Below are 72,089 nucleotides of genomic sequence, written 5' to 3'. Positions count from 1 at the left end.
TCGCCAGCCGTGTTGAAGGTGTGTTTTGAGGCATGCCATCCATGTTGAATGTGCGTTGTGAGGCTCGCTAGCCGTGTTGAATGTGTGATGCATTTTGAGGCTCGCCAGCCATCGATGGTCGAATGATCGACTGTGGGAAATAGCCTGAAACATCGGGCTTGTTTCAAGATATTCTCTGGTAATGATTTCCAACCAGGTTGACGTTGATATGTTCGGCTAGAGAGCAACGAACTCCAACTTACTGGAGGTCCTAAATGAACTCCATGGGGATAAATTATCTAAGCAAGGTTCTCTGGAAAACAATTTAGGGAGAGCGCTGCGTCAGAATCATGAACGATGTTGCGAGGATCTTTGAAAGACCTGTGTGACTTCCATTTGAAAATCGGCGCTCGCTGGGGAGTTAGAAACTTCTCAGGACTCGCCGAGGATATGAGTTACTGCTCGTTGGGAGGTATCGTACTCCATGTAATCGAGCCCTTAGACTTCTCGGGTCGACGTTTGTTGGGAAGAACCTAGTACTCAATTGGAGTACGTTTGTCTTCTCAAGATTATCTGCATGGTTAGTGGCCACACAAATCCGCAATCGCATAGACAAGTACGAAGCATGCAAGCATATAAGCACATAAGCATGTAAGCAATTAGCACGTAATATCTCGCGTGAGGGGAGATAGGAGTTTTAAAAGTTGTGAAGCTTAAAAGCTGTTAAGAGTTGTAACTTGTTGCTCGTAGATCCGTGATTGACAGATCGGAGACACATGACCGTTGTGACATTGAATCATACGGACGGATACTGACAGACTGGCAAACAGACGGTCGTGAACGTGATACAAACTCAGTATCGACACAGCCCGAGGGTGACTCTGACAGACTTTGCACATAAGTGCAACTCCTTAGCCAAGAAAGGGTGACAACGCGTATCAAATCCTTAAGGTAGAAGGTCCGCTTGGTTGGGGAACACAAATTGATTATATTCTCCAGACATCTTTGCCCCCATTTGCTTGATTGAGATCCCTTCTCGAGGTATGATTATTCGAAGAGCGGAACCAAGCCCTTGTTATCGTCCGAACCGAGCACCTGACCATGGGCGGTTTTATTTTGGACTGTAGTGAGACTCAAAAGATGTTTGAGGATAAAAGACGGGTGGCGTCTTGAAAGAGACGCCCTCAGAGTGAGAAGGTGGGAATTTGACAAAACAAGAAATGGGCGCCGTATTAAGGAAGAAGCCCCCAGTAAAGGGGTATAATATTAATCTTTGCAGCTTGGTGGGCTGTTTTTGCGGATCGATGTTAATGGTTGAGATTGAAAGGGGTATGCGGTTGTGTCCTTGTTGGGGGACTGCCTACGTATTCGCGTGTTTGCAAAATCAAACTAGATCGTAGTTCTGAGCTAGTTATTGAGGATTGAAAATTGGAGATGTTGTGAAAGGAGTATGCGGTTGTGCCCTTTTAATAGGACTGCCTACGTATTCGCGTGTTTGCAAAATCAAACCAGATCGTAGTTCTGAGCTGTGTGTGTGCAATGGGTTGCAAATTGAAGGTGTGAAAATTAAATGTGTGTGGGGGTGTCGTTGTGTCCTAGTAATAGAACTATCTACGTATTCCCGTGTTTGCAAAATCAAACCAGATCGTAGTTCTGCGTGTATTTTGATAATTGATTTTGAGATGTATGGTTGTGTCCTTGTAGGACTGCCTACGTATTTCACGTGAAGTGAAATCAAACCAGATCGTAGTTCTCAGTGTGTGTGCCTAGGCTAACTGCTAAGACCTTAAAGTGTGAGGGTCACGACGGTAAATGCGGTTTGGTGACTCGAAAATTGATTTGAGAGAATCCCTCCTTGATCATGAATCGAAGAGGTGTAATTTGTGAAAATGTTTCTTATCATGTGAGCACACTAAAAAGTGGACTCTAAGGGTTGACTAGGTATGTCCCATTCTCGGTAGCAAAGCATTCGAGGACTCCGTATCTAGGTCAGGGTGAAAATGGCTTCGATATTATGGAATGTGGAGCTTGGTAATAATAGGTTTGTTTGACAGATAAAAATATGGAGTTGAGGGTCACGATGGTAAATTCTGTTTGGTGACTCAAAAGTTGATTGGAGAGAAATCCCTCTTGATCATGAATCGAAGAGGCACTATTTGAAAAATGTTTCTTGTTATGTGAGCACACTAAAAAGTGGTCTCTAAAAATGAAATGGGCATATCCTATTCCAGGGAGCAATGTTATTGAAGACTCCGTATCTGGGTCAGGGTGAAAGTGGCTTCAGCATTATGGAATGTGGAGCCTGGTAATAATAGGTTTGCTTGAAAGATAAAAATCTGGAGTTTGTGTTTGACAGATAAAAAGTCTGGAGCTTGTGTTTGTGGTGTTTAAGCCGGCGGGTTACGACTTGTAATGTGGTGCGGAATGGGGTCTCAAGCTTGATGTGGCCTGAGCACAAAATGGTTGGTAAATAATTTGGGATAAGAATCCCATTTCTGGACCTTAAAGGTTAAGTGTGATATTACGAGCTTGAGGGGGAATCCTTAGAAGCCTAAATAGTTCTCCCTCTAACAGTCTCTAGAAGGACTAAGGGGTGGGGTAATGTTGGTTGAGGTTTTAGTGTTTGGTGTTTTGGAATCATCGGTCCGGGACTTTGTGTTTTGGACTTATTGGTCCTGGGCTTTGGACTTGTTGGTCCTGGACTTTGTGTTTTGGACTTATTGGTCGTGGACTTTGTGTGTTGGACTCATGGGTCTTGGGCTTTGGACTTGTTGGTCATGGATTTGTGTTTTGGACTTATTGGTCCTGGGTTTTAGACTTGTTGGTCCTGGACTTGGTGTTTTGGACTTATTGGTCCAAGGTTTGAAAAGTGAGTGTTTTTAATTCCGTCGTTTGAGTCTTTGTGAAGATAAGAAATTTGAATTCCGTTATTTCATTTTCTTGAAAAGTGATGGTTTTTAATTCCGTCATTAGAAATTGTGGGAGAATAACGAATTTGCATTTCGCTATTTCATTTTTGTTTGAAAAGGACGGTATTTAATTCCGCCGTTTGAAATTTGTGAAAATAGAGAATTTGAATTTCACTATTTTGTTTTTATTTGAAGGTGGCGGTTTTTATTTCCGTCATTTGAAATTTGTGAAAATAATGAATTTGAATTTCACTATCTTGTTTTTTATTTGAAGATGACGGTTTTTATTTCCGTCGTTTGGAATTGTGAGAAAATACGGGATTTTGATTTCCGTTATTTCATTTTTTTGGAACAGTGATGGTTTATAATTCCGTCATTTGAAATTGTGGGGAAAATAACGAATTGGAATTTCGCTATTTCGTGTTTGTAATTTGAGAATGACGGTTTTTAATTCCGTCGTTTGAAATTTGTGAAAAATAGTGATTTTGAATTTCACTATTTTGTTTTTGTGATTTGAGAATGACGGTTTTTAATTCCGTCATTTCAAATATGTGAATATAGCGAATTTGAATTTCGCTATTTTGTGTTTGTGATTTGAGAATGACCGTCACTAATTCCGTCGTTTGAAATTTGTGGAAATAGCGAATTTGAGTTTCACTATTTTGTTTTTTAATTTGAAAATGACGGTTTTTATTTCCGTCATTTGAAATTTGTGAAAATAGCGAATTTGGGTTTCACTATTTTGTTTTTTGATTTTAAAATTACGGTTTTTATTTCCGTCGTTTGAAATTTGTGAAAATAGCAAATTTGGTTTCATTATTTTTTTTTATTTGAAAATGATTTTATTTCCGTCGTATGAAATTTGTGAAAATAGCGAATTTGGGTTTCATTATTTTGTTTTTTTGATTTGAAAATGACAGTTTTTATTTCCGTCGTTTGAAATTTGTGAAAGTAGCGAATTTGAATTTCATTATTTTTTTTTGATTTGAAAATGACAATTTTTTTTTTCGTCGTTTGAAATTTGTGAAAGTAGCAAATTTGAATTTCACTATTTTTGATTTGTATTTGAAAGTGACGGTTTTTAATTCCGACGTTTGAAATTTGTGAAAATAGCGAATTTGAATTTCGCTATTTTGTATTTGTATTTGAAAGTGACGGTTTTTAATTCCGTCTTTTGAAATTTGTGAAATTAGCGAATTTGAATTTCCCTATTTTGTTGTTTTTTTCTTTGGCTTTGGTTTTCGCTTTTGTTTTGGCTTGGATCTATTGGTTCTTTACTTCCTTCGTTCGAGGAAGGTAAAGGTGCAGACGGGAAGGTACCCGTTGGTAAGAGGTTGATACTTGGTGATGGGATGTTTTTGTGGGGGAATGGGCTTGCCTTCCGTCATTGATCATGAACAAGGAGATGTTCTGGTTTGTTATCTAAGTTCGTCGTAGGATCCCTTTGATAGAAGCTCGTTCTAAATTGGGTGTTATTGAAAGGCTTCTATTGTCAGACATGGAATAGGTAAAGAAAATAGACACGGAGTTTCGAGTCCGCTGGTTACTCGGAGCGGAACGTCACTCGAGCGTATTCACATTGAATTGGAACATGTTGTTTGTTTTAAATCAATTCTCGTTGTCAACGGGAAATGATAAAGGGGGAAAACATATGATAGTTGGAAATCGTGCTTTTATTTAGATAAATAAGATGTTAGCACAGACTCGATGAATACGTGTGACTCATGGGGACAGCCCCCAGTTTTTCACTTAGGAATAAAAGAACAGACACTAAGATAGATATGAGAAAGCTTAAGACTCGGACTCGGACTCAATTGTAGATATGGACTCCTAATCATCAATTTCCTCCTTGAAGGTATCCTTCGCAGCATTCAGCGGCTTGAACGTCTGGTCTTGAGCATTGACCCACTTGAGCACTTCACTCTCGTTGTTTGGGACGATATGAGGACAGTAGTCCATGAGGCGTTCATCTCCTTACAGAATGTGATGTTCATTGGGGTTGTTTTCATCACTTGGTTGGCCTAGGGATGAAGCTATCAGTTGATGGTTGTCAATCATATCTTGAATCACATGTTTCAGTTTGAAGGATGTCTTAGTGTCATGATCTTTTCCTTGATGATATTGGCAGTAGGCATTAGGATTCCAGAAATGGGTTTTCCTACATTCAAGCGGCTCCAGAGTGGGCCCGATTGGTCGTAGCTTCCCTTTAGTCACAAGCTTTTGAGGAGCCGCGGCATAAGTTGTGTTGAGATTGGTGAATCTCCTTTGAGAACGTTCAACCTTGCTGTTTGACTTGAGACATCAAGGAGGATTGTCTTGACTGAGAGTTGCGATGATGATTTTGCCAGCTTCAATCATATCTTGAATGGCATGCTTGAGTTTAAAACAGGTTTTAGTGTCATGGCCCTTGCCTTGATGATATTGGCAATAGGCATTACCATCCCAGAATCAGGTTCTTTTGTGTTCAGGTTTGTCCGGAGTCGGACCAATGGGTTGGAGCATTCCTTCTGAAGCAAGTATCCCCAGAGCAGTGCCATATGCTATTCCTAGATCTGTGAAAACCCTTTGATGTTTTCCCAAGGTTCCAACATTGGAGTTTTTTGGGATGTTTTTGTGAGTTTTGTTTTTGTTTTTGTCAATCCTGGGTGGAAACAGGATTTGGTCATTATCAATGGAAAGTTTTGGGGAAATTGCTTGATATTTTGAAGGGGATTTTGGTGAGGCAATTTCATGTTCTTTGTTGTGGGTTCATGGGTGCGCGAATCATTAGATGACTCCTCATTTTCAACAGTTGTTGGTTGGTCAATGGAGGGTTGGTGTTCTCCTTGATGGTCAGGTTCATTTTCAGTATTACCCAACCTTTTCTCCAAATTATCTACTCGAGTGTTCAAGTCATCAATAGCAACTGCAGCTTTGAGAATATGTTGTTGATGGAGACGGAGAGCATCAGTATAGCGCTTTGCAGGCCATATTCGTCAATTGCATGAATTTTCTCATCGTCAGGAGAGATGAGATGAGAGCAGTTTAGGGAAGATCCCTGACTGTGTCCAATAGGGTTTTCTGGAGGGTTGTTTTTGTTGTTTGTTGAGGGAGGTTGTGGTAACTAGCCCTTTTCGATCATATCAAGAATGACCCTTTTTAGAGGGAGACACATCTCAGTGTCATGTCCGCGACCTTGGTGATATTGACGAAACAGTTTTCCGTCCCATCTACGTCCTCGTTTGTTTGGTAGAGGGTCTGGAGTTGGACCAATTGGTTTGAGCTTTCCCTGGAGATTAGCCTTTCCAAGGCTGTGGCATAAGGCATACCCAAATCAAGGAAGGACCTATGAGGTCGTCTGGTTTTGGTTGGTGGAGCACCTAAGGAATTGGCTTCAATGGTTTTGGTAGCCTCCCAGGTAGGGTTGGTTTCGTCGTTGGCAAGTAGTCGGCCTTCAAGGAGCTTAATCCTTTGCTCAATATCTGAAGAGGGAAAATTCCCTGTTATCATTTTGTCCCCAACTTGGGAGAGAAGAGTGCTCAAGTTTTCCATGGTAGCTAGGAGTCAAAGGACCATGTTGTTGGTTTCGGCAGAAGTCATGGCTGATGAAGGTTGAACAGCTTGTTGAGTATTTGGTTGGCGATTGATGGCACCCAAGGGATTCTTAATTGACATAATGATAGGCGTTATAACTTGTCTTCGCTAGGGGTTGCGCAAACAAAGCCAAGTACGACACATATGTACAAAAGGCAGTTATGTCGTGAAGACGCGACGGTGTGACTAGGTTATGAGTTCATTAAAGATCGTGAATGACCTCTTGTGTTTGAACTCTTGGTGCACGACTTTTGGACTTAGACTCGAGTGCAACTTTGTCATAGTGATGCCAAGAAAGACGACTTCTAACTCAGTTTGTATGTGTGTTGATGGCGTGACGCCGTTCGGACAAGATATGTACACAAACTTGACCTTTGACCCGTAATGTAGGGGAAAGACAGGTTTAATACCCGAGGGGTTTTGACTCTGCTAACGCCATTGAAGATGTCTCGACAATTAGGCGACAAGACCTAGACCACAAGGTAGGTACTAACTTCGGCAGAGACTTGACCTTATCTAGACGACTTGACTTGAAATCGACTCTAGGTTGAATCGGAATGGTGGACTGGAGTTTTCGAAAAATCGAAATTTTTAAAAAGATACATTTGTCGTTTTATGGACGACTTCCGAAGAGTAAGGATCTTTAGAAGGTCGGCCAGTTGAAAGGGTTGTCTTAAGTTTGTTTTCAAAAGACGGTTTGAGTTGAAATTGCGGCGGCTTTGAAAACAAAGTGTTGTTTCCGAAGACGGTTTTTGAAATTCCGAATCACGGATAGGAAAATCGAGAATTGAAGAATTCGGAATCGTCATCACAATGGCGATGAAAACGGTTAAATTTGTTTTCAAAGATTTGATTTTGAATTTGAAATTTGAAAATGGTTAAATTTGTTTTCAAAAATTTGATCTTGAATTGAAATTTGAAACGGTTGAATTTGTTTTCAAATGGTTTGAAATTGAATTGAAATTTGAAAACGGTTGAATATGTTTTCAAATGGTTTGAAATTGAATTGAAATTTGAAAACAGTTGAATTTATTTTCAAATATTTGATTTGAATTTGAAATCTGAAAACGGTTAAATTTGTTTTCAAAGAATTCATTTTGAATTGAAATTTGAAAATGGTTAAAATTATTTTCAAATGATTTGAAATTGGATTGAAATTTGAAAACGGTTAAATTTGTTTTCAATGATTTGATTTTGAATTGAAATTTGAAAACGGTTAAATTTATTTTCAAATGATTTGATTTTGAATTGAAATTTGAAAACGGTTAAATTGGGTTTCAATGATTTGAATTTAGAAATTGTGAGGATTGAATTCGTCATTACGACGGGTTAGAAAAGCCAAATTTGATTTCGAAAACGAGATTTGAAATTTGGAAAGTTGCACGGGTTGAAATCGCCATTACGACGGTTTGAAAAATGTTTTAGTTTGAAAATTGATTTCGAATTTTGAAAATTCGAGGGTAGAATTCGTCATTACGACGGCGTAAAAGGACGCTTTGAGAATACAACGGTCGGCGACAGATCGAGGTTTGAAACGGCCATTATGACGACGTAAAATGGTTTGTGAAAACCAAGGTTTGAAAATTGTCATTACGACGGCCTAGAAAAGCGTGTTGAAATGGTTGAAGAAAACCGGGTTTGAAAATCGTCATTACGACGGCCTAGAAACGCGTATGGAAATGGTTGTAGGAAACCAGGTTTTGAAAATCGTCATTACGACGGCCTAGAAAGGCATGTTATTTAAAATGCAACGGTCGGCGAGAGACCGAGGTTTTGAAGTGGCCATTATAACGACGCAAAAGGGTGTTTTTGAAAGTTTGAAATGACACGGAAGGACTTATGATCGCATAACACATAAGCACTCGCAGTTTCATTATATTATGCATAATGCTGACACGGGTTTTGGCTTAAAGGGTGGGTTACACACAGAGCAATCAAACCCCGATTTTCGAGAGGGATACCAATCCAAACAAAATGTGTAAGGAGGATGCCCTAGCCTCGTGCTAGAAGGTGATGAAAGCTCTTTAACGAAACAGAGATGTGTAACATCAACGGCATGCTTGACTCAATCGGGATTCGAAACGCGGGGATGAGAAAACTCACGCCGACGAGACGAGCCAATTGGTCGAAAAGAGAGGTTGTGGGCCCGGACAAGGAACCCGACTATGACCGTAATATCAATTAATGCATTTCAACCAAGACCTTGTTCGAGTCTCACCATCTAGGGATCACAAAGACACAAATGTCCTAGTATTCCCCAGCGAAGTCGCCAAATTGTGGACATGGGCCACGTGTTATGTGTATATGGGCCATCACCGATCCGTGGACATAGGCCACCTACACACCAAGCCAATCTGTGGACGTATAGCGGTCGGAAAGCCACGTTTGGAGGCGTAGAAATGCTTTCGACCGGATCGCTTTAGATCGGTCGGTTTCGTCTCGGCAAAGGTCTCGAAACGATGTTTGAGATGTTTGGAGTCGCCACCAAGCATTTGTGGGATGCTTGGAACCCGTTTGAATCTAATTTATACCTAGGTCAATCAAGGCAAAAAGCGGTTCTTGCCATAGGTACTAAAGATAACGACTCGTCCCCCTGTAGCATCTTATCGCTAGAATGACTCTCGTACGCCCTGGATAAGGCCATCCACTATCCAAAGGTTCTGAGTTTAGGGGTGAGGGTACGTATTGGGAAGCCCTTTAATCGGACACCTAATCTCGCCCGCGTTAGCGGCCTCTACTGATTGATCGTGGTTGTTTAAGTGCAAAAGTTGATAAAACGGTTTAAATACATGAATGCATATCCAAAAGCTTAATCTAACATGTGAAAATTTCCTAAGTCGGTTTGTTAATCCAAATATCAAGTAATTGATGTCGAGTTGGATTTAGATTGATTTGCATGTGAAAACGGAAATTAAACATCCATTTACCAAATTCGGATTATGATGCTTAACATGATCCATTTATTTCAAAAAGGGTGTCAAGTGACGAAGTGTAAAAAATATAAACTTGTCATCTGATCCGTCATGTAATCGGTTTAACCGTAATCGGGATCGTCCTAGACAAGTGCTGAAATTAATGAATCAAAACAGTGTCAGGCTACCCCATTGGGGCGCGAGCCTATTTGCAAGGGAAAGGGCTATGCCCAGGTTTTAAATGATGAAAACAGAAGGCCTTGGGCCGCGAGCCAGATGACAACCCAAGGGGCATCTCTTGGTTGTTAAAAAGGTTGTTTAATACCGTATTTTTGATTAAATGATTTGTATGACTCGGAATAATTACTATTATCTAAGTAATATTCATTGTCGGATTTGCAAGTTTAAGAAATATAGTTTATAAATAAAAATGAAAAATGTTTGACATGAACTAATATGTTAAGTTCATTTCTTTGTAATTAGTCAAGTTTGTCATCGTACTCGGATTAAACCGACATGGTATAAAGAACCAAGGATGATTATGAATTATGATTAATATGTTTTCAAGTGTAAATAAAAGAGAAAAATGGTAAATAAAAGAAAAAGGTGATAAAATACCCATGAAAATGTAATTAACCAAAAATATCACCGAGTCACGGATAAAACCGTCATGGTATAAAAAACCAAGGATGATTTTTGTGATGGTCAAAATATGTTTATCATAAAAATGAATTAAAATTGTAAAAATCGTAATAGAAAAGAAGTAAAAATAAAAGAAAGTGTCGAAGGAAAGACAAACTCAAACATGTTTGAGTCTGACCTGAGAAGCCCCATTGAGGCGCGAGCCTCCTTGCATAGCAAGGGGCTTCTGTCTCAGGCCAAAACTCGGTTTTGGTTCATCTAACCTATATTTGAATCATGTTATTGTTCATGTTAGTAATTTAGACCATATTAATACTCATCTTATGATATTAAAATTACAAGTTAATTAAAAGTGGTCTAAATCTACATGCATGCAAAAGAATGTATAAAAGAGATGGTCTAAAACCATCTTAAGACAAAAATTCCTTACATTGTTATAAGGCAAAATGGGCACAACTCAATGACTCCTTCCTTGATGTTGTTCTTGTGCTAATGCAATAAGGATGATCCTCCAATAACACCAATTACCAATATAGGTAATCTCCTTTGGTGGCACCCAAGAATCAACCCAAAAACTACTAAAATTAATAACTAGTTAATAATAGTAGTAACCTTGTAATTGTATATTTGATGTACTAATTAATATTATTACTTTGATAATATTATTAGTAAGTTTTTATATGTGTTTTAAGATGAAAAATGATGAAGAAAATAAGAAGAAATATTGGTCTTTTTGGTGATGATGAAAACCGGCCAAAGCACAAATAAAGGACCAAATTTTCTTCAAATTTTTTCAACTAAGAAAATGAGGAGAAGAGATGGGTATTTATAGCCAAATATGGAGAACAAAATGTAGTGGAATTTGCCACTTAATGGACACATGTAGTCCTCTAAAAAACCGGAACAATTGGACTGTATTTGGTCCATTTCGGTTTTCGACATTTGCCCCACAAATGCTTATTAGTCTTATATTTAATTATCTTACATAATTAAATATTAATTTAATTATTTAACACTTAAATAATATAAATTAACTACCAATAACTACTTAACCATTAAGTAATCATAAGACCATTTTATCAACATACAATGTGTCAATATTAATCCATTTAGCTAATTTTACAACTTCTTGTAAAATTTAATAGCTAATTGAATGTACCTCAAAACATATACACATATCGTATAAAATTAATTAATTAACAATTAATTAATAAATTTTAATCATTTATTATTTAAATATCTCATAATTAAATAATAAATCTCTTTGTCCCGATTTCGTAACCCGTCATCAAATAATACATTTATGTGACTAACTAAGAGTCAGATAATACAAGGAATTGATTATCTCGTATCTCATACAAACAATTAATTTATTCTATTTGGGCGTCATCCTATAGGTGTGACCTAAAGGGATCAGCTGATCACCGCCGTCACACGACAGTAATGTCAAACTCTAGTCAGCCAATCATTACCGATTAACGATGACCAGCTGACAAATAAATAAATAAATCCCTGATATTCCTTTTACGAGATTTAATATGTAAACGCACTCATTGTGGAGGACACTACTTCAACAATCTCCCACTTGTCTGACACAAGTGTGCGTTACCAATTCTCTTGTCCAATAATATCTCCCACTCAATGCAAGATGTTTACCAGGTCGTTCTTGCACCTGATCATATCATAAAGTGGTTTCCTCGATCAGGAGAATGACTGTCTGACCGGATAATCTACTATAGATCTCATCCGAGCGTGGCCACGCATTCACAGTCATCTCTCCTCGAGTGGCCTTGAGATAAAATATGACTTATAAGGACAATCCCGTTGACCTATTTTCTTCATTCGATCTGAGATCACAATGACCCAAGTAAATGCTCATCGGCCTCCTTTTACGGTGCGACCTAGAACAAAAACCAAAGCCACCGGAAAACCGTACCAACTCAGACAAATAGTCACCAGTCTAAAGAATTGACTCGAAGGAATAAATAGAAGTCCTCGCCACGACCTAGCCACAAAAGGACTCTATAAACGGTCCTTTGTCCGACAAATTGTCTCACAATATGCCTATGTAATCGACCAGTCATCACTATGACCATATGACAATGATCGAAACTGTCATCTATCGCCTCACAATCTAGTCACTCCGAGACGTCACCTCATTAAGTAACTAGGGACAAAATACAATGTTAATCCAGTTCACTTAATAGGGTTCGACATTGTCTTTACAACCTATTTGGAGAAAACAAAGTATATAAATTCAGACATAAAACTGAATATAACGATAAATGCAACTTATCACATATGAAATAATAAATAAAATATTTGATTATTACATATCATATAATTTACAACAGTTATGGCATTCGTCTCAACCCCATCGAAACTACATGACTATCATGTTTAGCTTGAGACAAAGGTTTGGTTAAAGAATCAGCGATGTTGTCAGTTGTCCCAACCTTACAAACTGTAATTTCTTTCCTTTCGATTAAATCTCTAATTACATGAAATTTCCTAAGTACATGTCTAGACTTGTTACTATACTTGGGCTCTTTTGCTTGAAAAATAGCCCCACTGTTATCACAATACAAAGTGATAGAATCCTCGGCGATCGGAACTACTTTCAGTCCCTCTAAAAATTGCCTAATCCAAACAGCTTCCTTTGCAGCTTCGGAGGCCGCAATGTACTCGGACTTCCGTTGTAGAATCACACATCACTGAGACTCCTTGAAACTTCTCCAAAGCAAACCGGCCCTCCGTTCAACAAAAAAACAAAACCACCTGGGATTTCAAATCATCCCTATCGGTTTGGAAAGCGGCATCCGTATAAGCTCTTATACGTAATTCGATTCTCCTCCAAACACTAAGAATGAATCTTTAGTCCTTCTCAAGTACTTCAGAATATTCTTGACGGCTATCCAGTGACTCTCACCGGAGTTTTTCAAAACGACTCGTCATACTCAAAGCATACGAGACATCGGGACGAGAACACATCATAGCATACATGATCGATCCAACAACGGAAGCATAAGGAATCGATTTCATGCGTTCAATATCCTTAGGCTCGGTGAGGACACCGTGACTTACTCAAAGTGATCCCACTTTGCCCATAGGTAGAAAACCTCTCTTGGAGTTTTTCATATTGAATCGGTCAAGAATCTTATCGATATAGGCTTCTTGACTCAATGCTAATATCCTTTTGGATCTATCCCTATAGATCCAGATACCCAAGATGCGTTGAGATTCTCCCAAATCTTTCATTTGGAAGTGATTTCCCAACCACTTCTTAACAGAAGCAAGCATATCAACATCATTCCCAATGAGTAATATGTCGTCCACATAAAGAAGTAAGAAAACAACTTTACTCCCACTAAACTTCATGTATAAACATGGTTCCTCAACACTTCGAGAAAAACCATTCTGTTTAATAACATGATCAAAACGATGATTCCAACTCCTTGACGCTTGCTTAAGACCATAAATGGATCTCTTAAGTTTGCATACTTTGTTAGGATTCTTAGGATCCACAAAACCCTCAGGTTGTGTCATGAACACTTTCTCTTCCAGAAACCCGTTCAGGAAAGCGGTTTTTACATCCATTTGCCATATCTCATAATCATGAAATGCAGCAATCGCTAACATTATCCGAACAGATCTAAGCATAGCAACTGGTGCAAAAGTTTCATCATAGTGTAAACCATGAACCTGAGTGAAACCTTTTGCAGCCAATCTAGCTTTGTAGACATCTTTATGTCCATCCATGCCGATTTTAATCTTGAATATCCACTTACACTTTGAAGAGGTCGAACATCTTTAGGTAAGTCAACCAGGTCCCATACCTGATTATCGTACATGGAATCCATTTCGGATTGCATGGCTTCCAGCCATAGCTTAGAGTCAGAACTCATAATAGCTGCTTTATAGGTCTTGGGTTCATCACTTTCTAAAAGTAAAACCTCATAGTCACTATCTTCCGCGATAATACCAAGGTATTTATCAGGCTGGCGACTAACCCTTTCTGACCTCCTTGGTTCAGAAGGAACAATAACCAATTCAGACGTAGAAGGAACATCTTCCTGTTTTGTCAGTTGCTTTAGTAGGACTTTTATTGAGTGATTGTACAGCAGATAAAATGGCAAAACCCCAGAATGACTTAGGGAAGGGAAAGTCCCGAATCTGCGATACATGAAAGTATGGGGTTGTGATGCTTATGTCAAGAGCAAGTCTGACGATAAGCTTGCACCTCGTTCTGAAAAGTGTATTTTTGTAGGCTACCCTAAGGAAACTTGTAGAAGTAATATCCACAAGTTTCCTTAGGGTAGCCTACAAAAATACACTTTTCAGAACGAGGTGCAAGCTTATCGTCAGACTTGCTCTTGACATAATCATCACAACCCCATACTTTCATGTATCACATTCGGGACTTTCCCTTTCCATATCTCATATGGAGTTTTGTCGATTGCTTTAGTGGGACTTTTATTGAGTGATTGTACAACGGATAAAATGGCAAAACCCCGAATGACTTAGGTAATTCTGTTTGACTCATCATCGATCGAACCATATCTAATAAAGTTCGATTCCTCCTTTCAACCACACCATTTAATTGTGGTGTGCCGGGGAGGAGTTAATTGAGATACAATACCGCGATTTATAAGGTGATCTTTAAATTCATTGCTTAAGTATTCCCCACCACGATCTGATCGTAATGCTTTAATCTTCTTATTTAATTGGTTTTCTACTTCATTCTGAAACTCTTTGAACTTATCAAAAGCTTCACTTTTATATCTCATTAAGTAGATATACCCATATCTACTCATGTCATCGGTAAAAGTAATGAAATAGTCATAATTACCTCTAGCGTGGTTGTCATTGGGCCACACACATCGGTGTGTATTAAACCCAATAACTCACTAGCTCGAGATCCTTTTTCTAGAAAAGGTGAACGAGTCATCTTGCCAAGAAGACAAGATTCGCATGTACCAAATGATTCGAAATCAAAAGGTTTAATTACACCAATCGACACTAGTCTTTTAATGCGCTTCTCGTTGATGTGTCCTAATCGACAATGCCATAAATAAGATAGATAAGGATCACCTGTTTTGAGTCTTTTATTATCTAAATGATAAACATCGTTGCAAGTATCTAGAATATAAATACCATTGATTGAAATAGCTTGACTATATACAATCCCATTAAGGGAAAAAGTACAACACTTGTCTTTAATTACAAAAGAAAACCCTTATGTGTCTAACACAGATACGGATATTATATTCCTAGATAGCGTTGGTACAAAATAACAATTATTAAGATGCAACTCCAAACCCGAAGCTAAACTAAGTACATAAGTTCCTACTGAGACGGCAGCTACTTTAGACCCATTTCCCATTCGGAGATCGACATCACCTTTGTTTAGCTTTCTTATGATTTTTAGGCCCTGCAAATGATTGCACAAGTGAGAACCACAACCAGTATCTAATACCCAAGTTGTATTTGAAGCATAATTTATGTCTATCATAATAGATTCAGTTGAGAAATTACATGTCGGCTTCACAATGCCAGCTTTTATGTCATCCAGGTACTTTGTACAATTACGTCTCCAATGTCCCTTGTTATTACAATAATTACAAGTATCTTTAAGAGGATTACCCTTTATGGATTTTGGCTTGGTAGAGCAATTCACAATTGCTTTACCTTTGCCCTCCACCTGGACGGGCTTCTTACCTGCGTTCCTCTTAAACTGCTTCTTCCCCTTCACGTTAATCGCAAGCACATCTTGTAACACCCGCGAATTTTCTATTTTGGCAATTATAATTTAATTAACCGTTTCATTGTCTTATTTATATTTTAATTATTTAATTTAATTAATTTCATTATTAAACATGATTTTTATAAATATTATATTTTTAAAGCTTAAGTTATACAAAATAAATATTTTGGTCGGATAATAATGATAATAATAATAATATCTCCCGTCTTGAGTTATAGTGGGCTTGAGACGAAAATTCTAGCGGAAACCGACTCAATTTGAGTTGTTGGGCTTTTTATAACTTATGGGCCTTTTCTCCTTCTCTTTTCTTTTCATAAAACCCTCACCTAACACCTCACAACTTCATCTCCCTCTTCATTTTTCTGAAATTCATCTTCAACAACCCTCACCATTTTTATACATCTATCTTACAAATCTTCAAAACACCATAATTTGCTCAATTCTTATCCGATTCAAGTGATTTTCGCGTCTATCTCTTCCTCTCATCGCCCTCCTTCTTTCTAGGTAAGAAAAGATCCGACTTTCCTCCATTATTGGGGCTGTCGAGCCATCCTCTATATGGTACCCTTTTTCTAGTTTCGATTTTTAGTCTTATTTTGTGTTTTCTTATGTTTAGGAGAAAGGTGAGTTGGCCCGGAAGTGGATTCTTGCTTGTGAGACGATTACATTAGAGATTAAGAGCAAAAAGGTAACGGTGATGGGTTACTCGACATTATGTCAAATTTGTGTGTTTATATTTTGTAGTTTGTTCATATGTATGTTAAAGTTTGAATCTTTTCTTGTTTCACATGTATGTTGTTGAATGAGTTTGTATGAACAACCATCTCATGGTTGGTTGAAGAGTTTTAAGCATGTTGTTACATTGATTTTCAATTGGGTAAAGTTGTGATGTTTGGATGAATTAATTGTTTGATTTTGGGTCAAAATCTTGTGCTTGAATCCATCAAGATGTGTGACAATTACATTCTTGTGGTTTCTATTAGGTACTTGTGTTAACATGTATATTTAAGAGGAATTTGGGATGAAAAATTGGTAGGAATCGACTTTCGGAAAGGGTAGGAAATTGTCGTGCAAACAGTCCGGTGGCAGGGGAAAACCGCAGGCTCCGGCACCCACCGCAGGCTCCGGCACCCACCGCAGGCTCCGGCACCCACCGCAGGCTCCGGTTTAAGCCTGACCAGTTTTCGTAAAATGGCCATAACTTCTTCGTTACTTGTTTGTTTGAGGCTTATGACCTACCGTTAGAACCGTAAGAGGATAAGCTATCACCTCCAACTGGTTTCACCTCATTATCATGTATAGAACTCAAGTTATGACCGTTTTAAGTTGACCCTTGTTGTAGTCGAGTACTAAACTTGTTGTTATAGATTGGGTTTTGAGTTTCTTGTTGGGTATGCATCTTAACTTTGGTTCTAATGCTTGTGTATGATGTGTTGAGACTCTTTTATCATGGGAGTACTTGATATTTGTTATACTCTTATACTTATACATGCTTCACATGAATTGTTTACGTTATGTTTGTGCAATCATTGTTACTCGTACTTGTGACCGGAGCGTGACGGTTTACATTGTGTGACTACTCGACATTCCTTATTTATTTGCCCTCGGCCATTGGGTCACGATTATGTGCCATTGTTTCCGAGTTGGGCTGTCTTCCTTCCGCCTCTTCGGACCTTGGGGTACGGATAGGTACCATGGTTCCGATTTGGGGTTACTCGACCTTGGGGCACGGCTAGGTGTCATGGATCGAGTCTTGGATACGATTTGGGATTGTATGTCGAATCGGGTGTCGTCCATCCCGAGAGTCTGGCCAGATTTAGACTAGGACCGTATTATGATCGTCGTCCTACCAGGAGGTTGGAGTCTAGAGGTTTGTCTTGTTTTGAGTCAATCCTTTGTAAATGTCTTGCTTGTTACGGTCATTGGCGTGTTCTTATATACGAGTGTGCACGTCTTCTATGATTGTTTGTGAGAGTCTTGGTCCTATCGGATACTAGTGGTGAGATGCAAGCCCCTAGTTGCGATATGATCGGCGGGATTGATGTTCCCATCCGTTCTTATGGTGAGATGTAAGCCATAAGTATGAATGTGACATTAGTAGCCACGTCCCGTGCTATGGTTGTTAAGAGGTTTTCAAAGGAATGGCTATTGGTTTCCATCCATGTATTTTCTATTCAATTGATCCGTTGTTTACCTTCTTCATATGATTCGATGCCTAATCTCATATCCATGTTTTGGTTACCTTGAATGCATGTTTAATATAATGTACCATGCCTATCTCATTAAGAATGCAATATGCCTATCTCGTTATGATTGTCGTTATATTCCCTTGTCCATATTATTCAAGTATGATGCATGATCAATATGTTTAATTAAGTTCTTGCTTATGTGCATTTTGACATATTGTGGCTGGGAGAACCCTGAGTTACTCCCCACTTTGATGTGGCGTTCATGTTTACATGAATGACGGGTTTGTGATGCAGATTATGGGGAAGACGTGTGAGCTAGCGAGAACGTTGAACCTTGGACCTTAGTTATAGGTTGCTTAGACTCACCTATCGTTAGACTTGTGTTTATTCGTGGGATATCTTTTCCCCAACGCACTTGTTTTAAATTGTAAAACTTAATTATCTTTCTTTTCATTTTTGTTTGATCACTTATGGTGAATTTCGCACTTTAAACTCTTAAAGGTTTTTTTTAAATCTCGTAATTTCCGCTTTATTTTTGATGCCCTATCGAGGGGTGTCACACATCTTTCCTTGTACTCCCACTCAATCCCATGTCCTTCTCTGCTTGCACAAGCAGAGAATGGAGCTCATGTAAACTCTTTTTCATGTTCGTCATATTATAATTTACCCTAAATTGGGTAAATCCCTTGACGTGCGAGAGAGAGTGGAGCACTCGGTCCACCACAAGTTCGTCGGGGATCTTGCATCCCAACCCCTCTAAAGTTTCCACGTACTCAATCATTTTAAGTACGTGTGAACTTACAGGTTGACCATCTTTGAGGTTAGCCTCAAAGAAACGAACAATGGTGTCATCTTGAATTATTCTCGGGGCTTGAGAAAACATAGTTGAAAGCCTCGAGAATACTTCATGTGCATCACGAAACTTGACACATTGCCTTTGTAAAGCAGGATCCATTGAAAAAATCAAAACATTTTTTATTGCAGCGGATTCCTTTTGATAATTTGAAAAAGCCTCCCTTACATCGGCAGTGGCTCTAGTACTAGGCGAAGGGGGAGAGGGATCGACAAGGTAACGTAATTTGCCATCACTTACGGCAGCTAATCGAAGTTGTTCTTCCCAATCTTTAAAATTACTACCGTCGGCTTTTAAAACATATTTGTCCATAAAAGAACGTAGCCATGAATCTCTAACTATTGTGGCGGTTTCACTAGTAGAAGTCATCGTGATTACTACAAAGGAACTAAAGGAAAGATTAACATTTATCGTCTAGAAATATTTAACTTGTGAAACTATTTAACAAGTTCCCATTTATATAATGATCTCCCACTGAATTATATTAGTGATTTCAAGATCCAATTTTATATAAACACAGGCACAGTGGACCGATTCAACCCATATTTATATAAATTTGGTGAGTCAACAACTTTGACTAATTCTACTACTAGAACTCTTGGTTGACGGATTTTCTTAAAATCTATCTTTTAGCCCCAGAATAAATATGGGCACGGTGGACCGATTCAACCCATATTTATCCCGTTGAATCCAACCAATTTTCACGCGTAATAACTTTTATTACCCTACTTACCCAACGTAAAAAGAGTGTACCTCGGTGATCCGAACCTACCTCTAATGAAGAAGGGATTCATAGGTGCTATTATTTGGTAAGGCTTAATCTCAATTTCAAACAAATGTGAGAGATCTTATCAAATTAATTGTCTATCACTTTTAAGTGAACTAAATTGGTGAATGCTAGACAATTAAATCGATAACAAAAAAAAAACATGTAGTGACGATTTGGCATGAATGCATAAAAGAATTAAAACAAACAAGTCCTAATATGGCCACCTAGTTAATCTAATTAACTAAAATTATTACACTTCGGAAACCAACTCCTTGGTCCCTTGAGTCTTCATAAATAGGCCTCCTTCTTTAGGATTTCGGAACGCCTTTTCGAAAATACCGTCTTCATGAAAACTCCGTCTTTAGATGTTTCATCTAATTACTAATAATTAAATTACATAACAATAACCTATTATACAATTTGTAATAAAATTAAAATAAAAACTATTAATTAATTACAAATTAGGCGATACGAAATCGCAATTAATTACAAAACAAGTCGATATTCCCTTACATTTCGGGAAATACCAACTTCTACCTATGGCCATATTAGGAAAAATTACATAATTATAATTCTAAAAACCATTCATCTAAATGAATAATAAAATGCATTATGGAAAATGACATGCCAAATCGTCTAACTTACCAACAATGATCATTTGAGCTTGCCATGAGGGAATTTTTACCAATAAAAATTCATAATCAATTCTTAAAACAATTTTAAGACTTAATCATCATATTAATCTGGTCTAATATCAAAATAATTATTCTCAACAATTATCTTGAATTTATATGGGAATTAAAATACAATTGTGACAAAAAATGATATAATAATTCACAATTATCATACAAAAATTCCATTTAATATAAAAATTCTTGGAAAAATAAATTTCAAAACCATGAACATTCTGGTCTTACACCAAAAATTCCATGCAAGTGAAAATTTTTGTTTTTAAAATTTATTTAAAAAGATTTCACAATTTAGTCGGTAAAGCGATAATTTTTACGATTTAATTCTAAATCAAACCATAAAAAATGAAATGACTTAAAATAAAATTTTATACATTTTGGAACAATTTCCAGGAGCTAAAAATTCAGAAGTTTCGAGCCCTAAAATTAAATCAATATTTATTTACAAAATAACCATTATTTACCCATTTTTATAAAATAAAAATTAATAAACAACCTAAATTAATCACATTAATTTAAAGTTTCTATTTTTCTCATAAATAGAACATGCATGTGGTTATTTATAAATAAATATGCATAAAATTAACATGCAACCCAATTTAATTAACTCTTAATTAATTTTAATGCATTTTTACTCAATTTTATGCCATTTTAAGTTATAAAAAGTGGAAAAATTTAACAAAAATCAAATTTTCGTCCCATATCATCCTAAGACCAGATTATTTACATGCAAGACTATATTATGTGATAAAACGAATTTTAGTAACATAATATCAATTTTATTAATTTATGTCATAAATTACTAAAATCGTCTTAAGACAACATGCACGTATTTAAAAATGCTCTGATACCACTTGTTAGTAATTTAGACCATATTAATACTCATCTTATGATATTAAAATTACAAGTTAATTAAAAGTGGTCTAAATCTACATGCATGCAAAAGAATGTATAAAAGAGATGGTCTAAAACCATCTTAAGAAAAAAATTCCTTACATTGTTATAAGGCAAAATGGGCACAACTCAAGGACTCCTTCCTTGATGTTGTTCTTTTGCTAATGCAATAAGTATGATCCTCCAATAACACCAATTACCAATATAGGTAATCTCCTTTGGTGGCACCCAAGAATCAACCCAAAAACTACTAAAATTAATAACTAGTTAATAATAGTAGTAACCTTGTAATTGTATATTTGATGTACTAATTAATATTATTACTTTGATAATATTATTAGTAAGTTTTTATATGTGTTTTAAGATGAAAAATGATGAAGAAAATAAGAAGAAATATTGGTCTTTTTGGTGATGATGAAAACCGGCCAAAGCACAAATAAAGGACCAAATTTTCTTCAAATTTTTTCAACTAAGAAAATGAGGTGAAGAGATGGGTATTTATAGCCAAATATGGAGAACAAAATGTAGTGGAATTTGCCACTTAATGGACACATGTAGTCCTCTAAAAACCGGAACAATTGGACTGTATTTGGTCCATTTCGGTTTTCGACATTTGCCCCACAAATGCTTATTAGTCTTATATTTAATTATCTTACATAATTAAATATTAATTTAATTATTTAACACTTAAATAATATAAATTAACTACCAATAACTACTTAACCATTAAGTAATCATAAGACCATTTTATCAACATACAATGTGTCAATATTAACCCATTTAGCTAATTTTACAACTTCTTGTAAAATTTAATAGCTAATTGAATGTACCTCAAAACATATACACATATCGTATAAAATTAATTAATTAACAATTAATTAATAAATTCTAATCATTTATTATTTAAATATCTCATAATTAAATAATAAATCTCTTTGTCCCGAGTTCGTAACCCGTCATCAAATAATACATTTATGTGACTAACTAAGAGTCAAATAATACAAGGAATTGATTATCTCGTATCTCATACAAACAATTAATTTATTCTATTTGGCGTCATCCTATAGGTGTGACCTAAAGGGATCAGCTGATCACCGCCGTCACACGACAGTAATGTCAAACTCTAGTCAGCCAATCATTACCGATTAACGATGACCAGCTGACAAATAAATAAATAAATCCTTGATATTCCTTTTACGAGATTTAATATGTAAACGCACTCATTGTGGAGGACACTACTCCAACAGTTCATGCTTATAAACTCAGAACAACAGTAAAGACATGAAATAAATGAGTTATTTACACTCTCAAACTTACGTATTATGATGTTTGTGACGTAGACGACTTTAGAGACGGTTTTCTCGTAGTGACTACTCACGATCAAAGAAGTTTAAAAGAATGCTTTAAAAAAGGATTTTGTTTTGAAAATGAGTTGAAAATATGTTGTTGAAAAACATGTTGATTAATGTTGAGTTGGTCGAATGCATGGCGAAGGTACCAAGCAAAATGTGTAAGGCTTGTGTTTTCGATCGGTACGTCAAAAACACGTGTCGATTTTCTGACTTAGGAAGTCGAGTCTAGAAGTTTAAGAGAGAGGTGAGGAGGCGGACGCTCGCGTAAAGATTGTGGTATGTGATGGTGGGTATTTATAGTGAAATGTGGGGTGGTAGGTCGGTTGAGTTTTCTTCGAGGCTAAGGAGACACTCCATTGAGGCGCGAGCATGCCAGCTATGTAATGGGGTGCCCCGTCCTTTTCAATTTGGATGTGGCCTTTCCCCTATCCATTATTTGGTTGGTTTGATTTGTGGTAATCAAATAGGATGTTGTGTAAAAATATGGGCACCTAATAAGATGATTTTCGGTGTTCCTTGAGGTAGGTGTTTTGTGTGCTTGACTCGGGTTTGACCCGTGTGAGTTGGGATTTGAATTTGGAGTCGGTTTTTGGCCCGGTGTCGGTTTTGACTCTAATTAGTGTCATTTTAATGCAAATAGCAAGATAAAACCATTCATGTCATTATTTTTGACATTCCAGAATTGGGTTGACTCAGGTTGACTCGAGTTGCGGGTTTCTGAGTCTGTTTTGGGTCCGAAAACGGTTTTAACTCTAAAAGTGTTATTTTAATGAAATTAAAGTTAGAAAACCATTTTTTGAAATCATTTTTCATATCCGAGTAATGCATTAAACCGTCTCATGTATAGCCAATCCACGTACGCATATCAAAAACACGTTATAGTCCGATCATCATCGGGTGGTTTTTGGAGGGTGCAGATGCTGGGTATCTACAGGTCAAAAACCTATTCATTTTCTAAGAAACCGTTTAAATGCCTAGTCGGAATGTTCTAGAATATTCCAGATATTTATTACATAATTAAATTTTATATCTTTTGTAAAATATCATCCATATATCATGTTTTACGGAATAAGGAAGTAGAGATCTACCGCAATTCCATAATAGAAACGCGGAAATCTTTCTTCCCCAGGAGAAAACCTCTAGGGAAATGATGCAGCAGGTGCTGCGCCTCTTGGAAGGACTGCAGCAGCTGTTGTGCCTCTTCTCCATGTTGGGGCTGGTGTCCTTTACAGTGAGTGCAAGGACTTATAAATCTCTAAAAGGATCAAAGGGTATATTTTTGTATCATAATCAGTTGGTCCACGTTTATGAATAACGGTTGGCTTGCTAGATAAGTTTGACGTTATTGTCATACAGATGGCGGTGATCAACTGGTCCCTAAAAGTCACACCTATAGGATACGTTTGAGAGATGTGACGGTATGAAAATACAGTCATGTAGATGCCAAATTTGACTAACCAGTTAGTCCGAGTTATTTGACTAATAATTAGTCAAAATGTGATGTTGAGATATTTTATTTAATATGGATTAAATAATAACGGCTAAGGCGAATTAAGCAATTAATTCGTAAATTAAATATAAGCGATTTATATTTGATTAATGTATATTGAATAAATTAATTATACGATATCGTCTTTGTCGGACATGTATTAATGTTTCAACTAATCCGTATTATTAGTTGATGCTTTAATAACCGATAACCGATGACGATTTATAACAAAACCGCGTCATATACATTTTAGCGATTTGCGAACCGGACCATGAGCTAAAACTAAAAGGAAGTGGAAGCCCACTTCCCAAGGGGGCTCACGTTTGGCCGGCCAAGAGAGAACAAAAGAGAGGCTTTCTCTCTTTTGTAACCTAATCTATTTTTTTGAGAAAAATAATTAGGGTTTTGGAGAACATTTTCTTCTCTAAACCTAGATCTCTCATCTAAAGAAAACTCACAAAAATAATCCTCTCAATATTGCAAGGCAATTAGAGGATTCATTCTAGCACAAGGGCATTTCCCAGACGATCTTGGGTGCATCATTTAGGAGGAGATCTACTTTGATCTCTCATTGCCAATTTGCACTAGGACCGAAGGTTAATTCTTAATCTTTATCGTTTCATTGTTGTTTTTCGTTTATGACAATAAATTGCATATAAAATTTGCGTTATAATCCTATAATTAAAGGGTTTTATACGGATATTACCCTACAAGTGGTATCAGAGCGAGGCCACGTAAATTTTTATATGTGATTTTCATCAAACGAATTTTGAATCGATGAATTTTTGATTAAAAATTGTTGCGGCAGCCATTTTTTTCACTCGGCAAAAATTTTTTATTGCTGCGTTTTTTTTTTTTGGACCGTGACATGTTTACACGGCATAGGTTGTCGTTTGTTTTGTTTTTCATTTTGATCTTTGCATATTGTTTTGTAATCGATATTCATTGCAATATGTTAAAGATGTATCAAAATGTTTGCATAAAATTTCGTGAGGCACAAATTTTTTTTGTCTCGGCAATTTTTATTTTGAAAACCGTGCGGCCTCTTGTTAATCACGGCCTGTTTTTCTTTTTTTTTGCCTTGAATTGCGTGCCTCACGGCTCTTGCTAGATCATTCGATCTTTTGTTTTTCAATCGTTCTTTGCATATTGTAATTTTAATCGATAATTATTGCAATATGTTAAAGTTGTTTCAATTGTAATTTCAATTCTATACAGATTAGATTAAATTGCAATTGGGTTTTAACAAATCGTTTTGTTTTTGACCTTTTGTTGCTCACGAGTTTGAGCCGTTTAATTTTTTTTGTTCTTTTTGTTGCTCTCGGTTTTCAGCAGCACTATAAAAAAAAAAAAAAATTTTTTTTCGGGTACTGTTCACGCCCAGCAGTGAAGAAAAAAAAAAATTTTCTGTTTTGTTTTTTTTTTTTTTCTCGGCCCATTTTGCATAATACTGATTTATGCACTCGCTTGATAGTGAAACGGTTCACCCACGAACAATTTAGTTACTTTAAAACGATTTAAAGTAACGGATTATCACGGATTAAAATTAACTTGACTAAAGCGGTTTTGTCACATAATTTTAATCATTAAAGGTGGTTTGGATTAAATTTGACATAATTACAGAATTATGTCACGAATAAATTTAAATTTTAGTTGATGCATTTTTATCATTATTTTGATTATTTTGAATGCTTTTAATTACGTATTTATTTATTTTTGCAAACGGTTGTAACTTAGTGTGGCCTTAGTAGAACGTGTTACCGTAATGATGGAACACGGTCTTGGTTGTATTTTGAGATCTCGTATCTCCCTTTTATTTCTTTTAATTACAGTTTTTATTTAGAATGTAAATAGGTTTATATTTTGTAAATTTTAATTGTAATTTTGAGAAAACTAAAGAAGGAGATCGGATGCTCACTCCCGCTGCATGGACAAAGATGGAACATCAAGACAAGCTTTTCTGGTCCAACGGTGGATTCCAAAGTTGTATCATGTTTTTTTTTACTAGGATAGGCCACACTAGGAATTTTTATTTACGTATTGCATTCATTTATTTATTTTCATGTAACGATAGTATGCATCATTTTCCGCCTAAAAACCAAACCACTTAATAATTGCATGAAAACTGACTCATATAGAGGTCACGCGTTAGTTTTCTATGACATTCTTATGTCACATGATCATTTTTTTAAGCCATCATCTAAATTAATTCATTCACGCAGTTGCTAGTTATTCGTTCACTTAAAATGAATTGAAACTTAGTTGATGGGATCTTCCTCGTATAAACCAAAATTGAGAATGGTCTTTATAGGTCAAACTCCAATGAGTCCCTTCTTCGTCGGTAGGCATAATATGACCCCTTCTACGTCGGGTAAGTTGAAACCGATTGACCTATTTTATCTCAACGCTATGGTCACTCGTACGATCCTGTGATCATGGTGGACTATAGATAGGATTTACGGAAATCTATCGACCAAGAGTTCTTACGGAAGAATTAGCTAAACAGTTGGCTTATCAATTTACAGAAATTGAGTCTTGGGATCACTTGTATTATTCTTGAGGGAGATCAATTATGCAAGTGCATTGAGTCTACACGATTAAAATGAATTTTTAATAGACTTAAATCACCTCGATGAGTTGCTTATTTCGTTTTTGTTTTTCTTTTTCAGTGTAGAACACGCATTTTAAATCGCTAATAACTTAATGGTGGCATCCTCGATGACCCAATGCCAAGTGCCACATTGGACCGTGAGTCACGGCGGATCTTCATGAATCGGATGAATCGGTCTACTAGATCGAAGAATGATGGATCAAACTTCGCGGATCGGGAGGCGGCATTACGGAATGCCCCTGGCCGACGGAAGCTCAAGTATCTAACTGAGCCCCTCCCGCCAGCCCCAGGTCCCACGGCTCGAGTTAACGAGGTCTCCACGTATAGCGACTTCGTCATGGAAGCGGGTGCGATTAAAAACGTACTCATTTTTGCAATGGAATCCAATTTGCAGAAACGCTTCATAGCCCAAGGTGCAAACAAGATTTTCACCACGCTCACTAAGGAATTCTTGAAAGCACCGAGAATCGTGACCTATGAGCATACCACTCGCTTCTTTGATGCGAGACTCGAGAAGGGCCAACCGGTTAGCCCACACATTCTCAGCATGATTGAGAATGTCGAGAAACCGGAGGCGCTTGATTGTAAAATCAGCGAGAACATCGTGATTGACCGCATGCTTCATTCACTCCACGATGGTTTTGCGCTCTTTAGAGCGAATTACTATATGAATGATTTGAAGAAAAGTCCCCATGAACTACACTCCCTTCTCGCATGCACCGAGAAGGACATGAAGTTCAGTGGGAGCTTGAAAACGAGGATGTTCTCGTTGTGATAAACAAGGGGAAGGGTAAGGGCAAAGCTCAGGCAAACCTAGCGAGAGGTAAACCGAAGTTCAAGAAGTCGGGTCCAGGTAAGAGTGGGCTTGGTGAGTCGAGCACCTCATCAGGCGCGACAAAGAGCAAGAATGAAAACATGGAATGCCATCATTGCCACAAGACTGGGCATTGGAGGCGTACATGTCCTGTTTATCATGAGGACTTAAAGGCGGGTCGCGTTAAACCTGTTGGTATGTCTTCATCCTCTTCTACTTTTATTCATATGATTGAGATTAACCATGCAAGTTACGGAACTTGGGTACTTGATATTGGTTGTGGTTCTCATCTGTGTAATCATGTGCGGGGGCTCCGAAACATCGAACCCCTCGTAAAGGGTGAGGTGGACTGCGTGTCGGGAATGGAGCACGAGTGGCTGCCGTCTCAAGGGGAACATATGTGATCCCGCTTCCTAGCGGATTTGAGTTATTTTTATATAACTGCTATTATGTACCCAGTCTTTCTAAAAACATTATTTCGGTTTCTGCACTTGACAAACTTGGATTTTCATTTGTAATAGAGAATAATACTTGCATTTTCTCATTACACGATATGATTTATGGCAAGGCGGTCTCCATGAACGGAATTTATGTTTTAGATCGGACCACCGAAATATTACACGTAATGAATAAAAAGTTAAAGGTTGGTGACAAAGATCAAACGTATCTATGGTAACTCGCCGTATGGGACACATTAATGAGAAACGCGTTAAACAGCTCATCAAAAATGGAGCTATCTCGGCCTTTGATTTTCAATCATTTGGCACGTGTGAATCATGTCTCATCGGTAAGATGACTCGGATTTCCTTCAAATGTGTTGGAATGCGCGCTGCTGACCTATTAGGACTTATACACACGGATCTATGTGGACCTATGTCAATCACCGCACAAGAAGGCTATAGGTATTTCATCACTTTCACGGACGATTTAAGTAGATATGGCTATGTCTACTTAATGAAGCATAAAAGTGAATCCTTTGAGAAATTCAAAGAATACCAAAATAGGGTACAGAACCTATTAGGTAGAAAGATTAAAACACTACGTTCAGATCGTGGTGGCGAGTATCTTTCTCACGAGTTTGATCAACACCTAAAGGACTGTGGGATTGCCCTACAGTTAACTCCACCTGGAACGCCTCAATTGAATGGTGTGTCCGAACGGAGAAATCGAACACTACTTGATATGGTTCGATCCATGATGAGTCACACCGTGTTGCCTGACTCATTGTGGGGTTATGCTCTTTTGTCAGCCGCTCTAATACTTAACCGAAGTCCGTCTAAAGCTGTTGACAAGACTCCATATGAACTATGGAAGGGAACGGTCCCTAACTTGTCCTTTATACGGGTTTGGGGCTGTGAGGCTTATGTCAAGTGGAGACACGAGGATAAGCTCGGCCCGCGATCGGTCAAGACATACTTTATAGGTTATCCTAAAGGAACACTTGGTCATTACTTCTATTCGCCAACCGAACAACGTGTTTTTGTTGCGGCTAGTGCGACATTCTTAGAGAAGGAATTTCTCGAGAATACAAAGAGTGATAGAACCTTCGACCTGTCGGAGATTCCAGAACAAAACACCGAACAACCATTGGAGGAACCAATTACTTCAATCCCGGCTGCGGTGAATATTCCAGAGGAACCTAGGAGGTCGGGAAGAGTCTCTATTCCTCCAGACAGATACATTGGTATGGTCGAGGAACATGACATAGATGACGTTCTACTCTTAACGAGTAGTGAACCCGCAACCTATAAAGGTGCCATGACCAGTTCCGACTCAAAGCTATGGCTTGAGGCCATGCAATCCGAGATGGACTCTATGTATGAGAACAACGTATGGGATCTTGTTGACTTACCTGCTAAGGTTCGTCCCCTTCAATGCAAATGGCTTTACAAGATAAAGCATTCTGTGGAAGGTCAACAAGATATCTATAAAGCACGACTAGTTGCTAAAGGTTTCACCCAAGTGCAAGGTTTGCACTACGATGAAATTTTCGCACCCGTAGTCATCTTTGCGTTCCATTCGGATTATCTTAGCGATTGCCGCTTTTCATGACTATGAAATTTGGCAAATGGATGTGAAAACCGCCTTCTTAAACGGTTTTTTGGAGGAAGAGTTGTACATGGTACAACCCGAAGGTTTCGTCGATCCAGAACATCCTAAGAAAGTGTGCAAGCTTAAGCGTTCCATTTATGGACTTAAGCAAGCATCTCGGAGTTGGAATCATCGTTTCGACCAAGTGATTAAAGAAAATGGTTTTACTCGATCGGTCGAGGAACCATGCCTTTATATCAAGTCGAGTGGGAGCAAGATTGTCTTCCTAATATTGTATGTCGATGACATACTCCTGATTGGGAATGACATACCTCTCTTAACTTCGGTGAAAGTATGGTTGAAAAACCATTTCCAGATGAAAGATCTGGGCGAGGCACAAAGAATTCTAGGCATCCGTATCTATCGAGATAGATCACGACGGATGTTATCTCTCGATCGGGGAGTCTTACATAGACAAAGTCCTAGAGAGATTCAAAGCATGACAAACTCCAAGAAGGGTTTCTTCCTATGGCTCAGGGGTGCATTTGAGCAAGTCTCGTGCACCGGAGACACCGGAAGAGAAAGAGCGCATGACACGGATTCCTTATGCCTCGGCTATAGGATCAATCATGTATGCCATGATATGCACACGTCCGGACGTGGCATATGCATTGAGTATGACAAGTCGATTCCAACAACATCCAGGTGAATCACATTGGATGGCTGTCAAGAACATTCTTAAGTACCTACGGAGGACTAAAGATTGGGCATTGACTTATGGAGGCGATCAAGAGCTATGCGCAACCGATTCTGTGACGCTAGCTTCCAAACGGATCGGGATGACTCTAAATCTCGATCCTGGATTCGTTTTTACTCTTAATGGCGCTGATCACTGGAAGAGTTCCAAACAAAGTGTTACAGCAGATTCTACGACTGAGTCCGAGTACTATGCCGCGTCTGAAGCTGCAAAGGAAGCGATATGGATGCGTCAATTCTTACAAGGACTATCCGTAGTGCCTAGTTCGAATGACCCGATCACCATCTATTGCGACAATAGAGGTGCCATCTTCCAAGCTAAGGAGCCAAAGTCTAGCAACAAGTCTAGACATGTACAACGGAAAGCTCATCTAATCCGAGATTACGTGGAGCAAAAGGAAGTAGTGATAGAAAAGATTGCTACTGAGGATAACATAGCAGATCCTCTCACTAAACCATTACGACAAGATAAGCATGAAGGGCATGTTAATTCCATGGGAATTAAACGTGTTCCTAAGTTGTAGTACTCTTTTATGGATTAGATTCATTCTCTTTTGTACTCTATACGACATCATCGTTTTGATATTTTATATATTTTGTTTTTCATGTGGATTTGTACGACAAATTTTGAACACCACAAAGTGAATTGAACAAACATTATAATCTTGGTCCTTAATTGCCCACGTGAGCTGATAACTCAAGGTAATTATTTTGTGACGTTGGTTGATGGTGGGTTCAACGAGCCATAAGTCAACAAAGTTGGTGACCAATCACGAAGCGTGCTATACGGTTATCACGTAGGACACAATTGTGACATCAACGTGGAGTCCTAAATGTTTTATAACATTCGGTGCCCGGTCGTGGATAGGACCTCCATGGTGATCCTAAGAGTCGATTCTTTTGACTATCGACTGTCTCTTGAGACTAAGGCAGATTTTGGGTGACTTTGTTTTCTTTCTCACGGTCATCCGTAACAGGGGGCCAAGTAGATTGTTTCTGGGTCATTTCATGTTGTGCTTAGATTGGAAGGAGTTCGAGTTGAAGGAAATATTCAGCCTTTATCAGGTACTCGATATTTCTCAAGGCCACTCGAGGAGCTGTAACTGAAATGCATGGCCATGCTCGAATACGAATTCATTTTATCAGTTAAGTTACTCTCTAGTCGGGGAAACCACTCTAGATCCAGATCGATTGTGAAATACGACCTTTGCGGATCCGGATCTGCAAATTGTTTTACATTGAGTGGGAGAAATTTTAAATGAATATGAGAATCGGTTATCGCACATACACTTGTACGGACAAGTGGGAGTTTGTTGAGTGTGTCCAGTTAGTGCGGATAACGTCATTGCACATACACTTGTACGGACAAGTGGGAGTTTGTTGGAGCTGTGTCCTTCAGTTAGTGCGGATAACGTCATTGCACATACACTTGTACGGACAAGTGAAAGCTTGTTGGGGCTGGTGTCCTTTACAGTGAGTGCAAGGACTTATAAATCTCTAAAAGGATAAAAGGGTATATTTTTGTATCATAATCAGTTGGTCCACGTTTATCAATAACGGTTGGCTTGCTAGATAAGTTTGACGTTATTGTCATACAGATGGCGGTGATCAACTGGTCCCTAAAAGTCACACCTATAGGATACGTTTGAGAGATGTGACGGTATGAAAATACAGTCATGTAGATGCCAAATTTGACTAACCAGTTAGTCCGAGTTATTTGACTAATAATTAGTCAAAATGTGATGTTGAGATATTTTATTTAATATGGATTAAATAATAACGGCTAAGGCGAATTAAGCAATTAATTCGTGAATTAAATATAAGCGATTTATATTTGATTAATGTATATTGAATAAATTAATTATACGATATCGTCTTTGTCGGACATGTATTAATGTTTCAACTAATCCGTATTATTAGTTGATGCTTTAATAATCGATAACCGATGACGATTTATAACAAAACCGCGTCATATACATTTTAGTGATTTGCGAACCGGACCATGAGCTAAAACTAAAAGGAAGTGGAAGCCCACTTCCCAAGGGGGCTCACGTTTGGCCGGCCAAGAGATAACAAAAGAGAGGCTTTCTCTCTTTTGTAACCTAATCTATTTTTTTGATAAAAATAATTAGGGTTTTGGAGAACATTTTCTTCTCTAAACCTAGATCTCTCATCTAAAGAAAACTCACAAAAATAATCCTCTCAATATTGCAAGGCAATTAGAGGATTCATTCTAGCACAAGGGCATTTCTCAGACGATCTTGGGTGCATCATTTAGGAGGAGATCTACTTTGATCTCTCATTGCCAATTTGCACTAGGACCGAAGGTTAATTCTTAATCTTTATCGTTTCATTGTTGTTTTTCGTTTATGACAATAAATTGCATATAAAATTTGCGTTATAATCCTATAATTAAAGGGTTTTATACGGATATTACCCTACACTCCAGCCCGTTTTGGGTGTTTTTGAAATATTTCTGTGATTTCTTTCCAAAGTTTGTGTCATTCCAAAACTCTTCACACTTTTTGGTATAAATAGAGACCTCCGGTCTCCATATTTTTCCCGCGAATGTCCGTTCTTGTATTCTCTTTTTTCATTCTAGACCTTGCTCTAAGCTTTCGACGCCTACGTGCTTGATCAATCGACCACTTATACTCAGATCATTCTGATTACCTGTCACGTTGCATGACCGATCAATTTGACCACTACAAATCAATCAATTAATCTAAAATCCTCTAACGAGGGCACTTTTTACGTACACTCGAGTTGAGAAATCACTAACGTTAACTTAGTCAATCTCGTTTCGTCAAACATGTAAGTCTAAGGGTGTAAATCCCATCTTTTTATTGTATTTTATTTTTGTACCAGTTAATGTAAGATCTTTGTCGAAAATACATTTAAAGCCGACTTTAGAAACCCCTTTATAAAACTGTTTTTAGGAAATAGCGGATACTAGACGTCGAGAAGAAACGCAGCAGCAGCTGCGCCTCTTCGAAGGGTCGCAGCATCTGTTGTGCCTCTTCCAGAGGCTGCTCCTGCTTCTTCTTCTTCTTCCTCGGGTTTCCTTAGTTTCATTCTTTTCTTTACTTTTTCTTATTTTCTTTCATTCTTCATTACATAAAATATGTTTTAATCACTCCTTTCAATTATCATGTTTTATTTCGACCTAAATCCCTTATAACTCAATATTTGCGGGTTTTCGTTATTAAATCAAACCCAGATTTTAGAGACTCGATTTGTCCATATCAAGTCTCTGGAATTCGTCCTTTGTACATAATTCCTTTATTTGATTTCAATATATCAAATTCTTTCAAAGTTCGTTCTTTTTTTGTGTTTCCGACATCGTAAATAAATGTAATTCGTTCTAATTCGTTCTAACCTGTTTCAATTTATTTTGATTCGTGTTTGTCGCTTTTATGACGGTTTCAGAAGTAATTAATCCGCTAAATCACTTTAACTTGAGTCGAATATCGATAATCAATCGTAAAACATACCAACTAACATTAACAGCCCGCGGTTCTGACTTCATAGCCAGAGCTCAACTCAAGAACAGACGTAGGAATAGTTGCGTCTCTTCCAAGGGACGCAGCAGATGTTGCGCCAGTTCTGAGATGATTTCTGTCTCTGAACTTCCGTTCTCGTTTTGACGTAGCCTTTAATTACGTGTTTAATTAACTAATAATCCTAATATCACCCATAATCTGACCTATTTTGTCACTTTAATTTCTAACCTTTTATTTTCCTTTCTTTTATATCCAAATTCCATCTTAAGTGTATTTTTTACGTAAATCATTTAAACCATTGTAATTCATTGCAATTTTATTTATCGTTATTTATTTATCATGTAATTAATCTAACATCCACTGTCATTCACATGTAATTAATCTAACATCCACTTTGACCCAATTTGTTTGCCTAATTATTTGTTCAACGACATAGTTTAATTCACGTGCTAGGATTAATCTATTGTTTGTTGCATTGCATGCATATAATTGACAACATATCAAATACGAACGATTTCTCTAATCATTAGTAGAGGCCGCTATCGAGGCGAGCGGGATTAGGTGCTCAGTAAAAGGACTTCATAATACGTACCCTCACCTATAGACATAAAATGCTAAAGGTAACGAGTTCTTAGTGTTCATGTCACTACTTTGTATCTTGACATGACACGAGGTATTCGAACGGTTCCAATTTCCCATAAAAATTGGTGGCAACACCACAAATGCAGGCTTATTCAACCTTTCACTGGTTTCAATGCCTCACAAATTGGTAACGGCCCATGACATGCTTTGGCTATCCAAGGTTCCGTGGGAGAAGTGCCACCGCCTCAAACATCACAACGCGCCGGTGAGCGCGGCGCGGGTGGCCCATGTCCACAGTTTGGTGACTCCGCTGGGGATGATACACATATGTGTTACCCAGGCTGAAGCTTGAACAAGATTAGGGAATGGTTTATACGAGACAGTTGTCAGTTTTCATTACTCAACCTTCTTAGGTCATTTTATTCGGCCTTCCTAGGCTTAACCTCACCCATTCGACCAATCGCCCCGTCTGGACGGTCCAAATTCTTATCTAGGCCTAAGGATAGATAGCGATTGACGTCAACCATACCATGGTACATACTCTTGTTTGTATCAAGGGCTTTCACTACTCGAGGAAATAGACTAGGAACTAACCTTACTCATGTTTGGCACGGACCTCTCCACAGAGGGTTTGATTGCTTGGTATGGCAACCCACCTTTTAAGCCAAAACCCTATAAATGCACTCAACATACCTTTATAATGCCTATATGAATGTTTGTATCGTATACGTGATCACCATTTTGTAAACAAAATCATGACAAAATTTTATAAAATCAAATTGATGTAAAACTATACGGAAAAATGAGAATGAACAGATCGTGGAACTGTTCGTTTGAGTTTGCTAAATCTGTGTATGTGTATGTCGTTGTAACTAGTAAATTTGCAGCGGAAATTGAATTGTTTGGACTGATTATTTCGTGATTATTGAAGTAACCGGATAGTATGGTGAATTCCTAGTCCTAACCTCGCAAGGTATCAAACACTGATTCACGCAATCAACCTCGCAAGGAAGACCTAAAGATTAAGCTCGCAAACCTAATCAAAATAATGCTCACAAACGTAAACAATTTTATTTCTAGAAATTCGATGATGTGTGTTTCTGATTACACACGGTCCTATTATACTCCTAAACGAGGTCATAATTCGACCCAAACCCTAGCTTGCAAATCAAGCTATCTTTCCTTTTCCTAAACTAACTAGGAAAGTTATTCCCTGTTCCTAAACTAACTAGGAAAGTTATTAAAATACTAATATTAGAATACAATCAGATTTTAGGGTATTCTAATCAAACTAGGATTAGGAAAATCTAGCTTTTCCTAACTTTATTGGAAATAGTAATTAAACTAATTTATTATTCCTACACGATTTAGGAAACCGTGTATCCTAACCATCCTAGGAGCCATCCTAGGAGCCGTGATATGCAGCTCCAACGCCTTCCCATTTCAGCATTAACACACTATTCGATCCAAGCTCAAACCCTTTTACTAGTTGAGTCACATTTCGACTAATAAGGATTTCATTTGCTTGTTCCGAGCATGCTCCTGCATCATTCTCTCCTTCTTTTTGAGAATTTTCCCTCAAATACTCGTCTTCTAGATACGGTGATAGGTCGCCTACATTGAATGTCGCGCTCACCCCACCATATTCACTCGGCAACTCCAGCTTGTATGCATTAGAGCCATAACATTCGAGGATCTTGAATGGACCATCTGCTCGTGGCATCAACTTGTTCTTCCTTTTGGACGGAAATCGTTCCTTCCTTAAATGTAACCACACAAGATCACCTTCCTTGAAAACAGGCTGCTTACGATGTTTATTAGCCTCTCCTTGTATTTAGTATTTGCCTTCTCAATTTGAGCTCGAACTTGCTCACATACTCGGAGAAATGCTGCTTGCCTCTCCTTGGCTTCAAAACTCAACACATCTTTCTTTGGAATGGTCACTAAATCGAATGGCAGGTACGGATTCACGCCATAGACAATCTCGAATGGAGCTCGTCCTGTTGTCATCGATGGTGTACGATTATAAGCGAATTCAGCATGCGCTAATTTGATTTCCCAATCCTTCGTGCTTTTACTAACCAATCCTCGCAATAGACTCCCAGAGTACGGTTGGTTACCTCGGTCTGACTATCTGTTTGTGGATGGTGTGATGTACTGAAAAGAAGCTTAGTTCCCATCAAACGCCATAACGTTTTCCAGAAGTAACAAAGAAACTTCACATCTCGATCTGAAACAATAGTAAGAGGTATCCCATGTAATCAAACGATCTCTCTGTAGTACAAATCAGCCACTTTAGTTGCATCATCAGTCTTGTGACACGGAATAAAATGCGCCACCTTCGAGAATCGATCAACTACCACCATAATTGAGTCCTTACCCCTCTGAGTTCTCGGCAAACCAAGGATAAAATCCATGCTTACCTCATTCCACGGTTGCACAGGTACGGGCAGAGGTGTATACCAGCCTTTGTTGAACGTGCTTTTAGTCTTTTGACATACCACGCATTTTGCCACGATTTCTTTCACGTCCTTATTCATTCTCGACCAGTAGAAGTGTTCACTTAGCATGTCACTCGTCTTATTAACTCCAAAGTGTCCAGCAATAGCCCCGCCATGAGCTTCACGTACCAACAACTCCCTAATCGACCCATTTGGAATGCATAGCCGATTACCTTTGAAGAGATAGCCATCTTGAACAGTATACAAACCTGTTGGATCAATAATTTCTTTCGAAAATTCTCGGATCGATTTTGTCTGACTCCTTGATATGTTCGAAACCAAGAATTCTGGCATCCAACTCAATCAACAATGAATGTCTTCGTGATAATGCATCAGCCACGATATTAGAACTTCCCGTCTTGTACTTTGAAGAAAACGTGAATGATTGCAAGAACTCTACCCATTTAGCATATCTTTGATTTAACTTTTGCTGTCCATGAATGTGTTTAAGAGCCTTGTGATCAGAATGTAAAATAAACGGCTTCGGACGCAGATAATGACTCCAATGGTCCAATGCTCTCACGATTGCATAAAACTCCTTGTCATAGGTTGAATAGTTCAGCCTTGCACCGTTTAATTTCTCGCTGAAATAAGCAATAGGTCTCTTCTCTTGTATTAACACGGCACCAATTCCAACACCACTTGCATCACACTCAACTTCAAACAATTTATTAAAATCAGGTAGTGCTAAAACAGGTCCGGAACACAGCTTGCTCTTCACCTCCTCAAACGCCTTTTGGGCGCTACTAGTCCACACGAACTCTCCATTCTTGGTTAGCTCTGTAATTGGAGCCATAATCGAGCTAAAACCCTGGATAAATCGTCTATAAAATGATGCTAAACCATGAAAGCTTCGCACCTCTGTAGTTGATTTCGGAACTGGCCAGGCTTGAATAGCATCGACCTTGGATGTGTCTATACTTACTCCGTCTTTACCCACAATATAACCAAGAAAAACAACACTTGAGACCATAAAAGTACATTTTTCTAATTTACCATAGAGCTTCTGAACTCGTAGAACTTCAAACACAGCTCGCAAATGTTGTTTGTGCGACTCTTCATCTTTGCTATAAATCAGGATGTCGTCAAGATAGACCACCACAAATTTGTTAAGGAACGGCCCTAACACTTCATTCATCATCCTCATAAACGAACTAGGAGCGTTGCAAAGTCCAAATGGCATCACAAGCCATTCATATAACCCCTGCTTCGTTTTAAATGTGGTCTTCCATTCATCCCCTTCTCGAATCCTCATTTGATGGTAACCACTCCTCAAATCCAGTTTAGAAAAGACACTTGAACCAGAAAGTTCGTCAAGCATATCATCAAGTCTTGGCATAGGAAAGCGACATTTGATTGTAATGTTGTTTACCGCTCTACTATCAATGCACATTCGCCAAGTCCCTTCCTTCTTTGGCACTAATAACGCAGGCACTGCACACGGACTTAAGCTATCTTGAACATATCCCCTATCTATCAATTCTTGGACTTGTCTCTGTAACTCCTTTGCTTCCTCTGAATTACAACGATAGGCCGGCTTATTAGGCAACGCCGCCCCTGAAATTAGATCTAGTTGGTGTTCAATACCACGTAAAGGAGGCAACCCATCTGGTAATTCATCCGGAAACACATCCCGAAACTCTTCTAACAGCCCCTGTACCCCACGGTCATCACACACACCAACGGACCCCAATTCACGAACCAGTAGTATATAAGTCCGTTCTCCACGAGCTAAAGCCTCCTCAACCTTCCGAGCCTCTATAAACATACTCCCCTTCTTTGTTTTAGACTCTTTAATCTTATTAGGTGACATAGGTTTCAGATTATATCTCACATTACCCTTCATCACGCTATACACATTGGATCTCCCGTCATGTTCAACCTTTTTCTCGAATTGCCAAGGCCTACCCAACAGAATGTGGCATGCATTCATAGGAATTATATCGCACCACACCTCATCAGTATAGGGTCCTAAACTTAATGAAATTAAGGCCTGTTTCTTAACTTGAATCCCATTCTCCCCATTCAACCAATGCAATTTATATGGTTTAACTCGGTCTCTATTTTGCAATTTCAGTTCATCAACAAGGTCCCTTGCTACTACATTAGCACATGATCCACTATCAATAATAAGATTGCAAATTTTATGGTTTACCTTACACCGAGTGTGGAATATTTGTTCTCGTTGCTCATTCTCGACTGAACCCGTTTCCATATGCAAATTACGCAACACTAAACACTCCTCTTCACTCAACGGATCTAAATCATAGACTATTCCTTCACCATCAGCTTCAACATTCTCTTGAACTGTTTCCTGCTCTGGCGTGACAAATACAGGAATCATATCATACAATTCTTGAGCTGTTAGGGCTCGTTTCTGAGGACATTCGTTTGCTATATGACCATAGCCTTGACACTTGAAACAACGCCTCAAAGAACTCCCTTTTGGCTCGGCAACACCCTTTCCTTTGTCCTTGGGTTCTTCTTTCGGGGTTTCTTTAGCCTTGCTAGGAGTTGGCCTGGAATACGAGTTTGTTCCCGAACTTTGTCCCTTTGAATAAGCATAAGGTTTTCGTGCCTTATCATGCTTTTCAAACTTTAACGCCAATCTGCTAACATCGCTAAATCCATCGTAATTCTGTATTTCTACCTTCGTTGCAATTGCGGGTGTTAGGCCCTTGATGAATCTCGCCACCCTTAGCTCTTCTTTCTCCTCAAGATCGCATACAATCGACATCTTCTCGAATTCTTTGATATAATCAGTCACGGACATGCTTCCTTGCTCTAAAGATTGGAGCTTTAAGTAGTTATCTTGTTCATAATCCCTTGGCAGGAATCGTCTCATCAGGTGCTTCTTTAATTTGATCCAAGATTCGATCTTGTCTTTGCCTTCCTTTTTCCTCTGTTTTTTCAGATTTTCGTACCATAAAGATGCATACTTTGTAAGCTTCAAGATTGCAACTTTAAATTGCTTCTTGTCATCATACTCTTTATACTCGAAAACCCTCTCAGCTTGTCGGATCCATCTCGCCATTAAAGTCTGGAATATCGAGTTTTAAACCCCGATCATCATCGTTCTTATTTTTTGACTTCCTCTTTGGCTGCTCGTCTTCTTCCTCAGATTCGGATGGATTGTCCGATTCCTTGTTTTTCTCCTTAGCCTTCAACATGCTTGCTATGTTTTTTAACACATAAGCCATCTGAGCCATCTCTAACTTCAGCTCGTTATGTCCATCTTCCCATGTTTTCGGACCCTCATCACCGTCTTTAACCATGATTAGCAACGTCCCAAGACAGATCTATTAAGGAATAAATCTGAACTTAGCTCTAATACCAATTTGATGGAAAACTATACCGAAAAATGAGAATGAACAGATAGTGGAACTGTTCGTTTGAGTTTGCTAAATCTGTTAATGTGTATGTCATTGTAACTAGTAAATTTGCAGCGGAAATTGATTTGTTTGGACTGATTATTTCGTGATTATTGAAGTAACCGGATAGTATGGTGAATTCCTAGTCCTAACCTCACAAGGTATCAAACGCAGATTCACGCAATCAACCTCGCAAGGAAGATCTAAAGATTAAGCTCGCAAACCTAATCAAAATAATGCTCACAAACGTAAACAATTTTATTTCTGGAAATTCGATGATGTGTGTTTCTTATTACACACGGTCCTATTATACTCCTAAACGAGGTCATAATTCGACCCAAACCCTAGCTTGCAAATCAAGCTATCTTTCCTTTTGCTAAACTAACTGGGAAAGTTATTCCCTGTTCCTAAACTAACTAGGAAAGTTATTAAAATACTAATATTAGAATACAATCAGATTTTAGGGTATTCTAATCAAACTAGGATTAGGAAAATCAAGCTTTTCCTAACTTTATTGGCAATAGTAATTAAACTAATTTATTATTCCTACGCGATTTAGGAAACCGTGTATCCTAACCATCCTAGGAGCCGTCCTAGGAGCCGTAATATGCAGCTCCAACGCCTTCCCATTTCAGCATTAACACACTATTCGATCCAAGCTCAAACCCTTTTACTAGTTGAGTCACATTTCGACTAATAAGGATTTCATTTGCTTGTTCCGAGCATGCTCCTGCATCACAAATCCTTTTCAAAATGTAAATATTTCAAAAGTGGCCTAAAATAGCGCAAAATGAGTCGAAACTCTGTCCAAATGTCCACTCAAAATTCGGGCCTCAAAACCCATTTTAAAAACCTCACTTCGAGTCAACACTCCCACAACTACACTACAGTTGCCTAGGATAAACATTTCAAAATTTGTCATTTTCAAACCTCACTTAACACAGTGGCACACTCCCACTTCACGAGTCAAGTCTTTTTTGAGTAAGTGTGCTAAAATGGTCGATCGTGTTTTGATTTGTATTCGATCTCTTTTCCCAGTTTCCAAGATGCCTAGAACTAGTCATGCAAGCGTTAATGGTCAACCGAACAACCCGGAAATGGTAATGATCTAATTCTAGCTGCGCTCATCCATCTCCAAACAAGCCAAGACCAACCTTATGATCGCCTCAATGCTATTGAAGGCCGAATTGTCGCTGTAGAAACTAGGCTTCCTCCTGCAGAGAACGATATTCCCAACATGGTCGTGCATGATGATCCTTCACCTTTTGTTGGACAACCAGAAACCACTCTAGGTCTCACCGACGCTGAAAAGCGATTCCAATACTTAGAGAAGCAACTAATGTACCTTAAGGAAGATGATATCTACAGGGAGAACAATCACAAGTATGAGGCTGTAAATGCTTAACTGCCAACCAACTTCAACATGACTGGCGTTCCAAAGTTCAAGGGACATGAAAACCCTTTGAACCACATTCGTGCCTTCAAAGATTACATGTCTATCAAAGGCATTAAACCATAGATGTTCTTAAGGATCTTTCCTTCATCTCTCGATACTATTTGATACGTGCAATTTATATAGACATTTTAGCCTTTTATTGCACACATTTCTATGTCATTTTCATTGCTTTGTAATACAAAATGCCCCGAATTGGCTACTTTGGTTCGTTTTGTCTCATTTGTAGGAATGGACCTAAAAGTAGTGGAATCGTACCTTATTCGTTCCTCCTAGCATGCATTTTAAGGAGATGGAGAATTTAGAGCAGAATGCCTACCTCGGGAAGCGTGAAGGAAGTCCTTGGAAGCTAACCAGACGAGTTCAAGGCTGTTTCAGTGGCAAGTTACTCGATCGAGGTCTTCTATGGTCGATCGATTGGTTTTGGCAGAGCAAGGAGTTCGATTGAGTTGCTTTTATACTCGATCGAAGTGTGCTATATTGAAGGTGTTCGATCGAGAACCTTATTTGCTGGATCGAAGAGATTGGCTGAGGAATCACTCGATCGAGAGGAATGAAATGCCTCGATCAAGTGGTTTACTTGTTTGCTCGGGATTTTTGTTCCGTGCTTAGGTTTAGTTTAGTTAATAATCTTTCCCCTATATAAGGGAAGACGTCATTAGGTTAATTATCACATCTTATCATACTTACTCTACTCTTAATTACTCTAATTACTGCTAAAACTTTTCCTCCGACTCTTTATTTCCGGATTTAAGCTTTGCAATCATTATTATTTCCCTCCTCTTTAATCTCAATTTAATTCCTTGCTTCCTCTTAATTATTGTTCTCTTGTTAGTTAGTTTATGATTCATCCCGTTAATCTCATTATTATGTCTCCTTTTAGCATACTTATTGTTATTGTTGTTGGCTACATTAAAAGCATGAGTATCTAATTCCCTCTATGTTAGGATTAGGGGAGCCATGGTAGAGAATTGATGATATTGTGAATAGGTTAGATGATTGATTGTGAGAACTATTTTATAACAATATAACTGTAATAAGTTTAGTTGAGTGCACGCTTCTAAACCCCTTTAGTTTGGCTAAATTCGGTCCTGGATCGGAAGATTGGATTGAACAGACCTGTTATGAACAGTAGACTACCATAATGAGGACGAAAGTTAAGTTAGTTGTAATCTAGGGTGGATAGCGAACCGGAAGGACCTTTCCCTTGCCCCTCTCACAGTAGATCATCTGAACTATTTATGACTGATTTAGTGACCTGCCATGGTGAACCGAAATCCTAACATATCTCTCTTTATCTGATCACATATCTTGCTTTTTCTCGCTTTACTACTCTTTTCTCTATTTCTCTTACCTTAAACCTTTATTAGTATAGAAAACAACTTTAAAACCCCCATTTGTTACTAGACAGTCGTGATTAGCAAATAGATACATTAGCCTCCCTGTGTAGATCTACCCTACTTCCGCTAACTTTTGTTAGTTGTCCTAGGTAATTATTTTTTATACTAAGACGATGGTATCACTATTCATTAGCAATGGTTCTACTCTTTGGAGCATAAGAAAATTGCTACTTGGGATGATGCCGCGATTGAGTTCACTAAACAATACGCGAATAATGCTGAAATCCAAGTCAACATGTGCACCCTAGAGGTTCTTACCCAAAATGAGAAAGAAGGCTTCACCGACTTCCTAAGTAGGTGGAGAAAGACTAGCACACAACTTGTTGAACGCCCAGACGAAGCCACTCTTGTGGAAAAGTTCGTGGATAATTTGAGACCCATTTATGCAAACCATTTGAGGTACCAAAACATAAGGTCTTTCAAATAAATGACTGTGCTAGGAACGAGAATTGAAGACGACATCCGTAAGGGCTCTTGTCCAAAACGGTAGGTCGCGGATATCAGGGTTCAACGAGTCGTTTTTATGGCTCTACTAGCAAGACTGATGAGGTTAACCTTATCGAATCATCTGCTAAGAAGAATAACCCACAGAGGAAATTTACCTATGTTAATGAATCATATTCCACTACCCTGAAAAGGCTAATGAAATAAGGTAAGCTCCAACCCATAGGACCTACACCTGACCCAGAGAAGAAATCCAAATTCTAGGATGAGAATCCATACTGCAAATATCATAGAGGCAAGGGACACGATACAGAGAAATGCTTCAAATTAAAACATGTCATTCAGGATATGATTGAAGATGGTCGCTTACCCATACCTCCCGTAAGCAAGCCTAACAATACTCAGAATCCTCTTGGAGTTCTGACTATCACAGATGAAGAATCCACCTTGGATTGTTCACACCTCATTTCTCCAGTCGAGAATGAGATTCATGCACTAGAAGATGAGGGGAGTTATTCCACCATTTCTCCTACCATTGCTGATTTTATCGCATGGACAAAGAGTGTGAGTAGGCAAGTTTCAGAACTGGAAGCTGTAGTGGCATCTCTACGCAATCCAAGCACCGTACCTAAGGGAAACACGCCACTGGCTCCAATTCTATCTAAAGAGTCTACGATTGAAGAGTGAAATTACTCGATCAAGTACAATTGTTGTTCGATCGAGTAAAGCTGAAATAGAGGACGTCGATCGAGAGGATGAAAGTCCTCAATCGAAGGAAGTTACTGAAGAAACCACTCGATCGAAAGGGAAAAGGGGTCGATCGAGTAAAAAGACTGAGATTCGTGTTAAAAGCTTAGAAGAAAGAAATAAAGCTTTGGAAATTCCCATTACGGTCCCTTCATGTCAACGTTCCCTTCGCCGAACTGCTTACCCAGGTACCCTCTTACATGATGTTTATGAAAGAAATATTAACGCGTAAGAGGCTTATTAGTGATCATGAAACGGTAGCTTTGACTGAAATAGGGTCCGCCTTAATTCAGAATAAGACACCACCCAAACAATCTGACCCGGGTATCTATTCTATTCCATGCCATATAGGGACCCACTTAATTGATAATGCGCTATGTGACTTAGGAGCTAGCGTAAGTGTCTTACCATTGTCTCTTGCTAAGAGACTGGGTTTGACCAAATTTCATTGTACCAACATGACCGCTCAGATGGCCGACCGTACATTATCACGGCCACTAGGTGTCTTAGAGGACATACCTGTAAAGATCGGGAAATTCTATATTCCCGTTGACTTTGTGGTCTTAGACATACTCGAAGATTCTTATACACCTATTATTTTAAGACGACCATTTTTATTTACTGCTTGCGCGGTAATTGATGTCGAGGGGAAGACCCTTACTTTTCAGGTAGGTGATGAGGAGCTGACCTTTTATCAGACTAATGCTCGTAGGGCTCATATGCAAATTCAACCTTGCAATGCCTTGCCCTCTACAGACCCTGACACAGATTCTCCGGCTGATAACATTGAGTTTTGTGCTGAGAGCAATATGGAGGACCATTCTGTTATTTCCATTACTGCAGGTATAAACAGAATAGATATTGGAGATTTTGTAGGTCAAAGTACAGTGAAAGTCAAGCTAAATAATGGGAATGACGCGAGTGACACTGCCATAAAGAGTCACAAAGGAAAGAAGAAAGTGAAGGCGTATGTAGACGCGAACTATTCTTCTTCTATCAGTACCCGTTCAAGCTCATGGCAATCCAAGTGGACGGTCCGCAATGCTGAAGGGACCTCCTCCAGTCAGAAGCCCTCTTTTGGGCTGTTACAGTGCATTGGAAGATAAGCGGGAAATGTCCCGTTGTAAAACTTTGTAATTTGAATTTCCGTTAGACTTTTTAAACTGCGTTTAGACTTTTAGACAATAGCGTAGTTAGTTTTAGCATAAGACCGGATATAGACTGCGTATTTTTGTGAATTTGGTTTTTGCGGAAGCATTTCTCTGTGTTTTTATGCAGGTTTGGGGAAGATATGCTACAATGGGATGCGTGCCAAAGGAAAACAACTCGATCGAGCACTTTTGTACTCGATCGAGAGAAATGCCCGGGAAAAGTTCTCGAACGAAAGGTGTTTGGTCCTCGATCGAAAGGTCCAAAAAGAGGGGTTCTCGATCGAGAAGACTTTTATTCGATTGAGCAGATTCGAGGAAACAGTTCTCGATCGAGTGGTTTCAATTCACTCGATCGAGTAACTGCTGCTTATAACACGCAGGGAGTCTTCTTTTCCCTTTTCTATTTTCATTCTAACCTTTCTCCTTCGTTTTTGCGATAAACACCAAAAAAATTCCCCAATCCTCCATTTTTTTCTTCCCCTTTACCAAATTAATCACCTACATTGCGTTTATTGCTTAGTTTTCGACAAAAGCCCTTTACTTTCCCCCTTCAATTCGTGCTATTTGCGGTTTATGTAGGGTTCTAGGGTTTGCGAAAAATCGGCTTTAATCCGACGATTTTCTCGCCTTTTGTTGATTCTTTTGCTTCTAATTGTGGGTAATCATCAAGTAAGTCCTTCTCCCTTTTTTCTTGTTGTTTACATTGCATATTTCGACCTTGATTAGGGCTTAGGGTTTCGAAATTTTTGACATATTAGGGAAAAATCGTGTTACTCTTGTTTAATTTCTATGATAAAAGGATTTATTTGACTAATAGGATGGATAGTAGTTCATTGCCTTCGTCTAGTTCAACTGCTATCCCGTCTATTTCTGAGATAGTGGTCCCTGCTGCTACCACCGTCACTAGCCCTACTGCTACTGTTTCTACTGCTGCTGCTGCCACCACAGCTACTGTCCCATCCACGGTGTCAACCCCTGCTGCGTCGTCACCGTCTGTCACAGCTGTTTTTTCGTCAGCGCTTGTCCCCAGACCAGTCACAGGCCGTGTTTAACACCCTAATTTAATGCGGAAAAATAAACACGTAATTCTAGAATAAAACTGCATGGATATGTTTGTAATAGGTTCATTTGGGTAAAAACCTGTAATTTTTAAAACCTGAACCTGTTATAAAGATATCCAAATTGGAAGGTGTCAAACATACAAGGTCTAACTAGAAGTGTCATAACATAACCATCGCTAAAGTCGCGAATAGCAAATTATACAACCAAATGTAAAGAGGGAGACATATGTCCCTAAAATGTATGTGACATAAAAAGTGTTTAAGGGTCACAATAAAATAAAACCAATCTAGGTTCCAGGGTTACTTTGCTCGCTAGCTCGTCCATGTACCCCATATATGCATCACCTACCTGTCATTCGCATTTTATACAAATACGAAAGCCACAGTCAGTGGGGAGTAACTCCGAGTTCTCCCAGCCACGAAATGTCATAATTAATATAACATGTAAACATAAAAATATGAATACGAATCACACAATGCCTTAGCATATAGATGTTAGACAATCGTGCTTATCATGTGAATAACAATATAACAACACATAGTCCTAGCATGTGAATACTAGACCGACTCATACTACACTATCATGTGAATCACATAACATCCAGGAATCCAAACTCTATCAACCATAGCCGGCTTGTATCTCACCTTCTATGATTTATAGAATCATCAAACAAGAAAGGACAATATATCAAAGACAGGCATAAGTTCTTAGCACCGTCAATAGTCACTCTGTAACTCGAGTCTATACCACGAGGTAGGGAAGGTAATCGAACCGGTATCTTGGCTCAGAGGTTCTATCAAAACATGGCCAAGACACAACACAACCCTAGTCCTAAATCTACGCAGACCTAGACATGCGGATACACACCACCGCACCCAAGACCCACAATTTTTTTTAAAACAAAGTGAGTACCCTAAGGAGTCCACCAAAGGGTTGGCTAGTACTTAAGCTGACCACTTACCCTAAAAGTAAGTAACGAGGTCATGCCCCAACTTGGATATAAACCCACCAAGTCAGGAACACAAAGGCTATTGAGCAGTGAACATACACTCGTCAAAGACTATAAAGGCCTATCTATGATGAAAGCCGAAATACTCACCTAGGACCTAGTCCCAGCTAGTCCCAGCTTGAATACTTTAGCCCACACAACACAAGACAAGTAGGACACCCAATTAACCATAAGAGGGCAAAGAGTCCAACTTTCAAACATAATGCTAACATTCTATCATGTGAAAGGCTATATAAATGTCTATTCAGCAGACAATCCAACTATATCCTCAATGTCATCAATAACCAAATTATAGCTAACCATCAATATTATAATCCAAATTCCAGCTAACCGTTAATCTCATAATTCATGAGAACAAGCTAAAATGGCAACAAGGCAAGAAGACTCAAGTATAAGGCAACCAATTCATCCAACAACCAACATGTGAAATGATAATTACAAATATCAAGCATAGCATAAAACTTCCAATAACAACCAAACTCACCTCAAAGACATACCCTCGACCCTAGTCCCGCGACGGGTCATTGGTCAAATCGAGGCTGACCGGTTTAAACCTAGTTTGACCAAACTCATTCGGTCAAACTGGCCCAGCTCAGAGTCTTGGCCTACTTTGGCCCAAATCATGTGAAAAATGAAAGCAACACATTATCAATCTCCTAAACACTTAACAACCAACAAACACAACATCAACTACTGATGTGACATTAATTCGTCGAGTAACTCGGAATAGTTACCTTAAGCTAGCAAGAGACAAGTAATAACTTGAGAAAGCTTCTAAAACCCAAAATTACTCTTCATCTTCAACCACATATGAGGTACCTAAAATAATTATGTGAAAGGACGATATTAACGAATTATCGTTATATAAAATAAGAGACGGAAATTAATTATTTCAAATAAACCAAACTTGCGCCAAAACCAACTCGACCCACGACCCTAGTGGCCGTTGAACCGCCCCACGCCCATCACCAAACAACCAGCTACTACTCCGCCTAATGGACCACCCAACCATAAACAAAGGAAAGGAAGAAAGGGGAAAAACAGGGGTATGGGTACCCCGTGTCCAACCCAACACCACCCCCTTCAACTCTCCCTCCCCCCACGGTGCTAAGCGACCAAAGAACCATCCCTACCAACACCTATTATGGGTGACCAGATGGCCATTTCTACCGCCTTCCACCATCCCAAAACAATCCCTACATGTCAGCATACACCGTCTCAACTATAAAAGATACCAATTAGCACCCAAAACAATCCATACATGTCAGCATACACCGTCTTAAATATACCACTTACTAGCTAGCATCCCAAATGATCCCTACAGTCAAGTATACACCTTCTCAATCATCTCCACATATCGGTATACACCGTCTCAACTATACAACTGACTAATTAATATCAATAAGGATCCCTATATATAATTATACACCGTCTCAATTATAAAACAGACTAACCAGCATTCGAAATAAACATATTTTACCAGTAATATCGAGTAATCCATTATCGTTACCTTTTTCCGATCGAACTAGTCCTTCATGACTAACAAATCTTCTACTAGACCGTCTATTTTAGTACATACAACCGTCTTATAATAAACAAAGCTAAAAATATAAATTGGGTTTGTAAAAATACATAACGAAAATGAATGTTACTTACATCGGAATGACGAGAACGACGAGAGGAGCGCTATGGAACAAAAATCATTGAAAACGGATGAGAAACGGAGTCGGGATCGGAGTTTGAAGGGGGACGGGAATGGAGGTTGAGCGTGGTGTTGTTGTTGTTGTTTGTTACGATAGAACAACGAAGAAAAGGGGAAAAATAAGGGGATGCGTGAGAAAAGAGGGAGCGACTAGCTAGCTAGCTATTTATTATACGTACGTTTCTTCGTCGTTAAGAAACTTCGATAGTTATTAAAACCGTTTCGAGTTAAATTAAACCGATTTAAGTAAGGTTTTCGAGATAAAACATACTCAATAATAAATAAATTTAATGAATGAAAATAAACTAAACTCAGCTAGTTAACGGAAATAATACGATATCAGCTTGAATCGGAATTATTAGCGATTTTTACGAAACTAACGGATATTAATAAAATTTGCTAATTTAGTGAAATAAGCTCAAAATAGTTAATTTAAGACGGTTTTGTTCCCAAAATCCATCTCGGGTTCACTTAAAACAACTTTTATAAGGACTCGTAAAGAAACGGAAATTATTAAATAAATAAACTCGAACTAACTTCAATAAACTCGAACTAACTTTAAATAAACTTATTAATGATTATTAAAATTAACGTATCGAATTATGATGAAATTAATTAATTAGCTAAGCATATATATATAAATCGTTAAATGATGTAATTAAATTCAAAACAGCAATTAAAAGAATTTTATCCAACTTAATAAAATACGGGGTGTTACAATCACCCCACCTTTTAAAAAGTTCCGTCCTCGAAACTTGAATGTATAAATGAAAGGTGATAAAAATAAAACTGGAATTGGAATCGGTAACCAAAACATTTTAAAGGTTATTTATCGTAAGAATCAAAATTCTTTCAAGAGCTTCAACTAAAATTTTCCGTGCAACGGACTCTCATCGGAGGAACGGAAGTGTTCTCGTTACGTATTCAAGAACATCACATTCCAAATCAAAGATAAGGTCAAAAAGCAAATTATTTGTATAAATCGAAAATCAAAATACTTTCAGAAACATTAATGAAAAGTTTTCAAAAGTATAAGTCTCATACATGGAACGAAATTGCTCTTGTCGTGCACACAAGAACGCTAATTTCCAAGTCAAAGACAACAAAAATCATTCGCCGACAAGCGTAGAACAAGTTAATAAATGTTTCTAATAAAGAGTTCTAACATCCGATCAACGTTAAAATCAAAAGAAAAGGAAATCCATTCAAATTTTTCTTTTGCAAAAGCCAAAATGGAAATAAAGGTTTCACCTTTAAACTCAAAGGGGAATCAAATTCCTGAAAATATAATATTAAACTTTGACAAAGGCATCATAATTAGATCAAAGTGAATAGAAATTGGATAAGATTTACAAAAATCTCAGGTTTAGCAACTCAAAACCATGATAAAGAAGTCTATACTCAAAGAGCAATTAGAGAATTAAATCGAATTTTCATTTTCCAAATCTTTACAAGTAGGGAAAATTTTGTAATAGTAACATAAAATTTTTAACAACAAACCAAAAATGGTAGCTTGAAATATTTAGAAATTGTGCGAAATGAAAAGTAAGTTAGACATCATAGATACAAGTATGCTAAGAGGGTTCAAGTTTAACCAACAAAAGAGGTATAATGAACTTCCTAGGGATAAGAATTGAAGTCAAATTTACAAGGATGTCAAGGATAGAGTTTCACAAGATACAAGTGTCAAACTTAAAGGAGGAGCAAGATGAAGCGAGAAAATGAGGTATGAACAGTAGCGCTTATGATCAAGGAGAAAGGGAAATTAGACAACAAGGAAACGCCAGATACTCAAATCTTAAACAACAATGTCATCACTCCACTAAGGAAACAAAGGGTAATAACCAGGTCAGGAAATGATAGGAAATTTAAAAAGGGATATATGAACATGTCAAGATGTGAGACTAAAAGAGTCGAATCATAAAGATAACTAGTTACCAACCAGTAAGAGATATTAGAATTAGGAAGGTATTCAAGACAAGGAAATAACGAGTAAACTTTTATACTTAAGAATCAAATCCAACCAATGTATGAACGAAAGGGAGGAAAAGGATTAATGGTACGAAAGAGGGTTTTAATGCTTAATCCATACGCTTCCTAAAACTTAAGGTCCTCTCTAACAAGGTCACGCCTATTAGGTATTGTACCTTCATGACAAAACGACCAAATCCCAAACAAGGGTCAAGGTAAAATAAACGCTCGCTTAAAGGGTGATAGACCGGTTAGATACTTCTTCCACCTATCTTATCACATATTAGGATTTCCCTAAAGCAAATCTACCACTCAAGTATAAAAGTATCTCTGTATCTCAAGAACTCGACACAACCTCAATGTTTTAAAAACCAAAGAATAAATTGACAAAGACTTCTCAACAAAGTTCTCAAGAAACAACTAACACAAAATCACATTCCCAATCTATACGGGATTGTTAACATCTAAAAATGGGTTTTCTTCCAAATTCATATTCTAAACTTATCTCATGTTTACTCCTAAGGTAACGACGCTCAACCTACTAAGCTTTCAAATCCCAAACATAAACAACAGAGCCAAGTTCTATAACTTTAATTACATAGGCAACTCATTCCTATCACAAAGAATCCACCAATCGATTATACTCACTTTGTCAAGGAACTAGGTATAAGAATCATTAAGTATGTCTCATCACATTACCTAAGTCTTTCTAACATCACATCCTCTCAAAACCAGGGTTAAGGGTCAGACACAAACAATCTCCTCAAAAGTCGAATTTTCCAACCAAGGTCAACATTCCTCACAAGAAAAAGTACTATCTAATGGCTTTAAGGGAGGATAAGCAAAGAACAAAGGACAAGTTAGGAGTACAAGCGTATCTTTTAAAGTAAAACAGAAGGGAGTTTAGAAGGAGGATAAGCACCAAGAGATTAAGAATAAGGCGAGATACAAAAAGAACGAGAAACATCTTCAAGGAAGTAGAAGCATTCTTCAAAGGTTGAACAAATCTTCAATCCTCAGCAATAGGCACTAAATCTTGATCTTCTTAAAATATAAGTGTCCTTTCAATGGAACGGAGATACTCTTGGCGATCACTCAAGAATATCAATATTCCAATTCAAAGACATAAAAATACATTTTTACACCAACAAATGATAAAACTAATTATCAGACGTCTCCAATAACAAGCTTTAACACTAATTGACGTTAAAACCAGTGAAAAACATTAAAATATTTTCAAAACCTTTAGTTCAAAAATTTCTTTATAATAAGGGTAATAACTCCATTAGCTATAGATAAGCTCACGGTCATTGATCCAAGAACGCAACAATTATTAAATGACAATCAACAAACAGGTTAGTACCTAACAAAGAGCAAACACAAAGAGACTACAACATAAGGTCCTACGTCTACCCATCTTACCCATCTCTCAAGTTTATTATTTTAAGGTCAAGTTATTTATATTGGGGTGCACAAACGTGCGTCGGGAGCAAATATGCTCTGATACCAACTTTAACACCCTCATTTAATGCGGAAAAATAAACACGTAATTCTAGAATAAAACTGCATGGATATGTTTGTAATAGGTTCATTTGGGTAAAAACCTGTAATTTTTAAAACCTTAACCTGTTATAAAGATATCCAAATTGGAAGGTGTCAAACATACAAAGTCTAACTAGAAGTGTCATAACATAACCATCGCTAAAGTCGCGAATAGCAAATTATACAACCAAATGTAAAGAGGGAGACATATGTCCCTAAAATGTATGTGACATAAAAAGTGTTTAAGGGTCACAATAAAATAAAACCAATCTAGGTTCCAGGGTTACTTTGCTCGCTAGCTCGTCCATGTACCCCATATATGCATCACCTACTTGTCATTCGCATTTTATACAAATACGAAAGCCACAGTCAGTGGGGAGTAACTCCGAGTTCTCCCAGCCACGAAATGTCATAATTAATATAACATGTAAACATAAAAATATGAATACGAATCACACAATGCCTTAGCATATAGATGTTAGACAATCGTGCTTATCATGTGAATAACAATATAACAACACATAGTCCTAGCATGTGAATACTAGACCGACTCATACTACACTATCATGTGAATCACATAACATCCAGGAATCCAAACTCTATCAACCATAGCCGGCTTGCATCTCACCTTCTATGATTCATAGAATCATCAAACAAGAAAGGACAATATATCAAAGACAGGCATAAGTTCTTAGCACCGTCAATAGTCACTCTGTAACTCGAGTTTATACCACGAGGTAGGGAAGGTAATCGAACCGGTATCTTGGCTCAGAGGTTCTATCAAAACATGGCCAAGACACAACACAACCCTAGTCCTAAATCTGCGCAGACCTAGACATGCGGATACACACCACCGCACCCAAGACCCACAATTTTTTTTAAAAACAAAGTGAGTACCCTAAGGAGTCCACCAAAGGGTTGGCTAGTACTTAAGCTGACCACTTACCCTCAAAGTAAGTAACGAGATCATGCCCCAACTTGGATATAAACCCACCAAGTCAGGAACACAAAGGCTATTGAGCAGTGAACATACACTCGTCAAAGACTATAAAGGCCTATCTATGATGAAAGCCGAAATACTCACCTAGGACCTAGTCCTAGCTAGTCCCAGCTTGAATACTTTAGCCCACACCACACAAGACAAGTAGGACACCCAATTAACCATAAGAGGGCAAAGAGTCCAACTTTCAAACATAATGCTAACATTCTATCATGTGAAAGGCTATATAAATGTCTATTCAGCAGACAATCCAACCATATCCTCAATGTCATCAATAACCAAATTATAGCTAACCATCAATATTATAATCCAAATTCCAGCTAACCGTTAATCTCATAATTCATGAGAACAAGCTAAAATGGCAACAAGGCAAGAAGACTCAAGTATAAGGCAACCAATTCATCCAACAACCAACATGTGAAATGATAATTACAAATATCAAGCATAGCATAAAACTTCCAATAACAACCAAACTCACCTCAAAGACAAACCCTCGACCCTAGTCCCGCGACGGGTCATTGGTCAAATCGAGGCTGGCCGGTTTAAACCTAGTTTGACCAAACTCATTCGGTCAAACTGGCCCAGCTCAGAGTCTTGGCCTACTTTGGCCCAAATCATGTGAAAAATGAAAGTAACACATTATCAATCTCCTAAACACTTAACAACCAACAAACACAACATCAACTACTGATGTGACATTAATTCGTCGAGTAACTCGGAATAGTTACCTTAAGCTAGCAAGAGACAAGTAATAACTTGAGAAAACTTCTAAAACCCAAAATTACTCTTCATCTTCAACCACATATGAGGCACCTAAAATAATTATGTGAAAGGACGATATTAACGAATTATCGTTATATAAAATAAGAGACGGAAATTAATTATTTCAAATAAACCAAACTTGCGCCAAAACCAACTCGACCCACGACCCTAGTGGCCGTTGAACCGCCCCACGCCCATCACCAAACAACCAACTACTACTCCGCCTAATGGACCACCCAACCATAAACAAAGGAAAGGAAGAAAGGGGAAAAACAGGGGTATGGGTACCCCGTGTCCAACCCAACACCACCCCCTTCAACTCTCCCTCCCCCACGGGCCGCTAAGCGACCAAAGAACCATCCCTACCAACACCTATTATGGCTGACCAGATAGGCCATTTCTACCGCCTTCCACCATCCCAAAACAATCCCTACATGTCAGCATACATCGTCTCAACTATAAAAGATACCAATTGGCACCCAAAACAATCCATACATGTCAGCATACACCGTCTTAAATATACCACTTACTAGCTAGCATCCCAAATGATCCCTACAGGTCAGTATACACCTTCTCAATCATCTCCACATATCAGTATACACCGTCTCAACTATACAACTGACTAATTAATATCAATAAGGATCCCTATATATAATTATACACCGTCTCAATTATAAAACAGACTAACCAGCATTCGAAATAAACATATTTTACCAGTAATATCGAGTAATCCATTATCGTTACCTTTTTCCGATCGAACTAGTCCTTCATGACTAACAAATCTTCTACTAGACCGTCTATTTTAGTACATACAACCGTCTTATAATAAACAAAGCTAAAAATATAAATTGGGTTTGTAAAAATACATAACGAAAATGAATGTTACTTACATCGGAATGACGAGAACGACGAGAGGAGCGCTATGGAACAAAAATCATTGAAAACGGATGAGAAACGGAGTCGGGATCGGAGTTTGAAGGGGGACGGGAATGGAGGTTGAGCGTGGTGTTGTTGTTGTTTGTTCTGATAGAACAACGAAGAAAAGGGGAAAAATAAGGGGATGCGTGAGAAAAAGAGGGTTTTCGAGAAACTTCGATAGTTATTAAAACCGTTTCGAGTTAAATTAAACCGATTTAAGTAAGGTTTTCGAGATAAAACATACTCAATAATAAATAAATTTAATGAATGAAAATAAAATAAACTCAGCTAGTTAACGGAAATAATACGATATCAGCTTGAATCGGAATTATTAGCGATTTTTACGAAACTAACGGATATTAATAAAATTTGCTAATTTAGTGAAATAAGCTCAAAATAGTTAATTTAAGACGATTTTGTTCCCAAAATCCATCTCGGGTTCACTTAAAACAACTTTTATAAGGACTCGTAAAGAAACGGAAATTATTAAATAAATAAACTCGAACTAACTTCAATAAACTCGAACTAACTTTAAATAAACTTATTAATGATTATTAAAATTAACGTATCGAATTATGATGAAATTAATTAATTAGCTAAGCATATATATATAAATCGTTAAATGATGTAATTAAATTCAAAATAGCAATTAAAAGAATTTTATCCAACTTAATAAAATACGGGGTGTTACACCGTGCTCATGTACTGCCTAGTGCTGCTTCACGAGGACGGGGATAGGGATGAGGGGTCCCTACTACTACTGGACACGTTGTTGCCACGTACCGTGCAGACGACTCTCTTGATCGGCTTCCTGATTTTCCTGAGGTATGTTTCGTAAATTCTATTCATCGTAAAAACTTTAAATCTTTAATGCGTTGTGACATCGCTTCCACTAAGTTTTTATGTCGTAATTCACTTGACAAGTTAGGGATTTCCGAGTCTGTAGCTGCAACTTTGAACGGGACTGGGGTGACTAGGCTGACCCCAATAAGTGCTCTGACTTACGAGCAGCTGACCCTTGAGTTTTTCAGCTCTTTTACTTTCTCAGCTGGTGCCTATGACACTGACCCGAAGAGCTCTTGTGTCTCCTTTAAACTGTTCAACCAGACCACCACTTGGACCTTAGCTAAGTTTGGGAGGAGGTTAGGTTTGTCTTCTCACGGCCATCAGGACCCTCCTCAGAAGGTCATGGCTCTACTTTGGCCCACTTTGGCATAGACTCCCTTTGACCAGCGGAAGTTGGCTCACATCCATCTTCCCCCGGCCCGTTATTTTCTTCGTCTCATTGGAGGGACGATTTTTGCCCGAAAGGAGCCTAACAACGTAAACAGCATTGAGTTGTCTATTTTAGGGGGCTATATGAACATTGATAGCGCCGGCCCCTTTGTTCTTAACATTGCTTACTTGACAGCTCAACATTTTAACGATGTCGGGCAGAAGAAGACAGGCACGATTTCCTGCGGAGGCATAGCCTCTTACATTGCCTATTCCCTCTTCACTGACTTCCCCAGAGGCTTGACACATTTAGATAAGGATGCGGAGTTAGATATTAACGTCATGCAGGCGATGTTTTGGTTAGCTGCAGACCAGCGGACCTGGAAGATTTGTAGTTCCAGGTCCGTGACCTTCCCATTTCCCGACCTACCCCGTCTTTTACCTTTGACCAGTTTGTCGGGTAGGTTGCCTCCACCTCTACCTTTCTACCACCTCCCACTTTATCCTTCCACCTCTTCCGCTTCTAAGAAGCGGAAGCGACCTGAGACTAAAGAGGGGTCCACACCGACTCAGGCTGGACAGACGTCTACATCCACGCCCACACCCACGCCGACCTCTATCCCTGCTCCTTCTGTTCCACACCCGATTCTGCCGGCTAAATTTGTCCCCCTTACTCCTTTTGAGGCACCCAAGATCATGGATCAAAGGCGTCATGACAATCTTCTTCTTGAGATATGCATCAGGCAGGCTCGTATTGAGCGGGATTAGGCACTTGGCTTGTTTCCTTTATACGAGTACCATATGATGAGGAGACATCCCATTCCTGAGGGCTGGCCACACGCTTCTTTCTACCGGTACCCAGCGAAGAGGTACCCACAGCCCGAGAGTGAGGAGGACACAGCAGAGAGGGAGAAGAAGGTACGATTTAACCTCGCTGCTGGAGGTCGTCAGAGGAGGCGGGAGCAGGAGCAGGAGTGAGATCCTGACTATACGGTGGTGGTTGAGAAGGAGGAGGTTGACGAGTAGCTACTGGTCAACTCACTTCCCCAGTTTTCGGGCTGGTTTGGGGACGTTCGTTTATTTTGTAAGTATTTCTGCTTTCTTTATTTTTCATCTCCTTTATTTATTTATTCATTCATTTATTGGCTGTAATTATCCCGTTCCCCGTATATATATTGCTGGTGTATGCTGGAGGACAACGAGGGCGTTGTCCGTTTTGGTTTGGGGAGGGTATTGCATCCTTTGACTCTGCATTTGCATTTGTTTTGCATTCACGTTTATTTTTCTGCTTGCATCGTATTTTTATTTCAAAAAAATTAAAAAATCACAAAAAATATAAAAAATTCAAAAACAAAATATCACGTTTATTTTTGCATATAGGTCGAGTAAGAACGGTAGATTTCCATGATGATATTGCACTGTAACTTGTCAATTTCACTTAAGCCTTGCATCAGATTGATAGTTAATAGCTTTTTCATGCGCATAGTCTATGAGTTAATGTTAAAAATACAGCTAAACATATAAGACTTGATCTGAAAAATTGGCAAACTACTTTAAAATTTCTAAGATATTAGAGTCGTATAACTGGTGTCATTCATGACCAGTTCATGTAAGAATTGAGAGTAGTATACTCCTTGTATAACATGTTCATCACTTTACACGTTTATAAAATTCGATTGCTTTTTGCTTACATACATTCGGGTTTGTGGTCGGTGTCACATGCAGGGAGGTGCTTGCAATTTTTTCCTTTCTTTCATTTTCACCCATTTAGCTCCATATTAGCCATACTTAGCCTTTTGACCCATTAACTACACCCAAATTAAGCATGCATGTCAAGCTAGTTTAGTGTAATTTTTGCGGTATTTTTTTCCATTGATCTGAATTGGCTCGTTCTATTTTGTATGGAGTTAGTAGAAAAAGAAAAGAAAGGAGGATATGATGAATTGAAAAGAAAAAAAAAGTTGTGAAAAAATGAAAAAAAAAAAAAAGAGAAAAGATGTGGGCGAGAAAATGAGGAAAGCATGAAAAAGAAATAGTAGAAAAAGAAAAAGAATAGACCGTGCAAAAAAGGGAAGTTTGTGACGGTCTTGCTCGTCTATTTTATTTATATCTTGTTGAGGAGATTGTGTATTTGGTTAGTGAGTTTTGTGCCAAAGAAGGGCACTTGTGTTTGATTTCATAATCAGCTGAGAATTTGATTTGCTTAGTATGGTATGTTTAGGTGCTAGCTTGACGCTTTACCTCCACTTTATCCATAATTGTTTTGCCTTTTCTTACTTGTAGCCTCACTTTCCTAAAATTATTGAAAGCCCTTAGCTGTGACGGGCACTGTTTGGTTGGAATGTATGTATGGTGCTTTGAATCGTCTGTCATTTTTGTTGCATGCATGTTTATGTGGGATCGTAGTTTAGGTGAGTGACTGTTTTCTCTTCTTCTCTTACACATTTATACTTACCATTTGCTTCATGAGAGAAGAGTGACCCGTGAGAGTCTGATTTTAAAGGTGTTGCATGGTCGACAGTTCCGCTTATTTGTAGACATCATACAACTCGTTTGCACTTGACTGTTATAGCTATAATTGTTGGTTTTGATTGCATTAAATCGGTTTAACTGGACAAGTTATAGCTAGCTCTGAGGTTTCTTATCCGTTCCATTAGTTTGTATTAAGTTTACTCGAGGACGAGTAAAGGTTCGGTTTGGGGAGATTTGATACGTGCAATTTATATAGACTTTTTAGCCTTTTATTGCACGCATTTATATGTCATTTTCATTGCTTTGTATTCCAAAATGACCCGAATTGGCTACTTTGGTTCGTTTTGTCTCATTTGCAGGAATGGACCTTAAAGTAGCGGAATCGTACCTTATTCGTTCCTCCCAGCATGCATTTTAAGGAAATGGAGAATTTAGAGCGGAATGCCGACCTCGGGAAGCATGAAGGAGGTCCTTGGAAGCTAACCAAACGAGTTCAAGGCTGTTTCAGTGGCAAGTTACTCGATCGAGGTCTTCTATGGTAGATTGAGTGGTTTTGGCAGAGCAAGGAGTTCGATCGAGTTGTTTTTATACTTGATCTAAGTGTGCTATATTTAAGGTGTTCGATCGAGAGCCTTATTTGCTCGATCGAAGAGATTGGCTGAGGAATCACTCGATCGAGAGGAATAAAATGTCTTGATCGAGTGGTTTACTTGTTTGCTCGGGATTTTTGTTCCGTGCTAGGTTTAGTTTAGTTAATAATCTTTCCCCTATATAAGGGAAGACGTCAGTAGTTTATGATTCATCCCGTTAATCTCATTATTTTGTCTCCTTTTAGCATACTTATTGTTATTGTTGTTGACTATATTAAAAGCCTAAGTAGCTAATTCCCTCTATGTTAGGATTAGGGGAGCCATGGTAAAGCATTGATGATGTTTTGAATAGGTTAGACGATTGATTGTGAGAACTGTTTTATAACAATATAACTATAATAAGTTTTGTCGTTGAGTGCATGCTTCTAAACCCCTTTAATTTGGTTAAATTCGGTCCTGTATCGGAAGATTGGATTGAACAGTAGACTACCTTAATGAGGACGGAAGTTAAGTTAGTTGTAATCTAGGGTGGATAACGGACCGGAAGGACCTTTCCTGACCCTCTCATAGTAGATCGTCTGAACTATTTATGACTGAGTTAGTGAACTGCCATGGTGAACCGAAATCCTGACATATCTCTCTTTATCTGATCACATATCTTGCTTTTTCTCGCTTTACTGCTCTTTTCTCAATTTCTCTTGCCTTAAACCTTTATTAGTATAGAAAACAAATTTAAAACCCCCATTTGTTACTAGACCGATGTGATTAGCAGATAGATACATTAGCCTCCCTGTGGAGATCGACCCTACTTCCGCTAACTTCTGTTAGTTGTCCTAGGTAATTATTTTTGTTACTAAAACGACGGTATCACTATTCCTAAGCAATGGTTTAACTCTTTGCAGCATAAGAAAATTGCTACTTGGGATGATGCCACGATTGAGTTCACTAAACAATACGCGGATAATGCTAAAATCTAAGTCAACATGCACACCCTAGAGGTTCTTACCCAAAATGAGAAAGAAGGCTTCACCGACTTCCTAAGTAGGTGGAGAAAGACTGGCACACAACTTGTTGAACGCCCAGAATGATGCGTATAGGGGGGGGGGGGTAAAAATTCTAATAAATTTCAGCGGGAATCACGAATAAATCCCGTCCAAATAAGCCCAAAATAAATACAACGGATAATCAAGTTACGGGTTGACAAATAAGAGCAAGCACGCAAAACAAGGGAAACGGGACTGAAGCCCACGGTGGCTGCCGTGTGGAAGCTCAGTTGCGGAAATTCAAGAGGATTTATTTTGCCTTGCATTGTAATCTATGTTGTCAACTTATTTTTTTCTACATAAAATTAAATTGGTAGACTATGCTAGGAACTAGGTAGAATTATATTTATTACGGGTCAAATGTGGTCATCCCCATCCCCCCTAGGTCGGTCTAAGGACCTTATAAAAGGCTTGCTTGTAATTCATTTTTACTAAATTGTTGAAGAAATTAAAAATTTTTTTCGAGAAGCTTTTCTCTAAAACCGTCAAAGCATTAGTGTGGTGTACACGAGTGTAGAGACAAAATTGAGATCGACGCGTTTCGAATCTTGACTTAAGACGCGGACGCGCTCCAACGTTTAAGGGGAACTTCCTTGTCGCGTTACGAGGATTCCAACCATTATCAAGCTATAGGTCTAGCTTGGTAAATATCTCCAAATTTCACACAAAAACTCAAAAAAAAATTCATCCGTTCAAATTTCACGAAAATGTCATTCAATCACGAATAAGTCCAAAACACGAACCAAGACGCTTCCGCACCCCTACCCCATACGCTGCAATTGGTATCAGAGCTTCGGCCCTCGATTTTCCAAAATCGCGACGATCCTATCGCAGCAAACCCCGAACCAGAAGACTCGTTCTTTGAATTCGAGTGGCTGACCTTCTCTTGTTTAAACGACGGGAATGATCCATTCCTCGATTTGAATAGCCCGCCTCGTTTTGACATGGAACCAGGAGAAATTGACTCTCCTCTATTTATACAACCAGAAAACCCTACTTCCTATATAAACTCCTCACCAAATAACAATCCCAACATTGCACCCATAACCACCCAATTGCCACCCTTCACGATTCAGCGACGGACCACCGGGAAACGAGTTGGGCCTGCAAAATCCACGCCACTAGGGGTCTCGCTTCCTCGTTCTAACGGCCACGGTGGTTGGCTCGATTCATCCTCAGAATCAACGGGTTTCTCCGAGTCATTGGACGAAACCGACACCAGCAGCGGCGGGGATAGCAGCCACAGCAGAAGTGAGGAATCCGAGGAGAGCAATTCCGAGAAGGAAGGAGATAAAAGTGACACCAACCATAGCAGCGATAGCAGTGGTTTCGACACCAGTGACGGGTTTGAGACCGAAACAGAGGAAGAAGACCGAGGGAATTCCGCAAACAAATTCATTGATATCGAAAAATAGATTCCGCATCTAAACCGTCACCGGTCAGCATGTTGAGGGCCGCAGCGAAGGAGAAAAAACCGAGCCCGAACAACGCAGTGAAGTCCGAGGAAAATCCCGACCCATGGCCGAAAGACTGGATTGGGTTAACACCCTACTCGAAGTGGAACCGTCAAAATACGGGAGTTATTTTCCATGAGTCGATTGGAAGCAATGAACCGATTGACTCCGACGAGGAGGAAAGCACAACCACTTCCCGCCCCCCAAAACGTCTCAAAAGAATGGCCCGACGCAAAAAAACGAAGGTACAAGAATTGGGACGATTCTTTTTAAAGAAAAGGAGTGTTGATGCGTATAGAGAGGGGGTAAAAATTCTAATAAATTTCGGCGGGAATCACGAATAAATCCCGTCCAAATAATCCCAAAATAAATACGACGGATAATCAAGTTACGGGTTGACAAATAAGAGCAAGCATGCAAAACAAGGGAAACGGGACTGAAGCCCACGGTGGCTGCCGTGTGGAAGCTCAGTTGCGGAAATTCAAGAGGATTTATTTTGCCTTGCATTGTAATCTATGTTGTCAACTTATTTTTTTCTACATAAAATTAAATTGGTAGACTATGCTAGGAACTAGGTAGAATTATATTTATTACGGGTCAAATGTGGTCATCCCCATCCCCCCTAGGTCGGTCTAAGGACCTTATAAAAGGCTTGCTTGTAATTCATTTTTACTAAATTGTTGAAGAAATTAAAAATTGTTTTCGAGAAGCTTTTCTCTAAAACCGTCAAAGCATTAGTGTGGTGTACACGAGTGTAGAGACAAAATTGAGATCGACGCGTTTTGAATCTCGACTTAAGCCAAGGACGCGCTCCAACGTTTAAGGGGAACTTCCTTGTCGCGTTACGAGGATTCCAACCATTATCAAGCTATAGGTCTAGCTTGGTAAATATCTCCAATTTTCAAACAAAAACTCAAAAAAAAAAAATTTTCATCCGTTCAAATTTCACGAAAATGTCATTCAATCACGAACAAGTCCAAAACACGAACCAAGACGCTTCCGCACCCTTACCCCATACGCTGCACAGACGAAGCCACTCTTATGGAAAAGTTCGTGGATAATTTGAGACCCATTTACGCAAACCATTTGAGGTACCAAAACATAAGATCTTTCAAAGATTTGATTGTGCTAGGAACGAGAATTGAAGACGACATTCATAAAGGGCTCTAGTCTAAAACGGTAGGTCGCGGATATCAGGGTTCAACGAGTCGTTTTTATGGCTCTACTAGCAAGACTGATGAGGTTCACCTTGTCGAATCATCAAATAAGAAGAATAACTCACAGAGGAAATTTACCTATGTTGGTGAATCATATTCCACTGCCCTGAAAAGGTTCATGAAATAAGGTAAGTTCCAACCCATAGGACCTACACCTAACCCAGAGAAGAAATCCAAATTCTGGGATGAGAATCCATACTGCGAATATCATAGAGGCAAGGGACACAATACAAAGAAATGCTTCAAAATGAAACATGTCATTCAAGATATAATTGAAGATGGTCGCTTACCCATACCTCCCGCAAGCAAGCCTAACAATACTCAAAATCCTCTTGGAGTTCTGACTATCACGGATGAAGAATCCACCTTCAATTGTTCACACCTCATTTCTCCGGTCGAGGATGAGATTCAGGCACTAGAAGATGAGGGGAGTCATTCCACCATTTCTCCTACCATTGCTTATTTTATCGCATGGACAAAGAGTGTGAGTTGGCAAGTTTCAGAACTGGAAGCTGTAGTGGCATCTCTATGCAATCCAAGCACCGTACCTATGGGAAATACGCCACTGGCTCCAATTCCATCTCAAGAGTCTACGATGCAAGAGGTAATCGCAGTAGTTGACAATCTTGTCGAACAAATAATCAGTCTAGAAGCTGAAATCATCATATTGAGAGAGCTCAATATCGTCAATGGAATATGGACAGATGACGATAAAGACGAAAACCTCACATGACACTATCTAGTCAAGGTCAGTGAGGATATAGTCAAGGCTAGCAACGTTCAAGATATAGACCACCTTACTTGCTCAGGACGTCCATATCAAAATGTCTCCAAAACGGTCCTACGGTTAATGGTCCAGTCACTAACACCAATGTCATCACACCAAATGATGGCGAAGATACCTCTACTAACCATTTATTAAAACAACTGCAGATGACAAAGGATGATCTTTCAGTCTGGCAATTAGCTGCGAGTTCATTTCCCCATCGTCAAGCTTTACTGCAAGCATTGGCTAAATTGAACGTAGCGCACAACTCAACCCTTGAAGACGTAGTCAACCTAGTCTTCCAAGACTCACTTAAGCTAAGTAACCCAGTTACTTTTTCGGATGAGGATCTACCTCCTTTCATCGCCACGCATAACCTTGCTCTATACATTACAGTCACGTAGTTAAAGAAGAAAGTACCAATGACTTTGGAGGATGATGGCTCCGAAGTCAACGTCATACCACTAAAGACAGCATACAAATTGGGCATGAAAGAATCAGATTGGACCCCTACCAACCAAGGTGTTCGAGCATACGATGGAACACGACGTAAAGTAGTAGGGCTAATAAACCTTACTATAGCCACAGGGCCAATCGAGCAAAAGGTTAATTTTCAAATAGTGGACATGGAGGCATCCTTCACTATACTTATGGGAAGGCCTTGGATTCACGCTTCCAAAGCGGTAACATCCACCTTGCACCAGAAGATCAAGATTCCTTTAGATGGCAAAGTAGTGACAATCACTTTGTCACCTATCAAGGCTGTGATAGAGAAAATGTCAAGCAATCAAGTAGTCACAAACCCAGTATACGAGCTTGGGGGATTTTAAAGCATAAATTTGGTAGAGAGCGAATTGGGGCCTCTATACTTCAACCAATACTCCAATTTGGTGGTCAACCACATACTCAAGTCCCAGGGATACTTCCCAGGAATGCCATTAAACCCAATAAAAAAGAATACCTTTGCACCTTACAAAGAAAAAAACTCACAAAGGATACCATTAGGATTGGGATACAAGCCCACGAAAGCAGAAGCTTTAGAAATGCTTACTCAGTTTCAAAACCGTAAAGACAAAGGAATCCAGATGCAATCTTATCTCCCTACCCTAAATGGATACTTCGTCAGGGAGGGGAGTCAAGAATACTTTCATGGGTTTCCCGAACCCTGGCATTATAAGGGAACACGACTAGCTGAAATCGAGGTCTTCCACGATTGCTATTTCATCCCTTTAGAAACGGTTCCTACCGTCAAAACTCGTCAAACTCCTTGTTTAGTTGAACAAGCCGTTAGCCTTCTGTTTGGAGAAGACCGATTCGTCAGAGCAGCGCAGGATGAGCTCATTACCATGATACTTCAAGATGACCATTTCAACCCGACAGCGCTAATTACCGACACCAGCTCAAATTAGCGGAAAGGATGGAGAAAGTCGATCAAATGGACTAATAACCAAGAAAAGCTCTTTAAGGTCACTACTGGAGAAGGAGAGATGTTCAAAGGACAACCCGAAGACAATGAATTCGAGTCAGAGTTGGAATCGGAGTCGGAATCAGAGTCTGAGTCTAGAGAAGTCGCTAGAGAGTCTTCTTCTGTCGTCACACCCCATCCCTTTGTTTCTCCTAGCATAGCATCGCATAGTAACAGCGGCTTGGAAAATGTCCCAACAGCTGTCCCTTTACCGCCACTGACTACTGAACAGATGGCTTCTTTGTTTCAGCTCTTTTCAAAATTTAATATGAATAAATCAGATTCTACTTACTCCTTGTGTTTTTTTGAATGAAATTATATTTACGATGATAATGAGGATGATCCTAACCCAGACTCAGTCGAATTACCTCCCCATATAATTAAAGAGATACTACAAGAGGGGGAAGGGGCACCAGTTATAGAGAACACCGAACCTGTCACCGTAGAAACCGAACTAGAACCCCAAGAACTTAGGATAAGGACGACCCTGAACCCAACTGAAAGGGCCAATTTCATAGACATCATGCACGAGTTCAAGGACGTTTTCGTTTGGTCTTACAAGGACATGCCAGGGATCGACAGGGATATTGCAGAACATCGAATTCTGATCAAACCAGGATTCAAACCTGTAAAACAGAAGCTTCTCGGATGAGGACCGAATGGGCTCTTAAGATCAAATAAGAGGTCGATAAACAATTCAAAGCCGGATTCATCAAAGTTTCCGAGTATTCAGACTGGGTGGCTAACATAGTCACCGTACCCAAAAAGGATGGGCGAATCCGGGTTTGTGTTGATTTCAGAGACTTGAACAAAGCGAGTCCAAAGGACGACTTCCCTCTACCACACATCGACATATTGGTAGATAATACAGCAGATCACGCGTTGTTATCCTTCATGGATGGGTATGTAGGGTATAATCAGATAAAAATGGCCATAGAAGATATGCATAAGATAGCCTGCGTCACTCAGTGGGGCACATATTATTATACAGTTATGTCATTCGGGCTAATCAATGCTGGGAGCTACATATCAACGCGCTGTTACCACATTGCTACATGACATGATGCATAAAGAAGTAGAAGTGTACGTAGATGATATGATTGTCAAATCCAAAGATAGGAAGGGGCATATCGATAATCTTCGCAAATTCTTCCTAAGGCTGCGCAAGTACAACATGAGGCTCAATCCTCAGAAATGTGCATTCGGAGTAACGTCAGGCAAGCTTCTGGGATATGTCGTCAGCTAGAGGGGAATAAAAATTGATCCATCCAAGATCAAAGCTTTAATCGAAATGCCACAACCCCAAACGGAGAAGAAGGTTAGAAGATTTATTGGCAAAGTGCAGTATATAAGCCGATTCATATTGAAGCTTACTATGATCTGCGAACCCATTTTCAAAAAGCTCAAGAAAACAGATCATACCATATGGGATGACGACTGTCAAAAGGCGTTTGATAGGATTAAGGTGATCCTGGCTAAGCCACCAGTGATAATGCCTCCCTAACGAGATCAACCTCTTGGTTTATATCTCACAGTTACAAAACAGCCATGGGGGCTATGGTCGCACAGACTGTTGGAAAAGAAGAAAGAGTTATCTACTAGCTTAGTGAGAAGTTCTTAGAATACGAGTGTAAGTACACACCTCTCGAAAAGACATGCCTCGCTCTTGTGTGGGCAACAAATGAGCTATGCCACTACATGCTTAGCTACTCTATCAAAGTGTATTCTAAAATGGATCCCGTCAAATACCTCTAAACCCGTTCTCAACGGATGTTTGGCAAGGCGGACCTTAATGCTCTCAGATTTTGACCTCAAGTACGTGCCTTTGAAGGTCATAAAGGGGCGCGCCATTGCCGAGTTCTTCGCAGATAATCCTATCGACAATACCCAAGCAATAGACATGTGGTCATTTCCAGACAAGGACATCCTATAGACCAGTGTAGACTCTTGGGATCTTTATTTTGATGGAGCATTAAATTTAAGAGGATTTGGAATAGGAGTGTTGCTCATTTCTCCTGAAGGCGAGCATACACCACTTTCTGTCAAACTCGACTTCGAGGTGACAAATAACGCAGCAGAGTATGAAGCTTACCTCATTAGTCTACAAGCAGCAGTATGTTTAGGCATTAAGAATCTTCGAGTTCACGGAGACACATCCATGATCATTAACCAAGTTACAGGATCTTGGAAAATTCGAAGTGAAAGTCTAGTACCATATCAGGCTAGGATAGATCAAGTTGCCCAATTCTTCGATCAGGTCATTTATCTACACCTACCTCGTGAAGAGAATCAATTTGAAGACGCTCTTGCAAAACTTGCATCTTTGATTAATATGCCAGACAACATGGTTGAAATTCCTTTATGCATCGAACGGCGATCAGAACCAGCCTACGTAGACCACCTTACAGATGAAGAAGAAAGCCCAGAGGAACCTTGGTTCCACGCCATTCTAAACTTCAAACTCAATGGCACATACCCACCAGATATGGATAAGAGGGGACAACGTGTCATACGCCTACTAGCCTCAATACCTCCTCAAGCAGGAAGAATTGTACAAAAGAACACCTCTTGGTGTCGTCTTGCGTTGCCTTGATCATTCACAGGCACGGAAAGTGATGGAAGAAGTTCACAATGGAGAATGTGGTCCTCACATGAGTGGACCCATGATGGCAAAGAAAATCACACGTCAAGGATATTACTGGACGACAATGGAGTCAGATTATATTAAATACGTCAGACATTGCCACAATTACCAGATCTTCGGGAATGTGTAACATGTCCCTCCCTCAATGCTTTACACCATGACATCTCCTTGGTCATTTTCTGCTTGGGGGATCGACATCATTGGGAAGATCACGCCAGCTAGAATAGGAGGTCATTATTTCATTTTGGTAGCTATCGACTATTTTACCAAATGGGTCGAAGCAGCATCCTACACTGCTCAAAGTTCATACAAACCAATATCATTTGTCGATATGGTTGCCCACATGAGATCATCAGTGACAACGGGTTACATTTTCAGGCCGAAGCCGTACAATTGCTAGCCAAATACAAAATCAAGCACCACCATTCCTCGCCATATATACCCCAGACTAATGGCGCGGTAGAGGCAGCTAACAAGAATGTCGTCATGATCCTCAAGAAAATGATCGACAATTATCGAGATTGGCCTAGCAAAATACCGTTTGCGCTATGGGGTTATCGCACATCAGTTAGGACGCCCACTGGGGCTACTCCTTTCTTTTTAACTTATGGCATGGAGGCTGTGCAACCAGTTGAATTAGAAATCCCATCCCTACGTATTTTGCTCGAAACTCAAATCCCAGAAGCTGAATGGAATAGGGCGATGTATGAGGAACTCATCCTCTTGGATGAACGAAGGTTGCGCGCACTACATAATGTGCAGACATATCATGCACCTATCAAACGAGCCTTTAATAAACAGGTTAAGCCCAGGAACATCCAAGAAGGAGATTTGGTGCTCAAATCAGTCAGAGCTCTCCTACCAGTCGATCCACGAGGAATGTTTAAACCTAACTGGGCCGGGGCTTTTTTAGTCAAGTTCATACTCTCAGGGGTTGCGGTTAGGATTTCAGACCTAGATGGGAATGAATTTTTTAATCCTACCAACCTTGACCAATTGAAACGCTACTACCCTTAACATAGGACAACGCGCCTCGCGTAACCTACGTGCCGCTCATGCGACACAAAATAAAACCGGCCCCTGGCCAGTCAAAACTTATGTCACTATGCTCTTGCATTTTGACATTTGACATCCTCATATCATCAAGTAAATTGAATTGTACTTCCCTTAGGAGTAAGTAAAGCACATGCTTATTTTTTTTCTAAAGTTCATTACAAGCTCTTGCTTCGAACAATTATTCTTTTATATTTACTCGAACTACGCACATGGTTTGATTTCATTTTTTCTAATGAATATGTAGGCAATCCTTCACAGGATACAACCCGTCATTATTTTAATGTAAATAGAAGAACATTTGCATCTGAAATTCGATAAGAATAATAAAAGAAAATTACAGCCGTTTCTTAACTAATAACACTTTTATTCATTGTTCCATAAATAGTAATAATATGCCAAATACATATAAAATAATAATGCTGAAATAAATGGTAGGCTATGATTCTAAAAACCGCGCCATTTAATACAACTTAAATAATAATAATAATAATAATAATAATAATAATAATAATAATAATAATAATAATAATAATAATAATAATAATAATAATAATAATAATAATAATAATAATAATATTAATATTAATAATATTAATATTAGTATTAGTATTAATATTAATATTAATAATAATATCATAAAAGAGAAAAGCTATTCTTCCATTTTCCCTTTGCCTTTGTCACCTTTGTCATATTTCTTGTCTCGACCACGAGTCAGGCGCTCTTGCGTTGTCTCCGACCTAATCAACAACGGTCGTTCTCGCGGTCTAGCCTTACCATTTCGATCCATCACCATCTCTACGGCAGGAGCATCTCTCGGCTTCTTCGACGGACGAGTGACTAGGAATCCGGCTTATTCTTCCTCTTCAATCAAGTACTTTTGATTCTCCTTTGCTACTTTACGGATTTTATAATCCACAGGCTCGTGCTACCTCAGCTTCTCACGTTCTTCAGAAGTACCAACCTTTATCCATTGCAAATATGAGTCAGATACCCATACGGAGCCAATAGGAACTAGTATGAACCACATGTTCCTCTGAGCCCACCTAATTACCCACTCTCGAGAAGACTCTGAAGTGTGTGCCAAAGCAGTCTGAGGAACGGTATCAAATTTTGGAATTTTCTGCCTAAGTCCCACTTGCCTCATCAATCTCTCCGGGAAAATGCAAATCATAAATTCCAAGCCAGGGATACGAACTGACCGTGTCGGGTCCAAAGATGAGACTCCAGTGACTGACCTGAGATGCCACCATGGCAAAATCCATCGGATCAAGGGACCACCTTCACTCTTCAACTTATTATCCCAGTAGTTGCATACCCGAGTGAAGTCCACCATGTAGAGGCTAGTTCTCATTGCAATTGATCGAGCATGGTATCCAGGCACATTAACTGGGGGCTCGATCAACCGCAGCCGCTTCATCAGCCAAACCTGCAAAAAGAGGATGAGAATTAATACCCATTGGTCGACCAAAGAAAAAAAGAGACAAAAAAATAGCCGAAAAAGAAGAAACAAAAGAAAAACGGTCGAAAAAAAAGAAAAAAAAATGGTTTTTACCTGCAGGATGATGGGACTTCCTAAATAAGGAAGCTCGCGGTTTGCCTTTCTATTATCCAAACCAAGAATGGTCTCCCCTAAGCAAAGGCATGCTGGGCTCTTGCGCAACTCCATTTGTTCCACTAGGCTCAGAAAACGAGGGTCACCTCCCATATCCTCATCAACATGCCCTTAAAGGTCATGGCAATGCAGTAGACAAAACCCGAAGGCCCTGCGCCTCGCAACATAAGAAATAGTAGGGTCCTCCCTATTTATAAATCGATCGTTAAAGTCAAACATGCGAACACCTTTTGAGGTCACAAGACGGTCCACCTCAGCCTTGATCAATCCAAGCAAGTCCCTAAATTTATATTTATATCCATGAGAGCTATTGGGTATAGCTGGTACATTTTCTGGGTCCCATCCTCCAATAGCAGCTATTTTTTCAGGGAAGGGACAAATGTCGCCTCCCGGAAAGGCAAACACGTGAAAATTTGGGTCCCAATACTCAAGACAAGCATCCAAGAAAGGCTTCACAATTTTCACTAATTTGAGACTCAAGATCGATCCGAGATTAAAAGCACCCATGTCATATTTCTCAACATTTGTGAACTCATTCGTCCACTCCTTCAGACGGATTTCAAAGGCATCCATAGTTTTGAAATTTTTTTAAGAAGATATGGGAGTTTTTATGTGTTAGACGGAAGAAAGAAGAAGGAATTGTATGAATAAAAGCTTCCCCGAAGTCTCTATTTATACTATTCATTGTTTCCTAATTTCTGTCGGGGACTGACAAACTGGAGAAATGACGCAGCATCTACTGCGCCTCTTCGAAGAATCGCAGCTCTTGTTGCGCCTTTTCCCCAGGCCTTTTTCCGTGTTCTCAACCATGGATCTTTCCTATTTTCCTTTCGGCTATAATTTCTTATTCCTATAGGATCTTAATTTGGTAATTTCGTCAAAATTACCAAGTTTTATGTTTCCTAATTATTTTCGGGTTCGCTTTTCAAGACAAAGTCGACATTTTCGCCAAACGAAAACACTTACTCTTTTTTATTTCTTTCTTTTAATAGGGGAATCATTTCACTCCTCTTTTTCACTACATTTCACACGTAGACATTTCTTTTTGATTTTTTTTTTAGTAGCCCTCCTTACTGTCCAGTCATTTTTACTCATTTATGGCCATTTTTGGGGCACTTTTTACTTTTTTTTCATTTCTGTGCCAATTTAGGCCACCTATATGCTATATGCTTTTACATGTAAATTCTATGTGAACTTCGGCAGCATGACGG

General features: G+C 38.8%; 1 long non-coding RNA gene across 1 annotated transcript; it reads right to left on the bottom strand.

Annotated features, from left to right (window-relative positions):
• Positions 1-46,586: 46,586 nt before the first annotated feature.
• Positions 46,587-48,254, bottom strand: LOC141639937 (uncharacterized). Its single transcript, XR_012542772.1, has 2 exons — positions 48,184-48,254; positions 46,587-46,788 (listed from the first exon to the last, which is right to left on the bottom strand). It is a non-coding gene; the product is annotated as an uncharacterized LOC141639937 (long non-coding RNA).
• Between the last annotated feature and the right edge of the window lie 23,835 nt (positions 48,255-72,089).

This window comes from Silene latifolia, unplaced genomic scaffold (assembly GCF_048544455.1).
Source record: "Silene latifolia isolate original U9 population unplaced genomic scaffold, ASM4854445v1 scaffold_62:4597612-6569265, whole genome shotgun sequence".
Lineage (NCBI taxonomy): Eukaryota > Viridiplantae > Streptophyta > Magnoliopsida > Caryophyllales > Caryophyllaceae > Silene > Silene latifolia.
The sequence above is the reverse complement of the archived record's forward strand: the minus strand, read 5'-3'. Positions and strand labels throughout refer to the sequence as shown.